General features: G+C 35.4%; 3 protein-coding genes across 6 annotated transcripts in view; all 3 read left to right on the forward strand.

Moving 5' to 3' along the window:
- Positions 1-6,482: 6,482 nt before the first annotated feature.
- Positions 6,483-22,963, forward strand: LOC145254707 (protein fem-1 homolog C-like). 4 transcript variants are annotated; one of them, XM_080113378.1, is made up of 3 exons: positions 6,751-7,102; positions 13,160-13,566; positions 22,382-22,963. In XM_080113378.1, the coding sequence occupies exons 1-3, from the start codon at positions 7,073-7,075 to the stop codon at positions 22,437-22,439; spliced, it is 495 nt and encodes a 164-aa protein (XP_079969504.1). In that variant the 5' UTR covers positions 6,751-7,072; the 3' UTR covers positions 22,440-22,963. The 4 variants fall into 4 exon arrangements, with proteins under 4 accessions (XP_079969502.1, XP_079969503.1, XP_079969504.1 ...); XM_080113376.1 differs by lacking the exons at positions 6,751-7,102; positions 22,382-22,963 and adding an exon at positions 6,483-6,584 and having other exon boundaries at positions 13,160-15,679; XM_080113377.1 differs by lacking the exons at positions 6,751-7,102; positions 22,382-22,963 and adding an exon at positions 6,605-6,722 and having other exon boundaries at positions 13,160-15,679.
- A 10,595-nt stretch (positions 22,964-33,558) lies between these two features.
- On the forward strand, positions 33,559-43,459 carry LOC145254708 (protein fem-1 homolog C-like). The gene is made up of 2 exons (XM_080113379.1): positions 33,559-33,692; positions 41,111-43,459. The coding sequence occupies exon 2, from the start codon at positions 41,111-41,113 to the stop codon at positions 42,968-42,970; it is 1,860 nt and encodes a 619-aa protein (XP_079969505.1). The 5' UTR covers positions 33,559-33,692; the 3' UTR covers positions 42,971-43,459.
- A 23,535-nt stretch (positions 43,460-66,994) lies between these two features.
- The window catches only part of LOC145254710 (protein fem-1 homolog C-like), an 8,860-nt gene continuing 3,765 nt past the window's right edge, over positions 66,995-72,089 (forward strand). The window contains exon 1 of the mRNA XM_080113381.1: positions 66,995-67,126. The gene's annotated coding sequence lies outside the window, so the exon portion shown is untranslated. The remainder of the gene's footprint in view (positions 67,127-72,089) is intronic.

Here is a 72,089-nt window from a genome sequence, read left to right on the forward strand (position 1 = left end):
TGTGTTTGATACAGATGTACATAACAATACTTTGATAAGTATATTTTAACTTAAATAAGGATGGTATAATAAAATTGTGGGTTCTTCGTTCACGCCTGGCCTCCATACAATGGAAATAGGCACAGACTTTAATAAAGACTTTTCATATCTATCTGCATAAGTATACTTTGAAAATTATGTTTCAGCTTAAAGAAATATGGTATAATAAACTTAAGGGGTGTTCGTTGCCACCTGACCTCCATAGAATGGAAATATGTCACAAAGTTTAACAAGGTTTTTTAATATAGATCCACAGAATATTGTGATAAGGGTTTCAGTGTGAACAGGTATGGTATAATAAATTATGGGGTTTATCTATTTTATTATTACTTTCATAATATTTTGCTTTGGTTTTGATACTCCCAAATTCGAAGCTATCTCTTTACAACCCTTCCTTTTCATAACCTATCATACTTTCATGAATCAGAGTCCATTTTCTGTAGGCTGCTTTTGAACCCAATCAACGGCGGGTACTTTTGCTAGTAATTTATAACACTTAGCACTGATATCCGTTTCGCTTTAAACAAAAAAGTAGTGATTCTACAGTTTTAGCTTCAGACGGATATATAATATATTTCTATAATATAAAGGGCAAAAATGTGTTTGAATGTATGTTTGTATGTCTGCCTAAAACTTTCGATAGAGGCGACGGATTTTTACGGTATGATTTTGAAGCGCGACACTTCGAACGACAAATATTGATAAATTGCCCCCAAAACAATGATTCCTTCCCCCTCATCTGGAAACGTTTGTACAGAAAAGGTATTTTTTTTCGCTAGAATATTTTGCAAGTCATTTAATCCTCGCTTCTACGACGTCGTATATAAGGCGTTATTTCGACCGATTGTGACGTCAAAACTACCGTGGGCACCTGTTTTTCCACTGGCGTGATACGCGTTCGAGCCTGCTTACTACTCCTTTTTTTGCGCTCGCAATTTTATTTTATTTTTATTTTTTGCTCAACCAACACCCATACACACACCTCCACTTTCTTTTTCCGTCTTCGCGTCACGAGTTCAAGCCTGCCTGCCTGCCTACTACAACATTTTCTTTTGCTCAACACACACCTCTAAACACCCAGGCAACGTCGGACAACCAGGCTATTCAATAATAAATAATAATATGTATCTTCGTAGTATTTAGCAAATAATAATCCAAACCTAATAATAATGATAATCTTATTGCCCATGGTACTCTCCAAGACTAATATTCCATGCACTGATTGCAGACATTTAAATGAAATGGATAATTAAAGGAGAATGTCAAACAGCTTGGGATGAATTCCAAAGTAATCAATTCCGCAAGATTTCGAATTACATATGAGTGCCCCTCAGTTTTAGAGGAAAGGTTGTGGTAGCTAGATTGCGTAGAGCTTAGGAACCTATTACTCAAACATGCATTAGAAAGTTAATAAACTGTATGTTTATAATAACTAGCGCTGAGACAACAGCATATTCTTTTCATTATACTGATTCTCCATTATATATACGATACAGTCAGACATGGTCAATCAACCGATAACCACGTATATAAAACATGACGAATATATACTCAAGAGGCAAAACAATGAAAAGAATATTCTGTTGTCACGGCCCTAATAATTACATACAAAAATATAGGGTGCGGCCAAACACCTCTATATTTTAAACTTTCAACTATATGTTGCTAATAAATTTATGCAAATTCAAATGATGTTTTCATTTAGCTAGTTAATTGTAATTTATTATCAGGTACCCTAATCAAGTAATATACTTTGCACTGGTACATATCATGCTTTTAAAGTAGAAGAATTGTAGAACTTGAAGAATGGTGAAGCTGTAACTGCAACATAGAATGCTTTCCAAGTTCATCAAAATTTATAACGACATGATGATGTTCCAGGAAGAAAATCAATAAAGGTATGGGCTATAAATTACAAAGCTAAAGATTCGACACTTAAAAGAAAGCCATTGAAAAGGCTCCGAAGCGCTCGAATATCAGACAGTATTTGAGCTAATTAATATTAACTTACCTATTGCGAACCATTATTCTCATCTTTATTAGTTATTTCAGGAGGTTTCGGCCAACTATTCCTCTGGTCTTCGTTCGACGGATAGGAACTTCCAATCTTCTAACTTCATTCTCAGCAACCACTGCCATCTGTTTTTGGCCAAGTAAGCCTCTGGCTGGCTTTGGGTAGGATTGAAACCGGTATCTTCAAAGAATGACCATCTGGAACCGTAGAGATTCAACGCCACTATCAACCACGCCACGGGCCCCGAAGGGCGATCAAGGTTGGGTTCTTTGATCTTATACACCACGTTTATAGTATTTGAGCTGTGAGACTTTCTGTCACTCAGTCTCAGTGCACATTCAGCTCGCAATCATGTTTTCGTATTTGGATTGTCTGATCGAACAGTGAGAAGAATTCTGCACACTGATGTGCAATTCCATCCATACAAATTAATGATTGCTCAAAAGTTTCACGAGCTCGACTGGGAAGATCACATGTTAAACTATGGGAGATACTGATGCCACAACCTGTATATTAATAAATTTTCCGCATTTAAATCAAAGACGGGGGAAACTACAGGTTGCAAAGCTAAAATTGGCGCCATAAATAAACATATAAAAAGCACCACAACTGTATTTTAAAACTTTTATTGAAACAATCAATTCAGGCCGTGTTTTTTTTTAACATGGAGGTCACCACTTATCAAGGTCCGGGAGCCACTCGAGGATAAGGGTTATTGCGTGTACATTAATAAATGAGATAGTATCGTAGTAATCATTAGTATTGGATATCTGATAAAGTGTCTTACTTAAGAGAGCGGTGCATCAGGAATTTGTTTATGTTGGACTTGAAGACATCAAAGTTGTAGTCAGGTGGGAAACAGGCAAACCGAAGAGAGTTCAACAGTCGTACACTTCTAAGAAGCTTTGTTCATGGAATCTACGTTTTGATTTAGTCACAGATAACGAGTGGAGAACCTTATTGATTGTCAGACGGGTGTTTATCGTGAAAGATTGGCGAAGTGGGATAAGAGATTTTAGTGTTGGGGGAAGACATTTTTGTGATGTTCTCGTCGTAGGACAACACGAAGTAGTCCAGTGGGTTCAGGTTGAGGTCGAAGGACATAAAGGCGTAGCACTCCTGAAGCCAATCACGTTTTTTTTTTGTTGTTGTTTGGACTTGGGGGTCGGCGCCGAGTCCTGTTTTCAGATCCAGGGTCTGCCAGAAACTACTTGACTGTACCAGACGTCCACCACACGCACTACATCTAGATACGCTTTGCTGTTGACTTTCAAGCCGAATTTGAAGATGTGAGGTCGCATGATGTGGTCCGCAATTGAAACCACATCAGGAACCATAACCCTGGCTGGAAACTTCGTTTTCATTACCCTGGGTATGTCCCTACTTTCGTGGCAATTAGCATTTTATTAGTATTTTGAGAGTGCTAGCAATAGTACTGTTGTTATAACTTGGATCAGTAGAGAGCATGAGTTGTACAGTGGCGCATCTCCGATCTCGTTTGTTAAACAATGTGCCTCTTTCTGACATGATAGAAGAATCCTATCGCTCTTGGGATTTGTATACAACTGGTCACATAGTAGATGGTCGTCAACAAAATAAAAAGTATTCATCAAACGGAAATGGAATTATGTCGTTTTTCTAGAGCGACAATTTTCTGTACAATTTTAAAAATCTAAATACAGTAATTCGAGTAAACTTTTAGAGTGCTCCAAAGTAAAACTGAACATTTAAAATTATTTATTTGAATTTGTATTTCATTTGACAACTTTATCGACATTATATATAGCATAGATAGACGATTTGTTCGGAAATAAACCAAACTTAATCAAAGTACGTTAGCTAAACTTTTATCGTCTTTCCCTCTAAACACCCACCTTTGAAATGACGATTTAATAGGTTTTAAGGTCTGTTGAAAACGAATATCACATTCAAATTTGGGACACGAAAATAGTTTTCGGTATATTAAGACGTTTTTCCAATGTATTATTTAAGAAATGTCAATGGCGTTCGCCATTCTTAACATGTGCTGGAGGGAGTGTTTTATAACACACATGCGAATTGATGCTTAAAGTTGAGAAAAACATGGCTTCCAGGAAAACATGATGGTTATTTAGTGCTTGGCTCCGGTCCTGCTATTATCTACTGCCAAGGCCTCCTTTGGGGTCCGAAGGCACTTAGGCACAAGGATAATAAGGGTGGGAGGGGTATATGCGAGGCTCTTTCTAATGTACTTTGCTAGGTCTTTTGTGGAGCAAAGATTTTATTAAGTATCCTTACAATAGGTCTCTATCACTATAATACCTCATTCTTACCGTGGATTTTTGCCTACTTAAAAACTCCCTAGCTTACATGATGGCGAGCTGTGATTCTGTAAAAATAAACAATTATGTACAAGCAATAAAACTGTAGGCCATATTTAAAAAGAGAGTTTTTTTATATATATAAATGGGTGTAAAATAAAGGGGAGAGGGGCAAACTAGCAAATGCCTTAAAGACAGAAAAATAAAACAACTAAACAAATGCCTATAAGGACGGGTTAATAAGGGGACCCTCCCTACCTAATCTCTAAGTTATGGAACGCCAACTGTCTTCCGGCTTTTTTTTTTTTTTTTTTTTACACAGTGATCACCACTTATCAAGGCCCGGAAGCCACTCAGGGATAAGGGTTATTGCAAGTACATCACGTTAGTGAGGAGATTTTATGAAGTGTTTAATTAGGGGGGGCGGTTCATTAGGAATTTGTTAACATTAGACTTGAAGACATCCAAGTTGTAGTCCGGAGGGAAGCAGGCAGACGGAACAGAGTTCCACAGGCGTGCAGTTCTAAGAAAGAAGCTTTGCTCATGAAATCCGCGTTTTGATTTAGGCACAGATATAGAGTGGGGGAAATTTTTCACAGTGGATTCAGCTAGACGGGTGATTTTCGTGAAAGTTTGGCGAGGGGGGACCAGGGATTGGAGTTTAGACGAGCACCTGCCATGAAAATAACGATAAAACAAGGATAGGCTCGCAACGTCTCTTCTGTGGGAGAGGGGTTGCAGGGTAGAGAAAAGGGCATCCCCCACTAAACCACGAAGTCTATTTTGTACTCTGTCAAGGCATGATAGGCTGTTTTTGGCAGCTCCTGCCCAGATATGGCAACAGTATTCCATCCTTGGCCGTACTTGGCTTTTATATAGATAGAGAATTGAATCAGTAGTGAGATATCTTCTGGAGCGGTAGAAGGATCCCACCATCTTTCCTGCGACCTTGGCAACAGACTTGCTGTACGTGTTCCATTTCAGATCAGGAGTAAAGGTCAAACCCAGAAGCTTGTCAAAACACGGGGCCTCACCCAGACGAGAGCCATCCATCACAGTTGATGCCAGCTGGGGATCAGAGCGTTGATGATGTAAGGATAGGAGTTTGGTTTTAGATGCATTAAAGGTAACTAGCCACATCTTCCCCCACTGAACCACGCGCTCGAGATCAGAGGAGAGAGAATCCGAGAGAACTTCGTCATTTACAGCCTTTGATGTGTTGCCGTAGATGGTCGTGTCATCAGCATAGATGTCAACGAATGATTTAAGTATGTGTTTAGGGAGGTCATTGATGTAGATCAGGAAGAGAGTTGGGCCGAGGATTGACCCCTGAGGGACTCCAGCATTTATATTGCAGGCCTCCGATTTTTGTCCATCTACCACTACTCTTATGAGCCTATCGGAGAGAAATGATTTAATGATTTAGAAAACATTTCCAGTTATACCGTACCTGGAAATCTTGTGAAGTAGACTCTTATGCCATACTTTGTCAAAGGCCTTTGATATGTCAAGAGCAATTGCCCTAGAAAGGAAGCCTTTGTCAAGAGATTGACTAATCCTGTGGGATATAACCGTCAGCACATCTGCGGTAGATCTTGCAGAGCGGAAACCATATTGTGTGTCAAAGGGTCGAAAACAAGCATATCATTCCTAGTGGGGAGTGGGGGATATAAAGGGCAGAATTTCCAAAATAATTTATATAGAGCCGGGGATATAGGGGATAGACGGCGTCTTCCAAGATATATGTGTACGTAAGGGATCGCAGACCATGGACAAAACAAGGGTGGACCCAGGAAAACATGATGGATTACAGTATTGTTTGACCCAAATCTTACTGTGATATTCGTTTTCACCATATCCGAAGACTTTTAAAGGTCGTCAATTAAACAATGAATGTTAAGGTGAAAAAAAGTTAAAACGGTGTACGTTTTTAATTTAAAAAAAAAAACGTTATTTCTGCTAAAGATATGCCCACGTTTTAATTCAAATATCTCAAGATCAGCAAAAACACAGGCGCGAACCTGTGAGTCATCATTTGCGAAATTTCAATGGAAACAGAAAATATTTCGTTTAATCCCGTCCTTAAAGCAATGACATATTTGCGGGTAATTTTGTACTTGATGGAAATCCACTCAAACATGCAAATATTTATACCATGAACTGCATAGCAACGTATAATATCCGGCTGTTAGACTGAGACGCTCCGAAAACCAAAAGGCAGAATATGCAAGGTAATTTTGAAGAGATCCCCCCTCCCCTGTTTATTTTTCTTCAATCCGGAACTATTAGACTCTTTGATGACAGTCTTTAATTTTTTAAGAAAATTATAATTTCCTTGTCTACGAAAGGCTGACACTTGGATTGTATACGTTTGTTATTAACTGTTTTGCGTTCCGGATAATTTTTTTTTTTGTCATTCGTCTTCGCTGTAGGCAATAGAAAAGTATCTTTTTGGATTTTTACTTTATTTAAAAATACAGAATGTATGAGCTAATACAGTGTATCCCGAATCAGAAAAAAAGGATATAAAAGTTTTGTTTTTCTGGTCCCTGTGGTAATGCACAATCACTATAAGAAGTCTCTGTAATCCGGATTACACTGCATATGTTACGCGTACCCACAACCGAACGAAGATCTTATGAAACTCGTCCATTGATCAATCTGTTTTATTTTTAACGAACCGTGTCCCATCCCGGGATTTCCCAGTCGTAAAATACGCATGCCTATTTTAATACAGAGGCATATGCATGTGAGTATTTTTCTAAACTTTTCACTTGAAAGTTAAAAAAAAACACTTGAGCTGAGGTCGAAATAAAACCCTAAAGTCGAGTACGATAACAATTAGACCAGCTTGAAATGTTCTTTACAAAGCGTTTTCAAACATCTTAATATAGAGATGCTATCGTGTTTCACGAGATATGCGCATTCGTGTTTTACAACAGTTGACGAACAGATAAAAATCCGATGACTCCCAAGTACCAATGTTTACCTGTGCTAATGCACTTACTGATCCGCGCTATTTTTTTTTTTAATCGTATTTCCTAGTTTAAAGTTCTTTTTAATTGTCAGGTTAAAGTACAGAATAGGTACAAAACACTCTCCCCTCATGTTAAGAATGGCTAAAATAATAACGTTATTTCAGTGCATCAGTACCCCGAATTTGAAGTCTGTAGATACAAATTTAGTTGAGTATAAATTGAAGTCTCCTCCCGCACATTCTCACGTTTATAGACAAATGAACCTTTAGAGCCGTCGGCCTCTGACTTTTAGTCGCGTGCAAGCGACTCTATAATTCACTTCGTAGGTCCGTCGATCGGTCTGTCCGTAACCCTTGTGCTTGACCGTTTTGGTTGAGATCAAAGGTCTGTTCTTAATAGATGCTGTTCTTAGCTTTTTAAGCTTTTCTTGACCTTTTGGCCAAGATCAAAGTGTAGTATTTGTTCTTACTACATGCTGTACATTTTAGTGGTGGATCACTTTTCTGTATTTAATGTAAAATGATCACCCACTTTACTACTAATCGGTCTCAAAGCTATTCAAGTCATTCCCCAGATCCTTCAAGTTGTTTTTTTAAGGATTCCAGTTACTTAAGCATTCAAGTCCTTAAGGTCATTCAATTCATCCTTAATTTCATTAAAGTCAGTCATTTACTTGAAGTTATTTCAGCCCATTTTTTTCGGTCATTTTAGTTTATCTTTAAGAATTCATGTCAATCCTGCATTCATTCATTACACGAGAGCACGCGACTAATGGCTATCGGCCGTGTTTTTTAAATACTTGGGTGAATTCAATTCTACTGTTAGTGCCATGGTTGCAGAAATTGAAAAATCGTACGTTTTAACATCTACGTTCGGTGACAATCATAACGATTTTTCTCAATTTTTTAATTGAGTGTAATTCTAAATATATTAAATATGTACAAGACAAATGTCTTTGTATACACGTCAGTCAATTAAAAAACACAAAACGGCTTCCTCTATAGAAAACAATCAGATCCTAAGTATTCAGGGAGTTTCTAGTTTGGACTATGAATGCTCACCGAACTGAACCATTATTCATTTTTATTTATTGCGGACTATTATCCGTATCTTTTCTTAGTTTCACGAGGTTTCGGCCAACTATTCCTCTGGCCTTCGTATAAGACCAAAAAATTCAACCTTGATCGCACTTCGGAGCCCGTGGCGCAGTTGATAGACGTTTAATCTCTACGGTTCCAGATAAGAATCGTCTGAAGGTAGCGGTTTCAACCCCACCCAAAAGCCGGCCAGAGGCTTACTTGGCCAAAACGTGGTGAGACAACTATGGAAGGCAGTTAACGCAGTCAGGAGATTCAGTTATCCGTCGCGGTTACCACCTGACGAAGGCCAAAGGAATAGTAGGCCGAAACGTCATGAAACAACTAAGAACATAAGGATAATAGTTCGCAATAAGTAAAAATTAAATACTCATCTTAATGAATTCCTATTAAATAATAAAACCATTATAGTGCGAAATATTGTGGATGACGGAACACTGCAACTGGAGAGCATAGTTTTGTTCACTAAATATCTCTACTAAATCCGTAATCTGTCGTTATAACTCCGGCATTATTCTCCATAATCAAGTGTATAATCTGTCCTACCCTCCGCCCCCCACACACAAAAACTGTCTTTTCGAAACCAGTGAAATTATTAAAAGCTTGCAAGCTAATGGCAAGTGAGACAAATACTGCTGCTTGAATTGAGTTCGGAAAGAGTATTTTTTTTACACAAAAATATTTTACAGTGGATGCGGCAGAAATATTTCTTGAATTTTACACATTCAACTGTATGTTGCTAATAAACTTATGCACGTGTTAATCCTAGTTTCATTTAGCTGCTAACTTTCCATGTTTCAAGCAATATGGTCTAGACTGGCGCACATCGTGGTTTTAGTAAAGTATTGTACTTGAAAAATATTGAATTTGTAACTGCAATACAGATCTGTCAGTGTTAGTTATAAGTTACGACCGCATGGTGCGTTTTCAGATAGAAAAGTAATACAGCTATGGGTTGCAAATTTCAGAGCTACTGGCGCGGCACTTAAAAGAATAAAAGCCACTTGGAAGGCATCGGAGCGCTCGAACGACAGTATAGGGCTGTGTGACTTTGTTTCTCTCACCCTCACACACTCTCTCCCCGGCACATTTTGCTCGTAAACACGCTTGTACCTTTGAATTGTTTTCTTTGAACAGTCAGAAAATTCCAGACTGATATGCAGTTCCAACAATACAATAAAAATACATCAAATCAACTGTAAATTATATATCTCAAAACAATGAATACCATTTAAAGTTATGTGTGCATATATATATATATATATATATATGGAAGAATACATTATATCAATTTTAATTTATAAAAATTAGGTACTCATGCAGAGTGATCCGTGCGGAAAAGTTATTTAGAAAGCCATTCTTAAAATGGGAAGGGGTTTTGTACCTATTCTGAACTTTAACCTTACAACTGAATGATAATTAAAAACAACTTTAATTAAACGTGGAAATACGATTTAAAACAATAGCGTGGATCACTGTCTGCATTAGCGCCAAAAATAAAAACTTGAAACGGAAGATAACTACTAGCGTCAATAAAAATTGTTTTACAGTAGAATACCGGGATACGGTGACCCTAAAATGCGGCCTGTAAGATTACGATGTGGTATACGATGTTTTTTCCGGTTCCTTTTTACGGTATTTCCCCACTTACGGTGCTATTTGTTATATTATATACTGTACTGTCTTCTATTAGTAATTTTAATGCCGTATCCCGGTGTTCTAATATGTTAGGTTGGTGTAAAAATGTTGTTTGTGACGTTCAACTTGTATATAAACATTTTTGTATCAACCGTATACATTATAAAATTTACAGGGGAAATAACTCTCATAGCTTAAAGGAGAAATAACACTTATATAGGTTACTTCTATTTTTTTAAATACAACTGATGTGAGTTCATTGACAAATCTAAATAAATCAATTTTACATTCTATGTCTACATGAAACAATTTTATCACAATAACAATATATATAATAAAATAGTATTTCTTTAATGTAATATGTAAATAACGTTATGTCTTTAATGTAGATTCCTTTGAATAGTAAATACAGTAATAATAAAATGGGTGTAAATTCCCATTTACAATATTTATAAATATTAATACGTTAGCATGTATGCTATTTTGTTCCACGTTTACGTCCGGGCGTTGGTTACGTACTTCCATTTCTTGTAAAAAATTTATAAAGAATTTTTCAGTTTTTGGTTTCGATTATAGCTGATGGCTCTTAATTCTTTATTTTTTTTAATGAATAATTTTATCAAGAATTCATAATTTTCAGTTTCAAATATTACTGAGGAAACTCTCATATATTTCGATCCTGGCTGGAGACAGTTGCCTGTCTAGCCGCACTGATGAGATGTGAAACAGCGAAACAGTACTCTGTGGATGACTAATGCTCCCTATATTGGGTTGAGCATATTGGGAAGTGATACAAACTGCTATAAGCGTAGTAAGTCATGCTCTTTGTGCAAACAAATCGAGCGGAGGCATTTGAACGATTTCAAAACATCGTTAATTCATTACCCACTAAGCATCAGCCGTATAGCGCAATGGTGAGAAGCCTTGACGTCATTTGAGCGGTCGGGTTTCGATCCTGGCTTGAGGCAGTTGCCTGTCTAGCTGCACTGATGAGCTGCGAAACAGTGCTGTATGTGAATGATATATGTGCGTGTATGTTCATCAGTTTTATTTTTGTTCCGATTCAAACTAACGCAACCATGTTATATGGATATTTTATTTTTGATATCAGAAATTTATAATAAAAATCAATACAGCATTAACTCTGTAGTAATATATACGAAATCTGCAAGAATTAAAATATATTTAAGCGTACTTTACGACCGGGCTGTGCCGGGCGTTCCTGCTTGCTTAAATACTTTTGCAGCTTTTTTTTTTTTTTTTTTTTTTTTTACGCAAAAGCTGAAATTATATCAGAGCGTCTGCCTTTACACTGAACATTTACAGAAAGCCAACATCAATATATTACATATGAAACCCTTGTGGGATTTCCACACTAGTGAGAATTACTTTGGGATTCAGTGTAGTTTGTACATATTAGTCCAACATGAATAGACTTTATTTTGCGTCCTGGATATGACCTTAAACTATATCCAGTGGTGAGGCCCCAGCTTGTGGGTTTTGGGGAGTGTGGAGCCACTCTTTAATTACCATTGCTCCCAGGTCCACTCTGACCCAGAGTGGTAGTACCTGTTAGGGTTCCAACTATGGGTTAAATAGAAACCGACTTGAAAACAACAAATATATTCTATTAAAAAAAATTTTCTTAAATCTTTGGATCCGACATTAAAAAAGGGTTGATATGCCGTAAAGCAACCAACCAATCAACGACTTTATTTTGATGGATATAGTAAGTTTAAAATACTTTAATTTCAGAAACTCGTTGGTGCCAAAACGTCTACTCTAATAGTTTTTTTTTTTTTAATTTATTTTATTTTTTATTTTTTTTTTTTTACAGCTAGATTTTGGAATTCCCCAAATGTTACCCCCGTCTATAGTAAGATAGTAAAATATAATGTGAACAGACATCTCGCTTCTAAACTACCACGATTTTTTGGTAGACAGGATTTCAGGTAGTAGCTGCTTATGTGACAATATGTATTGTTTGGTGTGACTAAAAGTAAATCATGTTACTATGACTGCAAAACTTAAACTTATTCAACTAGTATGATCATTGGCCTTCAATAAACCGAAGGACTAGTCACATTCTACAAAAGAACAAGAATTACAACGAATCCAAACAGACTTAGATTTAGTAACCCTTTTCTTAACACCGCAAATTATAACATTAAAATATTCTAAATTTTCTTGATTTGAACAAATTTATTTAACAGCTCCGACTGTTCTGTTTTTAAATAAGCATCGCTATTCATAAGATAGTTTCCTTTCATAGAAGTACTAGCGTGCCTCTTTGCGTTGTTCTGTCGTAAATTACGCTTAAATATGACACTTTAATTCCTTCATATGTCGTGATTATGAGACCAATATTTATTGTTTCTAATATATCGTAATAATTTAAAGTTCTAAGAATTAGTTTAGTGTCCTCAGCTAGAATTGAAACCAAAACATGTACCTCTGCAGTGGCATTCTTTTTCATTTGAGCTGGCTATACATGGATATCGAAACTTTAAAAATAAACACATATGCATGTAAATGTATATGTGCGGCATGAGTAAAGAGGCACTATAATTTATTTTTACTTGCAAAGTTACATTTTTTTTTCTTTTAAATGTTTCAACCCCCTAAGCCAGTTATTTTTAGCCACTAAAACCAAACCAAATTTGTTCAACAGACCTGCGTCCTCTATAGTTTCAAGTCTGTAGACAAAAATATGGCAACTTAGTAAAGGCTTCGCATACACACAGACAAGTTTTTGTATATTTGCTCGTGTGTTTTGGTTACTTTACATCTATCAAATAACTTTAACTGTAAGTTTTATCTTAAGCGGCAAGCTCTCAGAGCTCCTTTAAACGACCCGATTTTTTTTTTTTACACGGTGGTTACCACATATCAAGGCCCGGAAGCCACTCAGTGATAAGGGTTATTGCAAGTACAGTACGTTAGTGTGGAGATATAATGAAGTGTTTACTTAAGAGGGCGGTTCATTAGGAATTTGTTTACGTTGGACTTGAATACATCCAAGTTTTAGTCAGAGCCTGCAAACAAGACGCATTTATATATTGAAAATTATTAATAAAATAATTTTTGTTTCAGATGGCGGATAGTGTGGCAGTTGACGTTCAGCAATCTAATGTACCAAACGGACGGTCATTGTACAATATGATCAACGCGAATGACCTCGATGGTATACGTCTACTTCTTACTCCGTTAACGTTACGTCATCGTCACGTGATTGTCTGCAAGACGATCTGCAGAAATAATAATACCCTTCTCGGACATGCCTGTGAACTCGGCTTCCGGGACATCGCGAAATATTTCCTGGATGAATGTGAAGCTGATATCTCTGATCGTTTCTCTCGTCAACAAAAAAAGTTAACACCATTGTTCGTTTCTGTCGATAAGGCAAACGTTTCAGTTTTGCTTTTATTGATAAGCCGTGGAGCTGTCGTTGTCGATAGACGCGAAGCCAGGAATTGTTCCATGTATGCTTTTAATAAAAGGTATTTGACTTTGTCATCTATACTGCAGTATTGTACTAACCGAATCCGACCTTTGGACGAAATAGCAGAATTTGCTAATAAATTTACCTGGACGACAGAAACGCATTTCGATAATGCAAATGTTTTTTTCGATTTCTACAGTATTTTTAGCGCTTCCATCCTTGGAGATATTAGTATAATAAACGATGCACTGTCAGCTGGAATGAGCCTTAAAATAACAAACGATTCTGAGGACAATATCCTGTGTATGACGTTATTGCATGAGCAGCGTAATGCTGAACACTATTTGTTGAATTATAGGATATTCTCTGTAAAGGATCATTTGCGCGCGCTGGAGTTATGCGGGGCGAAGTTTATAGTTTTTCTATCCGACATTGGGAAAGGGTTGCGATGTTGGAGAAGAGCAATACGAATTCGTACTGATGAATTCTTTGGGGTTTCAGATAAATTTCAGCATGAATGTAAGACTATTCTGGGATCGGAATTTAGTTGCGAAGAACAACTCAACGGACTAGCGACTCGGGGGTCAGAACTTTATATCCAGGCATTAATTGTGTTCGTCCGTTTGCTTTGTCCTTACAAGGAGTTAATTAAAGATGCCTTTGTGCTTGTCGCTCAGCATCCTCTATTTCGCAATGACTTATTGCGAGCTATAATGGTACTGAGCGAACTTGTGGAGTTCCCGATTAACCCATTAAGGGAATCCGATTACCCATTGCGGAGAGCTACCGTATCATTACATTGCTTGTTTCGACGTCACTTTTATAGTGATCCATCAGACATGGGCGACTTTTTATTAAAGTTTAAATATTTGATTAATTTTATTAAAGAAGTTAACTGGAAAGAGCTTTTAAGAGATGAAGATGCCTTTTATCTTTTACTTTACTTAGACCTTCTGCTACTTGTTCTTAGGAATATCAACGCCATGAAAAAATTTAATCTGTGCACACAAGACGAGAAGTGCATTAAAGAAGGGATCGGTAGCATACTTCGTTTTCACTCCTACCCTTATCCCACAACGTTACTTCACCAGGCGATCAATGAATCTCCTAACTTTGCCATGATCCCTTTTCTTCTCAGTTGCTCCGTTGATGCGAATTGCACGGACAAAGAAAAAAACACGCCGATGCATATGATCCCTCTCTTATCAGGTGATAGGTCTCACCTCGTGTATCTAGTTGACTTGTTAGCAGACGCGGGGGCCCATATTGATTCAGTTAATATGCATAACCAAACCCCACTGAAATGGTTGGAAGATATTGGGATTATTACCAACCCTTTAAAATTTGTGTCCCTACAATGTATGGCTGCTCACGCTATACATAAATATGGGATCAAGATCCCAGAAGTATTTCCAAAAATATTAGTCTCATTTATAAAACTTCATTCAGATTAAGGGTTCGTTTTTTAAAAGTATCCGCTATTTTATATCTCTTTTCTTTGCTTTTTTTTTGTTCTTCTGTCTACTTTTAAGAAGTTTCTGTTTTAGATATCAACTATGTCCATCTAAGTCTTTAATTTTTAACTATCGACATCATCCTTTCGAACACGGATTTTGTGAGTTTTATTTTATCCGACATTCATCTTAATACATAATGATTCCTCCTCGTGAGGAGTTGTAATTTTTTTTTATATGCAGCAATTACGTTCATATATAGTTCCAACATACTTTTTTAGTGATTTATCGTTGCTTTCCTAAAAAGAAACCCATTGCTATTTCACGTTATGACATACAATTCAGTTCAGAGATTTGCTAATGGATTACCTTACCCGAACATTAAAAAAATTTCACAAATACTATTAAAAAAATGTCACAAATACTATTAAAACAAAAAATGCCATTCGGTTTAATCTGAATTTTCATTGTATTTATAAATAAATCCAAACTAATGTTGATGCTCGCGATATTTTTTAATGATTTTACGAACAAAAGTACATTCATATTTATTGTTTTCAACCTTAGAACGCATATCACATCATATGTGAAGTCTTCGTGGACAGATTATCTTCATTCGTTTATCACCAACAACCGTGTCGTCAACATAAACTCGATTATCAATCAAATAGCCTTCTCTTTACAAATAAAATATAAAACATGTGGACCTACACAGAATTTCCCGGGAGTCCTTTTAATTTTCCTTACGTAACCACTTTTCGTGTACTAATTACTTACAAAAAAAATGTATTTTTTTTTTTCAATTTTACAAATCCCGTATATTCGTGTTTGCGCACATTACATATTTAATCAGAATTTCCTAAGTAAGATTAAAAAATAGCGAATATTATTGAATTTTAAATTATTTTAAAGTTTATACTATACTTTACACTATTATATTTTAATGACAACAACTAGCAACGTTGCTTGGAATTGAATGATGAGCACCGAATATACTCACTCCACTACGAGCGGTCCTGAATTTGACCTTAAACTATATCCGATGGTGAGGCCCCACATTGAGGGCTTTCGGGAGTGTTGAGCCACCCCTTGATTGTCATTGCTCTCAGGTCCACTCTGACCTGGAATGGTAGTAGCTGTTAGGGTTCCAACTATGGGTTAAATAGAAACTGACTTGAAAAAAAGCAAACAAACAAACAAATATACTCTATTAAAAACTTTTTCTTCTGAATCACTGGATTCGGCAGTAAATAACCGGAAAAAGGTTGATATGCCGTAAAACAAAACGAGCACCCCATATAAGGTTTTTTTTTTTTTTTTTTTTTTTTTTTTTTTTTTTTTGCAAGCTCAATGCAACGGATTCGTTCTAGTGCCGTGACCAGTATGTATTTATTTGCTTCCCCACTGAGCAAATTAGGCACAAGGCCGTTTTTTTAATGTAGAGGGGGGGAAGGGGACCACCTCCCGATGGGTGAGAAATGGGAGCTGGATAGTAACTGTTGGTATGAAGGGTTGCCCTTACATTGACCAAGGTCTGATATGTGGAGTTACCCCCACATATGGTCTCTGCTTGCAGTATCTGTCGGAACAGATACTCCACTTTGATCTTGTCGCCCGGGGGCCAGTAATCCTCATCTGCTTAGCTTCGATAAATGTGACGTCATCAGAGATTCGATTCCCAATTTAATAGCTTTTTTTCCTTTTAGAAGGACGCGAATTTTTAACTCATGCCACAACTTAAGACCTGAACGCCAGTCAGGAGTATGGGTTAAGTGTTAGGTAGCTGGTGAGACATTTTTCACGGAAACTTTGATAGGGCAAGATTATCTAAATGGAGACTCGATAAGAATTTATTCACATTTGGCTTGAAGATGACCATGTTATAGTCAACCATGAAGCAGACAGACGGCATTGTGTTCCATAGATGGACAGCTGTCGGGAACGTATACTCGTGAAATTTTAGCTTAGGATCATGCAGGGAGAGGGCGTTTGGTAAGTTGTTTCGGTTGGGTGTGTTTTGCAGTGTTTTTTTTTTTGTTCAGAGGAGATACTATAGATCAGCGATCGTTCAAACATCTACCATAAAAGTATCCATCGTGTAGAAACAGTGGCTCTTCTTTGAGAAAGATGTAGTGGCGAAAATGCCATCATACACTGAATTGCGAAGTCGGTTTTTTACCTTATCGAGTCAGGAACGGGTTCGTTTTGAAGTTTCCAAGATGTAAAATGAGTATCCCATCTTGGGATTTATTTGACTCTTGCATAAGTAGAAGGTTGCGTCGAGAGTGAGATGTGACTGATGCGATTACTCTTAATTGTCCGTGATATTTTTATATTTTCGTTTTTCTGTTCCATATAGTTTCGTTTACTTTGTTTTTCTTACATTTTCACCCTAAACAAGGCACAGTGACACTTTGATATAGGGGTTACTATCAGGGACATAAGCTGCAGGGATACTTTATAAGGAGTTGAGTAGCAATATGTCACTACAGTTGAACGTAGGTACTCGGAAGAGTTTCCCTGAGTCTAGCAGTTCTGGGGAAGAACTATTAGTGTAGAAGGCTTCTTACTTCTAGGTACCTCTACTGTGGGGGTCGGATTTTTTTTTTTTTTTACTGCTTGTCAGGTTTGACGGACATTTACGTCAAGGGGGTAAAAAGCTAGTAGTTCTTTGGAGGCTCTACCATTAAAATACTTGTAAAACAAGCAGAGGGATGCAAAATTTCGTCGATCGGACAGAGGTTGAAGCTTAGATGACAGTTCAGGACTTATCAGGTTGGTGGCTCTTTTGAGCCCTATCCACGAGTGAGGCCAGAAGCACCAGCTCAAATGTGACAACAATAACCCCTATACGGGTGAATGCTGACCTTATAGAGATAGAGTATACTTTCAGTCGTAAGTAAATTTCTAGCGCGGTAAGGAAGCCCACCTTATTCGCAGCAGTATTGACCATGTTCTCGATGTATCTGTTCCAACTTGTGTCCTCTGTGAACGTTAAGCCGAGGTGTTGCATATCTTGTGTGGAAGTGAAAAATGAAATTACGAATATTAATACATCCAGACATATTTTTACAGGTAATATTTAAATTTAGCCTATAATATTTTTGATTTCCGGAAGGTTTTCGATTGAATTTTTTATATTTACTAGACGTTTAACCAAATAGAGTATACAAAAGACTATATCCGAATGACTGATTGCTATGTTTTGCAAAACTGATGTTTAAATATAGTTAAATTTGTGCTCATTTTAGCATCAAATATTAATTCTTGATGGAGCATTCAAAAGATGCCATAATACAGGGTGAAACGATAAAATTGTCGCTCTGGAAAAGATCTTATTTTATTTCCGTTTGATGATTTTGTCTATTATGCAAACTGTAAGGGATAAGTCTCCTGTTAAGTGATATACAATGCTTTGCGGGCGAGGTCGGAGATACGCCGCTGTACAACTCATGCTCTCTGCCGATCCAAGTTATGAAATAGGACAATTGTCAGAACCCTTAACATGCAAACCTGGATAACAGGGACATGCTTATGGTGATGGAAAGTTTCCGGCTAATGCTACGATCTTAGATGCGGTTTCAAATAGAGGCCACACCATGCCACCTCACATTTTCGAAGTCAGTTTGAAAGCCAACACGAAAATGTGTTGAAGAGTAGTGATTTGGTGGTGCAATCAGTTGTTCGCTGGCAGACTGATTTGTCGGCTTGCAGGATTTGGTGCCAGCTAAAAAGTCCAGAGTCCCATGCTTGACTTCGGAAGGAGTGCTACGAATTTGCACCCTTCACTCACTGGCCCCTTCCTTCATAACCTGAATCCACTGAACTATTTCGTTTCGTCATACATCGATAACATCACCAACATGGCCTCCCACAACACCAAAGCAAGCCTGACTCCCAACATTCGCCGAGCTCCTACCAGCGCTTTTGGAAAAAGCATGCACCCAGTTCCTGACCCATATCGTGTCGTTGATTGAGGCTGAAGACGGCTACATTGAATAGATGGCAGCTCTTTTACATAATAAAGTACCCGGAACTGTTATTTTTCAATAAAACTTTTTAAATAAAACTGCAGTTTTGTATTTTTTTAAGAGGGGGCAATTTTATCGTACCACGGTTGTTGCTTAGCAACAGGTTATCAAAAAAAAAACAAAAAAAACGCCGTTACAAATTCACTTAAAGCGAGTCAGTTACCGAGAAAATGTGAACTCTATTTTAATCTGTAAGTGTGCATCGAAAGATACACTGATACTTACTTTGCGGCAATGCAAATCTCCATAGAACCTATATGCCAGGTAATCCTAATAAATTTAAAAAAATAGTTTAACACACTGAGAGGTATATATTACGAGCACATCTACCCTACCTTTCCCGGGCTATATAAAATGCAAAGTTTGACCACTCTTCCTAAATAATTTTCGTTTTAATTAAATTTTTACTGTGCAATAATTTGATTGTTTTTTGGCTCACTACTACGAATTCGGAATAGGGACATGCGAGCAAAAAAAAAAAAAATCAGCCGTAACGATTTTTAAAAAAAATATTTGATTTACATAATAGTACTCTGGTCCGACATTTTCTCTACGATTGACATTCTACCTTTATGATTTATGAAAATTATGGAGATTGTTCAGAGAATAAATAAATGAATTTAGTGACTCAAATAGAAATCAGCTTGTTCATTTACTGATAATCTATTACATAAAGGAGACTTGTATGTGTTTGTATATCTACTACAAACTTTTGACAGCCGCATCAGAGTCGAACCATGAGATCGTAGGAAAAGAAAATTTTCATGTGTTGTGTAAGTAAAATATTCTTTAGCTCGAGACAGCAAGTGAGTTCAGCACCGTACATAACTGCTAAAGACATACAGGAAATTTGACAAATATGGTAAAAATGTTCCAAAACTCGAGATGTGGAAACAGTACTCCATCGTTGGCCGTACCTGGATTTTATGTAGGTAGAGAATTGCATCAGAAGACAATTTTAATATTTTGTTTTTTGGGGAAGAAAGCTACATTAAAATTCGATGTTTTATAATGCTTATATATGACATCCTATTTTCTTATAAATCTCAAATTTATGTCGATCTTTACCGGCATGGGAAGGTCAGTAAATAGCCAAGTGTGTTCTTTTTATATAAAAAAACAAGTTAAAAGATTTATAAATAAAATTGTATCTTTAAATATTTTTGTTTGTTTGCTCACTATATAAAAATGTAAACTTTTTTATTTTGCATTTTATTTACAAATACGTTTTGTTATAAATACATCTTTAAAAATAAATTGTAAATAAAACGCTATTTTCAAATAGTAAACTCCTAAATTAACCCTCGTAGGGAGGCAGGTAAATTTCAAAGTTTTTTTGTTTTTATAAAAAAAATAAGTTATTTTTTAAAATGTGTTTCGTTTGTTTGCAAGAGCAGTAGAGGGATCCTACCATTTTTCCAGCAACTTTTGCAATGGCTTTGATATACAGGTTTCTCTACGATTGACATTCTACCTTTATGATGGTTTATGAAAATTATGGAGATTGTTCAGAGAATAAATAAATTAATTTAGTGACTCAAATAGAAATCAGCTTGTTCATTTACTGATAATCTATTACATAAAGGAGACTTGTATGTGTTTGTATATCTACTATAAACTTTTGACAGCCGCATCAAAGAGTCGAACCATGAGATCGTAGGAAAAGAAAATTTTCATGTGTTGTGTGAGTAAAATATTCTTTAGCTCGAGACAGCAAGTAAGTTCAGCACCGTACATAACACAGGAAATTTGACAAATATGGTAAAAATGTCCCAAAACGCGAGATGTGGAAACAGTACTCTATCGTTGGCCGTACCTGGATTTTATGTGGGCAGAGAATTGCATCAGAAGGAGTGAGATCGCTACTAGAGCAGCAGAGGGATCCTAACATTTTTCCAGCAACTTCGGCAATGGCTTTGATATACAGGTTTTATTTAAGCCCAAAAGCTTGGAAAAACATGAAATCTCCCAAAGACGAGAGACGCGCTTTTTAATTGATACCAGATTGGCATCAGAGCTTTGATGATATAGATAAAAGCTTGGCTTTATATGCATTAAAAGTAATCAGCCACCTCTAACTTGATCATTTACTGTTACTCTATTACATAAATGAAACCTGTGTGTGTGTTTATTAAAACATTTAAGTCGGAATTATGGCATCGTTAGAAAATAACATTTTCATCCATATACAAGTTAGAAAAATATTTCATCCAATGCATGAAAATTGTTAAACAAAATGTATTTACTATAGGCTTTAAAAATAAAGGTACAAGATTCAATTTGAAATATATCTTCAAAGTGTACTTTTATAAATTTCACAAAGTAAAGTATAAAGATTTAATACATTACTTTGTAAAATGTATAAAAGTGCACTTTGAAGATAAATAAATTTCAAATTGAATCTTGTATTTTATTTTTAAAGCCTATAGTAAATACATTTTGTTTAACAATTTTCATGCCTCGGATGAAATGTTTTTCTAACTTGCATCGGATCTTTCTAAGATTATATTTTATTTAATTTATTAATTTGGATTTAAAAAAAAAAGATGAATGTGGTTTTGTATGTAGTTATAAAAAAAAACTCTCCTACTCTCAATTTCAGATTGTATTTCTCCTCACACCATAACTCATTTTTGCAACCCCCTTTTTTGTATTACATATCTGAATATTCTCTGTTTCGGTTTGTAATGCTCCTCACACCACAGCTCTTTTTTGCAACTCCCTCTTTGTCATACATTTCTGAATAAGAACATCTGAATTTTTTTAACAAAAACTTTAAAATAACATTTTTAGATTAAATTTTTTAAAACTTCTTTCAGAATAGAAAATCTTTACAATTTAATAATGACAATATTTCATATAGGTTTCATTAAAAAATATTCAGTACATAACGAGAAAAAGAGATAAAAATTTCAAAAGGAGTGTATAACTGGTTACGGTCAATAGTAGTCCTCGCTAGCGAAAGACTTTGTTATTGTTATTCTATTATTATTTAAAATATTGTGTGTCCTGCGCTTTCGCGCGAGGACTGATTGTGTAATACCGGTCCTAGGGTAAGTAAAAGTCTTGCTAGAGATAATAAATGATGCATAAACCAAAAATTCCTCTATCCAAACAATATGTTCCAAAGTAACTTTATTTTTCTCATTGTTTAGTATGATCCCGAGCAATGCCGAGTAGCCCTGCTAGTTATCTAACTAAAAATAATACAACTTTGCTATTGTGGGCGCGACCTTACATATTGATAAAATTGTTTTTCTTTGCGGAATCAAAAGAAATGCAGATACACTGTTCGTGTGTTATGCTTACAATTTATTTTGTTTAAGTACTTGGTAAAATCTTTTAACCAGAAATTTGACAAGTTTTTTTTTTATTATTACATTTTCAGCCCAAACAATTTGATGTATGCAGCTTCTAGCATGGACATAAGTTGCGGGGTTATGTAATTGAGCAGCAAGATGTCTGTTCACATTAAACTTGAACTTCTGCATGCCAGTGCGATTGGAGAAGCAGAAACCTGGAAGGAAATTCCAAATCTAGTAGTTTTGTAGAATACGCTACTAGATAAGGATTTTTTTTTTTTACATCTAGGGATCTTTGTAGGGGCGGGACTATTCTGCTTGTCGAGTTTGTTAGAATATTGTTACGTCAAGGGATAGAAAGGTTTGTTCGTCTGAGCATCCACCATCGAATCATTTTAAAACGGGAAGAGGGATGAAACAGTTCACGTGTGTGACAGAAGTTGATGCTTAGATTGCAGTTCAGGATTTATCAGGTTAATGACTCTTAATCCTGCCCATGAGCAAGATCAGCAGCAGATGCACCATCGAAAATGTGACAGCAATTCTTCAGACATGGGCGAATAGTGGCCTTGTGGGAATACAGGATACTCTCTGGTGTAAGTAATGTTCTTCACAGCAGCTTTGGCAATGCTCTTGGTGTATTTGTGAAAATTCATGTTCCCTGTGAACGTTTCGGCGAGTAGTATGAATGTAGTACTTTCACATAATGTATCTTTAGCTATTGGTGTCTGAGGTTTTTGTAATTATTAAATTTTACATTCTATTTTAATGATAAAACTGGTAGACTAGAAAATCATTTAGTTTTTAATAAATATCTATTATAAATATGCAAAGGAAAATGTCCTTTGATACATCAGGGACTCGTTCGAAAATTTTTTGATTCTCTATTGAACGCTTAATATTAATGCAGTTTCAAGAAAAAATAATATCCATGAGCTGATTTACGGATTCATTTAAAATTTTATAAGAAATATGCTGGCCCTTTTAAAACTATCTTTAATAGTAAAATTTTAAATTTAATAAAATCTAAACGACAGGTGTTATTTTATAATGCTCAAGGTAAATGTATTCTGTACATGGTAAAAAAAAGCACTTTCAAAATTATAACGAACATATCGTTTTGGCTTTCTAAAAAAATTTTCCCATAATATATTTAGATAATCTTTGAGGACCTTACTTTGCTGTGTTTCCTCAGCAAGAAACTCTTAATTGCAGATGTTCAAATAATTTCGTTTTTAGAAAATGAAATTAGTCACGTTTAGATAATTTTCATAAACCCCCTTTCAATTAAATACTACGAAATCAGTTTCGATCGTATTTTTCGCTTTTATTTGGGGACAAACCTGGGTCTGCGGGTGCTTGCAGGTGTGTGTTAAGAAAAATGGGATGGTAGGCAGGCTTAAACCCGGTACGCAAAGTCGGAAAAGAATGTGAAAGAAAACCTGACGTCCTACCGCTATTCGCTGATGCTACTGGAAGTTCGCAACGTTAAAATTAGGCAAAGTCAATCCAACCCACGGGAGGACTTGCAAAAATTGCTTGAAAATCCATCGCCTTTGTCGAAAAAGTTTTAGGGAGACATACATACATTTAAACAGACAAATGAGATTTCTATTATAAATATCAGGTCACGTGACTTTAGTGCAAAGGCCTCTAACTAAAAATGTCGATGTCCGGAATCACGTACACGGTAGTAGTTGATTTCTTAGTATTTCGCATTATCCACATTTTTAAATTGAAGTGAACATTTTACGTCCCGATTTTAGAAGTTTAAGATCAAAGTGTAGTATCTGTTCTTCAGATGCTACACTTCAATTTCTTGTTCTGTTAGTGGAGAAGAACTCCTTTACGAGTAAGACAATTTTTATTTTTTGTTCCTTTTCTCCACATTAAAAAAACGGCCCTGGTGTCTAACTGCCCTCGTGGGGAGGCATTTTAAATAGGAACAATACAATTTTAATACCCCCTGATCCATTCGAGCATAATAAACATGGGGGTTACTTAAATAATAAATTATATTAGGTGTCATTTAAATCTAAAGTCAGGCTTACATTATCAAACGCATAACAGTAATCAAAAAGAATCTTAGAAGGAATACAGAAAGCTACATAGAGTGAGGGGGAACTACTCCATTGTATTAAACAGAAAGACGAACATAACATTTTTATTCGTTAACTGGAAAGCAGCATCAATTTTGGTAAATTAATCTGCAGGAGTATTATACTGTATAACAACGAGAAATGGAAATATAAGTGCAAATATGCATACCAGCAAAGATTGGAATTTTAAAAATTCAACGACAAAGATATCAAGTGAAATTATGGATACGAAAAAAAAAATCTCTATGCAGTTACATAAATGCAACTTCGTATTTGTGTTATTTCGTTCCTTATCGACTCCAAAGCTGCTGAACAGATTTTCTTTAAAATTTACAGAAATTTAGTGTGAAAGTGTGAGAGTCATCTTAGATCAGTTTTGTCTAAGAATACTCCCAAGAATTATCGAGAATCGAAACCGTTATTTTAATTTATCAGTAAAGCCATTTTCTCCATGTCGTCACTTAGCAATAATGGGTAATCTCCAAAAATACCGTTACGGCTTACAACATGGCCGCCAGAAGAGTCACGTGATCCGGTTGATCCAAAACATGAATCGTTCAAATGGAAAACGCAGCCTTGAAGGCAAACTTTGACAAACAATCACAATTTGTTTGTATTTAATTTTTTTGTTGATATAATGTTATAAAAATAGGCAAACTTTGAGAAACAATCTTAGGTTGTTTTTAGTTAAAACAGTGTTTATAAAAAGTATTTTATTCAGAACAAACAAGTGGTCGTGGTCGACGGAACGCAATTGAACCATGACAATTCCTGGAATTGAACCACGACGATTCCTGAAATTGGAACTGCTACCTACCTCAGAATTACAAAAATATCAATGGCCCTTAACGTATCACCCTTGTTCCTCGTTCCTCGTGTTCATGACAATAACGCTATACTTGGCGAAACTATGACAGTCTCGGCTAATGTTAGCAATGCCAGATGACGTGCACATATTGGCATGGCTTGCACAGAGACGTCTGATAGCCAATTCATGCAATTGTCAAATTTGTGGGTCACCATGCGTGTTGGCTCGATATTCCGAATCGAAGGATGGTTGGGGATGGCGTTGCCGAAACGATGGATATCGTAATACAATTAGAACGAACTCTTTTTTTTCAAAGAAGCAACCTCAATCTAAGAACCATTGTAATATGTATATGTGGAGCATGGATTTTCCACAAAAAACTATGGCAACAGAAAGTGAGGTGAGTGCCAACACAGTGAGCGACTGGTGCAACTTTTTGAGGGAAGTGTGCACTTAGTACATTGAACAAAACCCAATTCAATTGGGGGGGTGTAGATGAGACCTGGACCCCAAAAGAGGTTTAAATTGATGAAAGCCATTTTTACCCTCGGAAATATCACAGCGGAACTGTCCGACGTAGCCATTGGGTGTTCGGCGCCATCGAACGAGGCTCTAAGAATTGCCTTTTGATCGAGGTTCCAGACAGAAATCGTGAAACTCTGGTCCCTATAATTCGCCAATGGATCTTACCCGGGACTCGTATAATAAGCGATGGGTGGAGCGCTTATGCAACCGTAGCAGACATTGACTTAGGTATTTACAGCCACGATGTTGTTGTCCACGAAAGAAATTTTGTGGAGCCTAACGACGCGACTATAAATACTAAACTTATTGAAAATACGTGGATGCGAGCAAAGAAAAAACTTCGTCGTCAATTCGGTACATCAAGGGCTCTCTTCACTTCATATTTAAATGAATTTATGTGGCGTGAAAGAGTCGGCCCAAATAAATTTTGTGAGCCAATTTGTTGCATCGCCTCCATCTATCCTGTCTAAATTTATAAAATGAAAATTAAAAATATAAACTGTTTTTTTACATCATATTTTTATAATATTACATCTTAAAAAAATGAACACCTTGTTTTAAATACCATTTTTATGAAAAACTCTGAATAAAATATTTTTTATAAACACTGTTTTAAAAAACAAACAAACTGGATTGTTTCTCAACAAAAAATTAAATGACCGTTCTAAATGAATTATTATTGTGATATTGAAAAACTGTTTTTGTACTTAATTATTATGCTTGTTTGTCAAAGTTTGCTTTAAATTTGCGTTTTCCGGTTTCGTAATACGGCGATTCATGTTTTGGATCAACCGAATCACGTGACTCTTCTGGCGGCCATGTTGTAAGCCCTAACGGTATTTTTTGAGATTGCCCAATAATGATAGAAAAACGGGCCGTGAAAATTGTGGGCAAGTTGATAGCATTTTTTGTTGTTTTTTTTTTGCATGAAGTGGTCTGTAGGTTCAAACTCCACACGTAAACATTTTACATTAACTTCAAAGAATTTTATAATTGAAAATTTACGTTTTGGGGGGTGTTTTTTGCATGACGTGGTCTGTAGGTTCAAACCCCGTATGATAATTTCTTAATGTTTTTTTTTTCGTTAACTGGTTTGTACTTTATATAAAATGGTACTAGTGCAGAGAGTTATCCGGACATAACTCACCAACTGCTCGGCTGTCACCGGAACACCGACATCAACAGCCGGAGTAAGCCGAGCGTCGCCGAGGAAATTAAGCCGAGCGTCGCATAGCATTACAAGAAAAAGAAAAGGAAAACTTACCTTGGAATATAAAGTTTTATTAGCGATAAAGGACAATTGTATAACATTTTTTTTATGGAAAATTTTTTTAAAGATTTGTTAATTCAATAAAAGGTTCACTGGTAAGTCCAAAATAAAGATTTTTTTTGTTACAAGAGAAAACTTTCGGAGGGGAGGTAATTTTTTTAATATAAAAACGTAACGTTGAAAAGAAACTTTTGGTGGGGGTAGAAGTCTTGTTTTTTTATAAAAACATCAAAAGTGAAACACTTGTTACTTTTTGGGGGGTATGTTTCCTTGGACTGTTGGACAGCATCACACGACGACAAAGTGGACGCATGGTAGTGGATGTGCAAGGTGCTACCTTTTCATCAACTGGGTAGCTTTCGGCGATTTGAGTTAATATAGAGATAAATCGAGCATTACCAAATCTTTGCTGCCACAAACTCTAGGAGATATGTGTCCAAAAGCACCTGTTTTGTCCCGCATTCAACTTTGTTGCGTTGTTTAGCTTTCTTCCACATTCGCGCCACATGATTCGTCGTAGCCTTCGTTTCAGGATCTACAAAATGAAGGCTGTGGTGGTTCACCGTCAAATAACGATACCCCTCTCCCGCCACTTTGTTGTATGCCTGCCAACGGTCTGATGCGACTGTGGTACCCAGCAGAATATACGGTTTTAATAAGGGAAGGAGGGTTTCTGCATTCCGGTTTGGTACACTCAAAAAACCCTCCCTTTCGGCGGGGTCGTATCCATCGAAGACCAAGACCGGTGTAATTAGTCGGCCTACGTTATGTTTTCGGCGATTGAATACTGCCTTGTCTATTTCCACCGTATGGCCCGGGGCCCCCCTATCTGCCGGGGATTTGAGAAAATTCTCCAGATATTTCTCAGGAAATATTTCCAATCAGCGATGGTGTGTGATGACCTTAAACCGCATTCGCGTTGGAGATCTTTTTTCGTGGCTCGCTGGTAGGCTCACAGGTAAATGATTTTGATAATTGTTGCTATTGTAAGCCTGGACTTGACGAAAAATGTACAGTCCTTAGTGAATTATACGTTCGGCAATTGGTAACCTGACACCACCAGGCATAGCCATCGCTGACTTCTGCTCTTCTCATAAGCTGAAACGTTTTCGACCTTGCCAATAATTTTTTTATAGGAAAAAATCAAGTACCCGGCTAGGGTTTTTAGTTGGTCACATTAAAACGTGATTTTTTTTAAACCTTTTCTTCCTGTCCTGAATTTAATGTCTTTTCCGTTAATGTAGGAACTGGTTTCTTTTACTTTTTTTCTTTCTTTCCTCTTCTAAATTGTCTACTGCTTTGAATTTGCAACGCACGCCGCGTTGAAAAACATCCCGCCTCATTTTCAGTGCGTATTTATTTGCTCCCCCACCGAGCAAATAAGGCAGAAGGCCAATTTTTAATGTGAGGAGTGAAGGGAGGGGGAAGGGGAAAAGTTGACCAGCTCCCGAGAGGTGGGAAATGGGAGCTGGTAAAAGGTCAGGTATGTGGGGTTGCCCCCACATCTGGTCTTTGCTTGCAGTATCTGTCGGAACAGATGGTATTTATTTGCTCCCCCACCGAGCAAATTAGGCACAAGGCCGATTTTTAATGTGAGGAGTGAAGGGAGGGGGAAGGGGAAAAGGGGACCAGCTCCCGAGAAGTGGAAATGGGAGCTGTTTAATGGTCAGGCATATGGGGTTGCCCCACATCTGGTCTTTGCTAGTCATAGCTAATCATAGGTTGCAGTATCTGTCGGAACAGATACCACACTTTGATCTTGTCGCCCGGGCCCCGAAGGGCGCGCGGCCAGTGCGCCTCATTTTCAGTGGCTCAGCTTTATTACGGCGACGATCGCCTTACTCCGGCTGTTGACGTCAGTGTTCCGGTGACAGCCGAGCAGTGGCCGAGTTACGGCCGGATCACTCTCTGCACTAGTAACAACATTTTATAAAAGAAACAATAAGTTCTATAGTGGGTAATGTAGAATTACATACTGTAACTCGTTTTGTTCTTACAACTGGGTTACTTTAAATCCGGGGATCTTATATCGGTGTTTCACTACATTAACACATACTAATTTGGAACAAGAGAAAATCGCTTATATCCGCTTTTCTTATAATCGGACCTCTTATATACGGGCTATACTTCATTTAAGATTAAGTTACTTCATGGAGGCATGTGAAGTTTCCTCCCTGGTGATTTCACAGATGCTGATGACAAAAATAGGATGTGCGAAATATTCTTTGACCATTATTCAATCCCGGGCAACGTCGGGTCTTCATACTAGTATAAAAAACTAGTATACTAATAATGAAACTAAAGAATACTGACATTCTTAAAATTACTGTTCAAGCGAATAATTACACAGTAATTGATATGTCGTGTATAACGCTAAGTAAGCGTTCAACAACCGACCTGTTCAAGTTGGTGTAAGTTTATAAATATGCGCTATCTGCTGTTATGAAATTTTCATATTACATCTCCCTTATAACAGAGGGGCTTTATGCTGCGAGTACTTTTACTACTTGTGCCCTCCTGAACATTTCTTTGTCCAACACCTTTCCTTTGGAGATCTGGATATGGATATATCACGTCTTTTCCTATGAACAAACTGTTCCTGCATAATAATCTCCCTGACTTGTCCCATTTTATGTCCTCCAGTCTATTTTTTCATTAACTCTTCTGTTACGTAAATAGTGGGCAGCTCTGAAGGCATTTGCCCATCCGATTGTTCTCCTTGGGATCTTATTTGGTCAGCAGGAGCTAAAACACCATTCACATTTTTTTATATTGCAGTATTATGTCCTTTCCGCATAATAAATTCTGCTGTCTCGACTTCCGTAGTCCAATTTCCTTTGTACCACATCTTGATTCGTGGCATACGACAGCAAAGGGTATCTTGTCTAATTTAAGGCAGGCATTCTTGCCTTCCTGCACGCGGATTTTTTTTTAATTTAATAGTACGTAGTAATGGTAGGAAAGCATCGATGTTCTGCTTCTGTTGCAAACATGCTTTTATGTCCTTCTGGACCATCCTCTCCGCTATCCCGTTACTTTGTGGGTGGTAGGGAGGGGGTCTAAGGGATACATTCTATTTTCATTAGCCATAATGCAAATCAGCATCCGACAATTCTGGTGCGTTACCAGTCACTAATGTTCTCGGTATCCCATTTCTCGAAATTATTATTCAATATTCGTTTTACAGTTGAACTTTTATCAGGTACTCTCACCACTTTAGATCAGAATGAATATCCGCCTACTATTATTAATAGTCCTATCTTATTGACAGCCATGATCCATGTGTACTCTGATCCATGATTCTGCTTCTCAGGACCACATGCATTTTTTTTTTGCTTAGAATTCCGGAGTTATGTGCATTTTTTTTTTGCATCTTACGTTGTCCTATACGTCTTTTGAGTGCCCTGCCCACCATGCTTCCAATTTTAAGCTTTGCGCAGCTGCCACTCGAATGTACGTCATCGTGTACACTTAATAAGCTGTCTGTGTTTGAGGGAATTACTGAGCCTCTGTTCCTTATTACCCAGTTTTCTATAGTCAATTTATGTTTGATTTCTTTGGTCTTTCAGCCATTGAACAATTTTCCCAACGATTGTTTTATCCTCTACACTTTTAGACTGGGTCATTTGTAGTTTCAGTAGCCATTTTATCTACAGATATTACACCAGTTTCTACAAGGTGCAGGAATGCATCTTCTAATTTCTCTTTTGTTCTTATCCTCTCTATAAAACCCCCAATCTAGAGGAGGCATCATTTAATCGCCCATGGGAGGATTCTAGGCGCTGTAACTTCCGATAGTTCTTTTCCTGGGTTTAAAAGAAATTCCAGTGGTCTCTGATCAGTTTTCAACAAGATTTTTCTATTAAGAAAAATCTTGCTGTATTCGTTGTCCATACTATGGTTAGTGCCTCACTTTATTAGAATTATATTCCGTCGTTACTCTTAATAAGTACATCTCGAGATGACCATCTTGTGACAAAATACCGCATACGGAATGCTTAATAGTTAGTGTTATATCCTTAGTAAAAATAATTAGTATTAGCTTTTTCGTTTTACATAGTTCTTTGAAGGGATTCTTTTTTTTAAACACTTTGAACAGATTTTTTTTTTTTTTTAATGCTAGGCATTTGTTTCATTTAAAGAATTCTCCAGTATGTACTATTTTCTCTTTTCGTTCTTACCGTATTTCAGCCATTTTTTATTCGGATAAATTTATTGTTTGTAGGTATGCATTAATTTCTGTTTAGATTCTAGACAGATTCAGGCTTGCAAGTTGTAACCGTTTCATCATATCTGTGCCGAATTGTGCATACCTTCAATTAATCTTCGTTTGATTAATTCTTCTGTTGTCTGCACCTAGTTTTTCGAATTCACAGTATTTATTCGCACTTAACGGTGTAAATATTTCATAGACTTCCTGCTTCCTTACAATAAGCTTGGTCCTCTCTGCAAACACCAGTCTTTTCTACCGCTTCATTTCTTCCAGTTCAAAGGTTAAACGATTGTAGCAACCTTCATAATTGCTTCACAGCCAGGCTAGTCATGAACCAGTCGAGAATTTCATTTTCCCGCCTCTGTTTTTGTTGTCTTTCAGCATGTTGCATTAGCGGCGAATTCATGTATCTACGTATTCTGGGTCTTCACGGACAAGAGCGTATCCTATCGGCGACGCATTCGATATGTCATGTATAACGTTAAGTAACCGTTCGCTAACCGACCTTCTCTATGTGTTGTCAGTTTATAAATATGAGCTTTCTCCTCATATAGAAATTATGCTTAATTTGCATATCACTACAGTAATTAAAATACAGTTTAAAACATGTGACAAAATAACAGCTGCTTGACATTGAAATTAAACGGACGATTAACATTACCAAAAGGCACAACAGAAATTTTAATGATTGGTTGGTTGTTTTTGTTTTACGGCATATCAACCCTTTTCAGGTTATTTAATGCCGAATCCAAAGATTTTGAAGAATTTTTTTTTAATAAAATATATTTTTTGTTTTCAAGTCAGTTTCTATTTTACCCATAATTTTTTTTTAATACAATATATTTGTTGTTTTCAAGTCGGTTTCTATTTAACCCATAGTTGGAACCCTAACAGGTACTACCACTCCGGGTCAGAGTGGACCTGGGAGCAATGGCAATTAAAGGGTGGCTCCACACTCCCTAAATCCCGCAAGCTGGGACCTCACCATTGGATATAGTTTAAGGTCATATCCAGGACCGGGAAGTAGGGAAAGACAGAAAGTGTGGGGGAGGAGAGAAGGGGGCTGTTGTTTTTGTTTTTGGTTTTGCAGAACATAATTAAGTTTACAAAAGAGAATAGAAAAACAAAAAGGAACATCAATGTATGTACATTTCGTCTCAGAAAGCCAATACACAGCCTGATCTGGTAGCACCAGAAATTTTAATGAAATTCTTCGAAAATAAAAAAAAGAAATCTACAAAACAAAGTGAATGTAAGCCGTTAGATGTGACTTGGAATATAAATGGAAAAATATATGAAAAATTATGGTAGGACATTAACTTAAGTATTGGAAGGATCAAGATCGATTCTGATTACTGGTTGGGTACTTAAAGGTAAACTAACCGTTATTGTCAGTGGGTTAATAATTCGGAACACCATCGGTAATGTCATTTACTATAGGGCGGACCTAATCGATAATTACCTCCCTATAAATTTTATAGTATAAAATAAAATCCGCACAAAGTGGGTGTGAAAGCCAAATTACAACGCAATTTTACGAAAATAAGCAAATATTTTACTTGTTGAAATTCATGATGTAAATATATTTTGGAGTCAAATTTTATCATGGTATACATAGATCGAATCCATTTCGTTCCACTAACCTTTCACTTAAAATGTGACTGCTTTTAAGTAAAGGAAAATACAAAAATAAATAACTTTCACGCAAAACACACGTCTAGCTAAAACCACTATCAATATTTCCCCCCACTCTTTATCTGTGTCTAAACCTAAACGCAGATTCCGTGATCAAAGCTCCTTTCTTAAAACTGCACGCCTGTGGAACTCTCTTCCATTTTCCAAATGCCTACAGTTTGGTCGTCTTCAAGTCCAATGTAAACAAATTATTGATGAACAGTCGCCTTTAGTAACCTAATTTACCAAATTTCAACTACTAACGATTACTATGATATTATCCCATTGACAACTCCACACTCACTAACACTTATCCTCGAGTGGCCTCAGGGCCTTGATAAGTGTTAACTCATACGTGTAAAAAGGCTCCAAAAGTAATGTATCCTATTTTTTATTCCACCTGAATGGGTCAGGACTGCAAATAGCATTTTTATTGAAAAAAAAATATATAATAATAATAATAATAAAAACTATTCAGAAACTGGTAAAGTAAGTGTTTGTAAAGATTAGAATTTGGATAGTAAATAAAAATTAAAATAGAATATAACACAAGCATTAGTGACTCAGCATGTGCGCGAACCTCGCACCTAGTTTTTGCTAAATTTGAGAGTAGACGACTAAACATTATTTGCCTTTAAAACTCCTTTTACGGTAGGTATTGGCAACTTTCATCGAAAAAAATAAATAAAACAAAACTACAATTGATGAATCCCATATGCAAATATCTCCAGGATAGATTGTGTACGAAGGCAATAAATGTCAACACGTACAGTAATATAGTTCAAAAAGCGAATCCTACCAAACAAAGGTAATAATGTGGACATTAATATTTCTTATATTAAATATCATCATGTTTAATGTCTAAAACTTTTTTCATTCAAATTCTTCTCTAATTTTTTTATATATTTTACTTGAATGTTAGGTTTAATTATTTTGTTAATTAATCTAAATTTAAAATTAAGGATGTATTTAATTATGTTTGATTAAATATTTTCTCTCCCAAATCCCGTTAATTTAAAATTCTATAAAAGTTCGGGAAAATAGAACAATACTCTTCTTTGTAATACGTGTCCTATTTTTTTAAATATAGTATTTCATTACTTTTACGCTAACTTAACATTCGCAGGTAAATTGACGCCTATAAGTTTTCTGTTGTACTAAAAACGAATCAAATTTAATTTGAGACAAGCACATATTGGGTTTGTATTACTGTAAACATACATTCGAAAAAGTTTTCATAACAAATGTTATCAAAGGCAAGGTAAGTTACTTTTCTGCCAAACTGGATATATTTTTAGTGTTTTTATTCAATGTAACATGTTTATTCAGCTCGAAAACCATACAGTGTTTACCGATGTATTGGAACATTCAAGATGGCGTCTTATTCTCTTAACACGGTAAGTGTGGGGAAAGATGTTATAAATAAAAAACGCGCTCAATATATGTTACCGTTACATAGGTTGACATATTCGGCGGGTTTTTAATAGTATTTTGTATAGTTTTTTATTTATAACACCTTTTTCCATACTTAGGGTGTGAGACGCCATCTTGAATTTTCGAATACATCGGTAAACACTGTATGTTTTTCGAGCTGAATAAATATTACATTGAATAAAAACACAAAATATATATCCAGTTTGGCAGAAAAGTAATTTATCTTGCCTTTGATAACATTTATTTGTTATATATTTGTTTGACAACTTTTCGAACCTGTGTACAGTAATACAAACCCTTTTTCTGTATATGAAGACTTTAAATAAGTATGATCTAGTTTAACTAAACAAGTACTAATAAGCATACGCGTTACAAATCACCTCCTGTCCCCCCCCCGGTTACAACCCCTGAGATTTCTAGAGTAAAACATAGGAATAACTGTCCTTATATCTTGAAATCTTTTGTTTGCCCCAAATGTGAATGTTGTATTCGTTTTTAGCATACCTTAAAACTTATTTTTCAATTTAAAGATGGGTATTGAATTGCAGGTAAAATAAATACGTGTTGTTTGTAATATCATTTTTATTTTCTACATATTAAGAGTTATTTAAAAATTTACATTTTCTAATTATGTTTGATAAAATTTCAATCCTATAAAACTTCGGCTCATTTCATATCTGCACTCGAAGACTTACATTATTTTCTCTGGATGCAAAACGATTACTTTTGCAGCATATGTAGATTTCAAGAACAACTAAATACAAATTACTTATTAATATTTGAATTATTCTGAAAACTCTAAAGATTTTTAACTATAGAACCTTTCTGTGGAACTCGAATGTTCGAATTTTATAAAAGATGACTTTATTTTATGCGCGAGGCAGGGGAAGATCAATTGTGATATTTCCTGGGGAAGTCCTTACTCATTTTTATTAATATTATACCTTCATATCTTAGAAAAACAGAACCCATTTTTACATTTAAATATTTTATACAAAATCTTACACTTTTTAATCTTTCCCACATAAGAGACGTTGCGAGACTCTTTGCTTTATCGTTTGTCTGAGCTCCAATCTGTTCTCCCTTTCCTTGCCTGAGTTTCATTAAAAACATTCACCTACCTGAAATCACTATCAATAATTTCCCCCACTATTTATCTGTAACTTAACTTAAAAGTAAGTTCCATGAACAATGCCTCTTTCTGTGAACTGCACGCCTGTGAAACTGTTCCTTTTACCTGCTTTCCAGCTAAATACAATATTATCGTCTCCAAGTCCAATATTCACAAGTCCTTGATGAACCAATTAAGAAATCCAACTAACGATTACTATATTGATTGAATATTGTACAGTTGGCCGCCCTTTTCTATGGTTTTACTCTTATTTTGTGTTTGATATTTTGGTACTAGTGCACTTATTGATCCGTGCTGCAATAATAACGTCATTTAGAAAGCCATTCTTAACATGGGGAGGGGTTTTATAAGTATTCTATACTTTAGCCTTACACTTGAATAAAAACTTTAATTAAACTTGTAAATACAATTTTAAAAGCACGGATCAGTAAGTGCACTAGCACTGATATCCCCCCCCGCCGTAATTTTCATAAGGATCTAGTGTTTCTCCAGTCTCATCTCTACACATAGTCGGATAAATACTCCCATGGCTTTTATAGGTAATGGACATTTAATTTCTTAATCGACGACTGAACAATGTATGTATCGAATGTAAATCCTATAGAATCGTAATCTAATTTATATAGATTTAAACAGTAAAATAATGTAATAACTAAATACGAAGTGAAATCCGTCGAGCTCGTGGATTATATTTAGCGTCCAATTACATACTCTAAATGGCACATATGGACTAGACAATAGTAAGCGAAACTTAAAATTGTAGAAAATATAACTAATGAAGGTTGTATCTGGATAGGCGTCGCACAACGCTAACGCTTGTTGAAGCAGCAGGCGCATCACGCCTAAACGCAATGGCTCGTTTATTTGCAAAGTGACGTCATAGCGGAAGAAAAGGGACAAAAAATAGAAAGGCCACATGTGGACGGCGAAAGAGAAAATGCGTCTCTGTATGAGATGAAAGTGACGGCAGGAGGCTCTTAAATCGTGTCGAGGCGGCAAGGTTTTATAAAACTGCATGTAATCTCTTATTTTATATGGTAATCTATGAATTTAGTTACAACTGAAAACGTCGAAATCCTTTGGATTTTTGTTCCTTTGCAGGCGAATCATGGTACGCGTTACTACAACGACACTATGGTTTAATATTAGGAAAAAAAAAAGGTCAAATTACCGATTTTTTTTTTACATGGGTGTCACCACTTATCAAGGCCCAGAGGCCACTCAAGGATAAGGGTTAATAGGTATACATTAGTCATTGTGATTTTAGTATAGTAAACAGTAGGAATTTTGTAACTTGGATTACTTAGGGGGACGATTCAATTAGAACTTGTTCACATTGGACTTTTTCTTTCTTTTTTTTTCATAGGTATCACCACATTATCAAGGTCAATAGGCCACTCAAGGATAAGGGTTAAAGAGTGTACAGTAGAAATTGGACAATATAATAATCATTAGTAATGAAAATTTGTTAAATTTGATAACTTATATGGAACGGCTCATCAAGAACTTGTTTACGTCAGACTTGAAGACAACCATATTGTAGTCAGCAGGAAAACGGAAGACAATTCCACAGGCGTGCAGTTCTAATAAAAAAGCTTTGTTCATGGAATCTACGTTTAGGTTTAGGCACAGATAAAGAGTGGGGGGAATTATTGGTAGTGTTTACAGCTAGACGAGTGTTTCTTGTGAAAGTTTGGCGAGGGGGGACCATAGATTGAAGCTCAGTCGAACACTTTCCATTAAAATAACGATACATCAGAGACAAACTCGCAACATCTCTTCTGTGAGATAGAGGTTGCAAGGAAGAGAAAAGGACATCTCCTACGCGGCTACGAAGTCTATTTTGAACTCTAACAACTATTTTTTTAAAACTTAATTTTGATTGAACACTGGAATAATATAGCTGGAAATCTCAAATTTTCCACAATCAGATAAAATACATGAATGAAAAATTTAAAAAAAAAATCGAATTAAAAGGGAAATTACAACGAAACTTCTACGTCGATATAGATTCCCCGCTAAATGTTTCTTTCAAAATAAACGAATATAATTTATGCGATGATGCAATCGAATTTATAAGCAAAGGGTAAATGTCATACCTAAATACGGAATGAAATCTGACAAGTTAGCGAATTATATTAAGTGCCCAAATACAGACTCTATCTGGCTGTAATAGCGGAGTACAACAGTAAGACAAACGTGGGGAAAATGCAGAAAACAAGTATTAGGAATTCCTGGTAAACTTTTCAAAATAAAAATAAAAAACGCACATATTCGAGGATTGGTTTGCAATTGGGAATACAGAACAAAATAATAAATTTTGTAATTGCGAAACCTCTTTCCCGGAAAAGATATCGCGAGCCTGTTTCTCATCTACCGTTATTGTCATGGCAACTACTCGACTGAACTTGTCTTTCCCCCTTGGCAAAATTAAAAAAAAAACTCTACGAGCTACAGCCACTACGCTTCCTCCGACTCTCTATCCGTGTCTAAATCCAAACGCAGATACCAGGAATATTTTTCTCGGAACCATTCTGCTGGCATGCTTCCCGGTCGAATACAAAATGGCTGGCTTCAATTACAATGTAAAGAGGTTCACGTTAAACAGTCTCAATTAATGTAATTATAAAGCTCGATGCTAGTGCACTTACAGATCCGCTCTATTTTAAAATTGTATTTCGAAGTTTAATTAAAGTTTTCTGATGTTTTTTTTTTATTCAATTGTAAGATTAAATTATAGAATAGTTACAAAACGCCCTCCTCTCCCCATGTTAAGAATGGCTTTTTAAATGTTTCAGCACGCATCAATAAGTGCACAAGTACCGAAAACTCAAAGGACGGTGTAACGGGTGTTGTAACCCCACATCCGGTTTACGACTTCGGTTGAACATGCGTACTTATACATAACCCCATAACGGCGTACTTATACATAACCCCATAACAGCGTACTTATACATAACCCCATAACAGCGTACTTATACATAACCCCATAACAGCGTACTTATACATAACCCCATAACAGCGTACTTATACATAACCCCATAACAGCGTACTTATATATACCCCATAACAGCGTAAACAAATAAACACATCGCTACTTTTGCAGAATTTGACCTTTAATATTTAATATTAACGTTAGTTAGAAATTATTTAACATGGGAATAATGGGGATGTTTTCCAACTATTCTGTATTACAGCTATACTGTCGTAATTTTCTTATAAATAAATCAACTTCGATCAAATTACAACCATAATAACCATTCACAAAGGCGATTTCATCACCGTATTTTTTTAAATTTATTCTTTCTAATGCACCTCTTCTTAAAAACAATTATACATTTTCTTCTACACTGACAACAAACAAAGCGAAAATATTTTTGAAGTTGCGTTACCAATTATCAACGCGACAATAAAACATTGTTTTACTGTATGTTTTCAGCGTCCCGATCTTTTTTCGCGTTTAAATCCTCCAAATAAACAATTGTTATACTTTTTGCTTTTTTTTTTTTTTTTGCATCGTTAATTTTCGCATTGTCTTAATAAGTTTATTGACCCAATTATTAATTAAATATTTGACCCAATGTGTTGTATATTGGTTTATATTGGAGATGATATATTAAAACGTGTCATGTGTTATCTAGTGGCTGTAAGATATTGTTCTTTTAAGACAGATAATAAACGTATAAATCGTGTGTGTCATGTTTAGCCACGAGGGCATGATATTGAGGTGTAAACCGAGCCATGTTGTATCAGACTTATCACACGGGATATTTTACAGTTCATATGTAAGAATATATGCTTCATAACTTTTTTTTTTCTTGAAGAGTTCTTCTGTATCTTCCCGCTGCTCCGTGACGAACCATGAAGCGATCAGCACCATATAATTGAGAGAACTGTTATTTGTGAAACCATTAAAACAACTCTTTATATTTTTATAATATAAATTTATTACAGTTGTCTCAATTGGTTTTCACAGGATCTGCAGTTAGTCTACATTTTCTGTTCATACAGCCCGCTCCTAGCTGTCTGTCCACCCTTGTCTAGACGTCTTTCTGCTCTGGTGGTCAATCCTCAACTCTCTCAATCTCTCCAAAACTACCTACATCACATGTTCTCTTACGTCACCTAATTACCCGTCTCATACCAATCTAATCCACAACTAGTTATTTGTTTATTTAAAACCCCAAAATGTTTGACATGTATTTTCTATTTTCACATTCCTTTTGCGATTCACACGTCGATCATTTCTTCCGCAATTTAATTGTTTATTATTCTAATCATAACTGATCCAGCGACCATCCGTCGCTCAAATAAATTAACAAGAATAGAATAACAATGTTTTGACCCTTGACCCCGCTTGCTACAGTTAACAGATACTACGCTATGATCACAGCATAAAGGGCCATAACATTACAAATAGTTTATGAATGTTTGTTTAAAGTAAATAAAAAAGTTAAATTTTATTTTCATTTCCTATTTAAAAAGCCATTCTTCACCTAATAATTTTATTTTAAAAAGATATAAAAATTTGAATTTGACTTTAAGTATTATGGTATCTGTTCAGTGCTCATGTATCCATAAGCATGACAAACCACTTATTCAATGGCAGTAAGTTTTTTTTTTGTTTTTTTTCGAAATAAACAATTATAAACAGAACGACCCATAGAAATGTATCTATATATTTTTCATTTTAATATACTTTCACGGAAATATTTCTGTTATGTTACAAAACACTTTCCTTTACGCCACATGAGTCGCGCTCATACATTAATTCCATAGCTAACATAAATTAATGACCCAGCCAGTAATGTATGGTCTAGTATAGGCATGAGTCTAAATGTTCAAAAAAGCTATAATACACGAACCCTAAAATACGTGTAAAGTATTCAAAACTCACAGCAGTGGAGAATACTTTAAAAACATGACAAACTCGAAAAACATAACATCTATGTATTAATACGATTGCGTGTTATTTTCTGTCATGCTTACATCCGGGTCGTTTTATGTATTTCCATTTGTCATAATTTTACCAAATGTTTTGGTTTCGATTATAACAAGGGCTGTACCAACAGCATATTCTTTTGATTGCATCTTGTGTGTGTGTGTGTGTATATATCCGTTAATATCTATTGTTTTAAATAGACGGATGTGGTTCTTCGGTTAATTGTGTCTAACCGTGTCGAATATATACCAGAGAGTCAAAAGCATATTCTGTTGTCATAGCCGTAATTATTACTTATGCCATTAAATTAATCTTCTTCATAATAATTTCATGAAGAATTAAGGTTGGGTTTCGGTTATGGCTGAAGACAGTTATATATTTTTCTTAAGTTTTTATTTCGGTTTCGATTCAAGCTAATGCATCAAGTCGCATGGACGTATTTTATTTTCGAAATCGCAACATCATATATAGAAACTGATTAAGCATTAACTCTATAATATATAGGAAATATGCAAGAATTAAAATATATTTAGTCGTACTTTACGACCGGGTATCCGTGCTAGCTTTTTTTTTCTTTTTTTTTGCGTCTCCATTTACACTGAATATCTAGAGAATGCCCGTATCAATATGTAACACGAGTCCCCTATTGATTTAATATATGTCCCACTAGTAAAAAAAAAAAAAAAAAAAAAAAATAACGCAACTATTTTTATTTCAGATGGCCGAGGATGAGAACGTGCTCGTCACCATATCAGGAACATTAGGGACAATTTGTCCCCTCAATTTTGAATTGTCACAAACCTACAAAATACACAAATTGATCATTGCGAATGATCTCCAGGGGATACGCTCACGACTTGATGGATTAACGCTACGTAAACGCCACTCGATTGCCGCCGCCAAGGCTTTAAATAAAACGCTTCTCAGATATGCCTGTGAACTCGGTTTCCGAGACATCGTGAAATATCTCTTGGACGAATGTGGACTCGATATCTCCGAGCGTTACACTCATCGTTTAATATGGTTATCGCCCTTGCTAATATCTATCTATAATCTAGATGTTTCAATGGTTCTTTTGTTGATAAGTCGAGGAGCTGTCGTTGTTGATAAAACTGAAATGAAGACTGGTTCTTATAACGATTTAAATATCGGTAATTTTTCTATGCAATCGATTTTTAATTGTTCCCAGTATGGAACGTCGGAATTGCTTCCTGTTCTTCCTTTTATTAAAAACATGACGTCATATGAAGATCTCGATTACATTCTCAGAGCTACAACTCTTGGAAAAATCGAGGAAATGGAGATTTTACGAGCATATAGAATAAACGTGGCAGAAAAATTCGCCCCTTACGACAACGCCCTGTTCATTGCCATCTTAAACAAACGCAGCGATGTGGAGAACTTTCTGCTGACTTATGGTATATTCACTTTAAAGGATCATGTACGAGCCCTGGAATTGTGCGGGGCTACATTTATTGCTTGCAATTCGGATATAGAGCAAGGTCTATTATGTTGGAAGAAGTCGATACGAATTCGTAAGGAACAGTTCTTTGGTATTTCCGATAAATTTTCCAATAAAACTAAGACTGTTCTTGGGGTCGAGTTTACTTGCGAAAAAGAACTCGACATGATGGCGAATTCTAAAGTTGATCTTAATATCCAGGCGTTGATAGTTTTGGTCCGATTACTTCCACTGAATGATGAATTTCTTCAGCACACCTTTTTGCATGTTTCACGGAAGCATGTATTTCGAAACAACTTATTGCAAGCGCTTAAGGTGCTAGAGGTTTTCTCAGAATTCCTAAATTACACTAACAGTGGGGACGATGGGTCTTCTGGTCGGTGTGCCTGGTCTTTTGCGACCTTGTTACGCATCCCATTCTCTGAATGCCCTTCAAATGTTGATGAGCTCTTATTAAGACTTAAAAATCTTTTTGATGCTTTTAATGGGTTTGATTGGAGCGTGTTGCTCGCGGGACGAATTAATTTTTACCTCTGGCTTTACGATGATCTCATTATAAGTTTACTTTATACTCTAGTCGGCATGCAAGACTTTGATCTGTTCGAAAACGATGAGGCATGGATTAAAGATGGTGTCACCAGTATCATGCGGTGTCCTTCTGGTGTTTATCCAACCACGCTACTTCACAAGGCGATCCAAGAAGACGACGAAATTATCCCTGTTATTACTTTCATTGTCAGTTGCACGACAGATGCGAATGTCATGGACAAATATAAACGAACACCTATGCACTTAGCCTTCGACATAGAACACGCCCAATCCTATATTTTACGTCTGGTCACCCTGTTAGCAGACGCTGGGGGTCATATTGATTCCATGAATCTAGATAATAGAACTCCATATATGATGTTTAAAGAAAATGGCGTTATTAAAAACCCCTTAAAATTTCTCTCCTTGCAATGTCTGGCTGCGCAAACAATTCACAAACATAACATCGAGATCCCAGAAATATATCCGAAAATATTAGTTTCGTTTATAAAACTTCATTCAAATGATACGGTTTCAACTTCGGTAGACGAATATGATCATGTGGGATCGGGTGTCATGGTTATATAAATAAAATCGCAAATTCCCGAGCGTTAAAATTAAGCGAAAGGTTCAACGCAAAAACTCATACCTACTTGTAAAAAAAACCCTGCCGAGTTGAGGGTAAAGAAATTTTGACATACATACGCACAACCATACGCACAAACCGACAATTAAGATTTATATTATATATTTATCTCATGTCATACATACATACACACATACAATTAAGAGTTATATTATATATATATCTCATGTCCTAATTATTATGTTAGTCTATATTTCTTTTAAAACTCTTCACTAACCAATTTTATTAGACAATGTTTCGAGTCAGCAGTTAAAACTGAATACTTTGGAACTTAATGTGCTTTTAAAATTCACACTGTATTCCCAATATTTGGCCCGCGTTCTTGTTTAAGAATTTCTAATAACTATTCTCTCTGAGAAATTAATTTTAATTTTTGCGCCAGAATATATATTAAGATAGCTCTATCCGAACTTCCGCCTTACACTGACGGCGCCATTGTTTCACTAAACTGTCGCCAGGTGGCGCTTCTGTCAAATAACCGGGGACGAATACTCGTAATTTTAGGGGCATTCTTCGGAAACTTCATCTTATAATGGATGTAAATTTCTCGAAATATGCAAGTTCATCCATTTCATTCCATTCAAATTGTTTATTAATTAAACAAATATCTGTTTACGCTTCAACAAATGACAAGAAAAAAGCAAATGTGTTTTGTTTCTCCAAAATTTCACATAATTAAAATGTTTCGAGAAATTAAAAAAAAAAAAAAGAAGAAATCCAATGTTGCTTTAATTCAAAAATTGTTTCATTGGATTTATTTCCGCATAATAATGGCGCCGTCCATGTAATGCAGCTGTTCCTCTTCGTCTAATAAAAATCTAAACATTTGATTTCATTATCTTTTAACACTGTCGATTATCGCCAATTAAAAATGCTAATATTTAGCCTGTGAATATTGGCCGACAATTTTAATGTTCTAAAAATGCCGGCTTTCAAAATTCAAATTCTTGTGATGAGTACGGTCAGAATATGCGTAGAATTATTTTCTCTGACTATGCATCCTTTTTTACGCTGTTCTGTTTTTTTTTTTTTTGCAATCAAATATGATATATATGAAACTTGTGGCATATATTCGATGCTTCCCGGGATAATTTTACTTGTTTCACATTTCTCGTTATACTTGCAATATCTGAAAGCAATTTAAAAAAAAAAATTATCATACACCATGTAAAAGGTGTGATACCCTAGGTGTATCAGAATTTTTGTGGGAATTTTTGACACCTCTAACACGAAACTGCGAATAAAATATAAAAATCTCGTAATTTCTCTGTTAAAAGTGGAATGTTTATTTTCTTTAGTGATTATACTTCCAAAATAAACTATTAAAGTTGTTTTAAAAATAGAAATGTACATTTTTTTTTAAACAGTAATGAATTTTCCGAATTCAATATTTTTCAATTTTTAAACTTTAAAAATCAATCAAAATTTTTCTATTGATTCTATTTTTACGATATTTTCAGGGTCAATGTGAAATTTTGTTCTTTCCAATAAATCGAATATAATTTAGACAAACGTTTTTTTTTAATTCACGCCCCCCACTATTTTTAAATGTGTATTAAAAAGTAAATCATTTATGTGCCAAAGTTTTATATATCACAAATTGAAGATAAAAGATCAATAAATAATATAGTCTTATTTAAAACAAAAACGTATTGTTTTTTAGAAATTTACCTTTAAAGTCCGAAGTTTAAAACCTTTTTAAAAATAACCACGTTGTTTGTTTTTTGTTTGTTTTTTTATTTTAATGAAAACTTCCTCCTTGCTCCTTTAATCGAAAAAAAATTAGGGGTTGAATTACATTTTTCGAGAAGTTATAAGCTTGGAAAGACAGGGGGTCGAATAATTCACGCCTCCCATTTTGAAATGTCTGTTAAAAAGTAACTAATTAATTTATGTACCAAAGTCTTATATATCACAAATTGAAGAGAAAAGGTCAATAAATAATATATTCAAATTTAAAACAAAAAAGTATTGTTTTTTTTTAGAAATTTACCTGTAAAGTCCGAAGTTTAAAACCTTTTTTAAAAAACACGTTTTTTTTTTTTTTAATGAAACCCTGGTCCTTGCTCCTTTAATTGAAAAAAAATAGGGCTTGAATTGCATTTTTCGAGGAGTTATAAACTTGGAAAGATGGGGTGAAATTATTCACTATTTTCACGACATTTCTGACACACCTAGTGATACCCTGACCTCATCACTAACGAGGGTGATAACTTTCAGTAGCTCAAGACGGTAATAAAACCCCTGATGCTGCCAAAAATCTTTTGCCGCCGGCAGATTAAAAAAAAATAAGGAAACCGATAAACAAGGAGAATTATCACGTCTAATCATGCTGAAGTCTTGTAAAGCAACTTGACGGATACAGAGTGTGTTCGTAAGACGATCAGAGGCAACTTTCAAATTGCGACCCATGATTCTTGTTTTTGTAAGAAACAAAATGACTTGTCTCCCAAACATTCAGGACCACCAACTAACTAGGAATAGCATGACATCTCCGGACTTTTTCGGCCCTGTCATTGGGGCATTAGAATACAGACTGCCTCCCTGCAGAGGGTAAAAGTCCCCCAATGGGGGTCATGGGTATGACCTTAAACTATATCCAGTGGTGAGGCCCCAGCTCGTGGGCTTTAGGGAGTGTGGGGCCACCCTTTAATTAACATTGCTACCAGGTCCACTCTGACCCGGAGTGGTAGTACCTGTTAGGGTCCCAACTATGGGTTAAATAGAAGCCGACATGAAAACAACAAATTCTATTAAAAAAATATTCTTCAAAATCTTTGAATTCGGCATTAAATAACCCGAAAAGGGTTGATATGCCGTTAAACAAAAACAACCAACCAACCGGACTTTTTCGGTTCTGGATATGACCTTAAAATACATATCCAGTGGTGAGGCCCCAGCTTGCGGGCTTAGGGGAGTGTGGAGCCACCCTTTAATTAACATTGCTCCCAGGTCCACTCTACCCGGAGTGGTAGTACCTGTTATGGTCCCAACTATGGGTTAAATAGTAACTGATTTGAAAACAACAAATATATTCTATTAAAAATTATTCTTCTAAATCTTTGGATTCGGCATTAAATAACCCGAAAAGGGTTGATATGCCGTAAAACAAAAACAACCAACCAACCAGACCTTTTCCATGCAGTCGGCACGCAGTGTCTCATATTCGTTTTTCTTCCGTTCGTCTGCCTCACCCTTGTTTTCCTCCCGGGGGATTACCAATTCTACGAGGTCACTTTTCTTTGAATCGGATAATTCTACAATGCCTGGCCGATTTTCTGTTTGGACTGGAAGTTCTAGACATATCTTCAGATCCACATTAGAAATGTATTTTTCTTCCTAACAGTGCATCCATCCTCTTTATGTAACTGAATTATGAGTTCCTTTACGGTCACATGTTGCTGTTTTCTGTTTCACGTTATTTTTAACAATTCCGTCGTTATTTCCACCGCATTGTTATGTCGACATAAGTACATGTGAATGTTTTAATGTTATGTATCTACGTTAGCGTGAAACATTGTTAGCATTTTCGAGTTAAATTCATTTTTCGTGTATTTTCTGTATTTTGTTAGATATAACTACAAAATTGTAACCACGCACACGTAATTGTCATGCTTAGGAAGGCTTTCGAAATAAGAATAATTTTCCACACGCTACTGTAGCTGCAGAAGTACCCTAGAGTTTTAGAATGTGGCTATTCGCCAGAAAAAATGTTAGAACAGTACTGTCAGTCTGTCCCTCCTGAAACTAAAAGTCGCAGAACGGCGCACGCAGACTCAAATGATGGGATTTTTCATGATACGTTATTTTATTGGTCTTTAGCCGGTAAAAATATAATTGAAAGGGTCGAAAAGACGTCAACATTGAAAAACCTGTCATACATTTTTAGTCGCGTCGGTCGGTCGGTCTGTCGGTAACATTTTGTGCTTGGCCTTTTTGGTTAAGATCAAAGGTCTGTTAATAGATGCTGTTCTTGGCTTTTTAAGCTTTCCTTGGCCTTCGGGCCAAGCTCAAAGATTAGTATCTGTTTCGGCAGATACTGCAAGGAAAAACCATATGTGGGGTTGCCCCAACATATAAGACCTTGGTCAATGTAGGGGCGACCCTTCATACCAATTGTCACTATCCAGCTCCCCTACTCCCCAGGGAGTTTGGCCCCCATTTCCCCTTCACATTAAAAATTGGCGTTGTGCCTAATTTGCTCGGTGGCGGAGCAAATAAGTACCCTTTTCTTGGCCTTTTGGCCAAGATCAAAGTGTATCTGTTCTTACTACATGCTGTAATTGTTTGTAACTTTTCCTTGACAATATAGCTAGTATAACGTTTCAAATTCCCTAAATCAAATAATTTGTGATATAAAGTCGGGAATCACTTTTCTGGATTAATTTAATGTAAAATGATCACCCACTTTACAACCAGTCAGTCTCAAAGCCATTCAAGTCATTCTCCAGATCATTCAAGTTGTTTTTGAAGGATTTCAGTTTTTTAATCATTCAAGTCCTTAAGGGCATTCAATTCATCCTTAAGTTCATTAAAGTCATTCTAAGTCATTAACTATTTAAGTCATTTCAGCCCATTTTCGGTAATTTTAGTTTATCTTTGAGAATTTCATGTCAATCCTACATTCATGCATTCATTCATTACACGAGGGCAAGCGACTAATGGCTATCGGCCTTGCTCACATTGATGTTAGTTTATTTTTAATCAGTTCATATGCGTGTAACGTCGGTACAATTACGTCACCAGCTTTGAATACTAGTTTTCTTTTTGGTTTCAATTGTCGTTAATGGCATTTTTTTTTCTTTTAAAATCACTATCCTATAATGAATATACGAAATCTGCATGAATTAAAATATATTTAAGCTTATTTTACGACCGGGCAAATCCGGGCGCCCCCTTCCAGTATATATATTAACTAAGTGGAAATATGTATTTATTTATCCTGGAAACTTAAAGATCATCAATTTATATATAAGGTGCTGTGTAAAACGAAAAATATAGAAATTGTTACGAAAGTGTTCACTTTTAATTTGATTACAAAATAAGAAGTCAATTTTAAGGTTTTTTTTTTTTGTTTATTTACAAATTAAAAAAAAGCAACGAAATGAAAATAGGGTAAGTTATTGCTTGTAAAAAAAAAATAAATTTGAATGCAATTAAAGAGAAAGCAAAATATATCAAAGAATTGTTTTATTTCTTTGCCGAACTAAAACTAATTGTATTTAGTATTTGATGTGTGTATTTTTTGTGGAAAACCAAGACATATAATTCATGTACATAAAATAAATGCGATGAACTCCTGAAATGTTAATTATTTAGAACGCGAAATGAATCCAAAGAAAAAGAACAAAATTGAAATAAATAACATGGAAAAACTCATTTTACTTTTTCTTTTTTTTCTTTTTCTTTTTTTTCTTTTTTTTTCTTTTTTTTTTCTTTTCTTTTTTTTCTTTTTTTCTTTTTTTCTTTTTTTCTTTTTTTGTTTTCTTTTTCTTTTTTTTTCTTTTTTTTTCTTTTGTTTTCTTTTTCTTTTTCTTTTGTTTTCTTTTTCTTTTGTTTTCTTTTTCTTTTGTTTTCTTTTTCTTTTGTTTTCTTTTTCTTTTTTCTTCTTTTTTCTTTTTCTTTTTTCTTTTTCTTTTTTCTTTTTCTTTTTTCTTTTTCTTTTGTTTTCTTTTTCTTTTGTTTTCTTTTTCTTTTGTTTTCTTTTTCTTTTGTTTTCTTTTGTTTTCTTTTGTTTTCTTTTGTTTTCTTTTGTTTTCTTTTGTTTTCTTTTGTTTTCTTTTGTTTTCTTTTTCTTTCTTTTTCTTTCTTTTTCTTTCTTTTTCTTTCTTTTTCTTTCTTTTTCTTTCTTTTTCTTTCTTTTGTTTTCTGTTTTCTTTTGTTTTCTGTTTTCTTTTGTTTTCTGTTTTCTTTTGTTTTCTGTTTTCTTTTGTTTTCTGTTTTCTTTTGTTTTCTGTTTTCTTTTGTTTTCTGTTTTCTTTTGTTTTCTGTTTTCTTTTGTTTTCTGTTTTCTTTTGTTTTCTGTTTTCTTTTTCTTTTGTTTTCTTTTTCTTTTTTTTTCTTCTTTTTTTTTCTTCTTTTTTCTTTTTTTTTCTTCTTTTTTTTTCTTCTTTTTTTTTCTTTTTCTTTTTTTTCTTTTTCTTTTTTTTTCTTTTTTTAATGCTAGGAATCTAAAAACATTCATGCTTAAATTAAATACTTCTAAAAGTATATGTAGCTTTGATGCAGCGCGATTCATTAATTTATATTTTTTTCAGAAATTGCGAGGAAAAACCGCACTCAACGACGCCATTTTCAATGTTTAGAAATTTAATACTGAAGCATTCGTTAATTGAAAACGAAAAGATTAACGGAATGTCAATACTCAAATAATGAAATCGTTGAAGGTGCGAATGATTAAGTGAGCGTTTATTATCTATCTATATAATTATAAAACTCTAATGATCTTGTAACAATGTATTTAACCCACTTTCCGGTTTACGACATCTGGTTGCGCATGCGTGCATAACCTGCGCACTGAAATATTAACGTTATTTCAAAATTATTTGCATGGGAAGAGTGGCGTTTAAAATAACTTAATCTTAATACAGAAATGAAATCATACAGAACTCATAGAAATCTATCTATATTCTTTTTTCATTTTAATATACTTTCATAGAAATATTTCTATTATGTAAAAAAAACAACTTTTCTTTACGTCACAAATGTCACGCTCATACATGAATTCCATAGGTAATATAACATACTGACCAAACGGGTCACGGGTAGTCTAGTATATATGGGAAGAGTGGGGTTTAAAATAACAGTCGTAATACAGAAATGAACACTGTAAAAAAAAGGCAGATATATCGAAATTTGAATTTAACCATAAGTATTATGGTATCTGTTCAGTGCACATTTACCTATAAATAGGGCCAACCACTTATAATTCAATAACTGTAAATTAAAAAAAAAAAAAAATCAATTATAATAAACAGAACAACTCATAGAAATCTATATTCTTTTTTCATTTTAATATACTTTCCTAGAAATGTTTCTGTTATGTAAAAAAAAAAACTATTTTCTTTACGTCACAAATGTCACGCTCATATATGAATTCCATAGCTAATATAACATACTGATCCAAGGAGTCACAGGTAGTCTTGTTTTAGTATACATCAGAAAATGAAATAATGACTCATGCGGACTCATAACAATTATTCCATAGTGTTCAAACTAGAATAATAAGAGTAATATTAGTATGTGAGTTACACTTCTACCACGGTCCGCTATTACTTTTTCTTTTTTTTTACTACGGAAATAATATAGCAATTTGTGATGGCGAATAAAATTAAATAATAGCCGGAAAACATGCATCGAGTAGTGGCAGGTAGTGTGACCATCTTCGATTTTTATGTGAAATCAGCAATTGCCAGGAAGAAAACCCGTCTCGCCATAAAGTATAGAGTAAAACTAAAAATTTACAGTAATTTACTCGCTCTCCAACTGTTTTTTTTTTAATTACGCTACTTATTCCAATACTTATTAAGATTGGCAACATTTCATTTCGTTGTCGTCGGCTCCTACTCGTATCCGAGCATTGGGTCCTGTCGTCAGGTGGGTTGGTGTCTGTGATACATGGCCGATTCTGTGGCGGAAGAGCCGCGGACAGTGCTCACAGGGGAGGGGAGGGAGATGGATTTGCTATCGCTCCCTTCTCCTTTTTCCAGCCTCTTCGCTGCTTCTTCTTCTTCTCCTTCCTTCCTCAAAGTAAGCAATGCCACGGTGTACAGCGTTCCTCCACGCCTTTCTGTCCCTGGCAGCCTCTTCCCACAAGGAGTTGTCGATGTCAGTTGGTGTCGGTGCGCTTCAGGTGGTCTTTGTAACGAATTTTTGGTGCTTCTCGTGGTCTGGTTCCATTTTCCAGCTCTCCGTACATCATTCTCTTGGGAAGCCTTGAATTTTGCATTCTGTGTACGTGGCCTGTACAGCGGTGGCGGATAATAGTGTCCTTAACACTTGTCATTTTGGCACGTTCCAGTACCTTAGAGATGGAAGTATGGCTCTGCCAGAGTATTTTCATAATTTGCCTTAATGTTGTTAGTTGGAATCCTTCCAGATGTTTTATTTCACTTCTGTATAGTTAAAACGTTTTATTGGCATGCTCCACATGTCCACAAAGTATGGAAATAAAAAAAAATTAAATTAAAAAAAAAAAAAAAAACCTAACAGGTTTTTTTTAGAGATTTACATAATACTTTGATAAGTATATTTTAACTTAAATAGGGATGGTATAATAAAATTGTGGGGTCTGCGTTCTCGCCTGGCCTCCATAGAATGGAAATAGGCACACACTTTAAAGACTTTTCATATCTATCTACGTAAGTATACTTTGATACTGTTTCAGTTTGAAGAAATATGGTATAATAAAATTATGGGGTGTTCGTTCGCACCTGACCTCCATAGAAAAGAAATGTCTCAAAGTTTTACAAGGTCTTTTTATATATAGATCCACAGAATATTGTGATAAGTGTTTCAGTGCGAACAGGTATGGTATAATGAAATGATGGGGTTTATCTATTTTATTTTACTTTCATCATATTTTGCTTTGCTTTAGATACCTCCAAATTCGAAGCTCTCTTTACAACCCTTTTTCATAACCTATCTTATTTTCATAAATCAAAGTCCATTTTCTGTAGGCTGTTTTTGAACCCAGTCAACGACGGGTACTTTTGCTAGTGTGTGTATATATATATATATATATATATATATATATATATATATATATATAGTGTGTATACTAGATGTACCCTGCCACGCGTTGATGTGGCTCAATTTGATGTAATGGAAAATTCGAATAAAAAGAGAAAATGCATGTTTCTTATATTCTTAGTACAGCAATCCACTCTTAAAAAAAAAAAAAAAAAAAAAAATGGTACTCTTGCAGAATTGGATCCTGATCCTCAGGATAACCGTCAATCATGGCTTGGGCTCGACCAACAATCAGTGGATAAAGCTAACGTTGAAACGTTAAATGTGTGTTTGTTTGTTTTTTTTGTTTTGTTTTTTTTAATACAAAAATGTGAGTTAGTAATTAATATTTGGGTAATGGGGGGTTACTATACATGGATTCGAAAAAGTTGTCCAAAAACAAATGAAAGCAAAGGTAAGTTACATTTCTACCTAACTGGATAATTTTTTAGTGATTTTATGTAAGGTAAAATGTTTAATCGGCTGGAAAAACAGAAATGGTTGCAGGCTGTTGAATACGTTAAGTTTGGGAAATTAAGTTGAAAACTAAAAACTATACAATAGTGTCAAAAACCAACCGAATACGTTACCATGACATAGGCTGACATAATCGGTGGGTTTGTGACAGTATTTTGTATATATTTTTTAGTTTTTAACGCACTTTCTCAAACTTAACATAAGCAACAGTTTCCGCCACCATTTTTATCTTTCAAATAGACCGATCAACACTGTTTTTCGAGCTGACTAAACGTTACATTAAATGAAAAGGGTTTGTATTAACAGATACAAAGAGGTTGTCAAAAAATGAATATATAACAAATAGATGTTATCAAAGGCAAGAAAAGTAAATGTTCTACCTAACTGGATAATATTGTAGTGTTTTTATGTAATGTATAATGTTTAATCAATTCAAAAACATGCAGTGTTTATCGGTATATTTGAAAAATACAAATGGTGGCAGACTGTATCGAACACGTTAAGTTTTGGGAAAATGAGTTTAAACTATACAGAATATTGTTAGGAACTCACTCAATATATGTAACTGTGATGTAGGGTGACATATATTCAGTGGTTCTAAATTTTGATCGATACAGGTAACGACTTTTAAGAGTCCCTTTTAGTGATTACCTCGTTTGAGGATATTATACAACTAAATGGCAAATCTGCCCCCAAAATCCGGCATTATTTTACTTGAAGGCCCGTCTCATGTTCGTATATAACGAAATATTTTATTGTAGATTTCAGTGTACTAAAAACGAATCTGCAAACCGTTTTCGTCGCAAAAAGAAAGTTTTCATGATATGAAGAAATTACTTTTTCGAAAAGTGGGTGATCACTTTTCAATTTAAATTTAACTTAGAATGAGCACCCACTTCCTGGCCACCTGAGAGAGGGGCATTTTTCTGTGTGTGGGGGGGTGTTTTGGCGGCCGACCCCCGCCACTCCAACCAATTTTAGCAGGTAATTTTAAAGGATTTTCCAAGGGTAGAAAGAAAGCCCCCACCCCAAAATCGTATCCACAAAGTGGGTGATCATGTTACGTTAAATTATTATGGAAAAGTGATCTTCACTTTTTTAAACAAACATTTCTTCATATCTTGGAAACTACTCGTTTGCCTTAATCATAAAGGTTATTTTCGTTTTCAGCGACCCCGAAAACCTGTAGGAGTGGTAATTTTAAAGGACTTTTTTAGGGTGGAGTAATTCCTCATATTTACCTTTTTTTTTTTCCACTAACATAAAAAATTAAGAATTAGACAAATTCATAGTGCTAATGCACTTACCGATCCGTACTATTTTTTAAATCGTATTTTCAATTTTAATTAAAGTTTTTTTTTTCTTTTTCTTATTCAATTGTAATAATGTAATGCTTTCTTATTCAATTGTAATAATGTAATGCTTTCTTATTCAATTGTAATAATGTAATGCTTTCTTATTCAATTGTAATAATGTAATGCTTTCTTATTCAATTGTAATAATGTAATGCTTTCTTATTCAATTGTAATAATGTAATGCTTTCTTATTCAATTGTAATAATGTAATGCTTTCTTATTCAATTGTAATAATGTAATGCTTTCTTATTCAATTGTAATAATGTAATGCTTTTTTATTCAATTGTAATAATGTAATGCTTTCTTATTCAATTGTAATAATGTAATGCTTTCTTATTCAATTGTAATAATGTAATGCTTTCTTATTCAATTGTAATAATGTAATGCTTTCTTATTCAATTGTAATAATGTAATGCTTTCTTATTCAATTGTAATAATGTAATGCTTTCTTATTCAATTGTAATAATGTAATGCTTTCTTATTCAATTGTAATAATGTAATGCTTTCTTATTCAATTGTAATAATGTAATGCTTTTTTATTCAATTGTAATAATGTAATGCTTTTTTATTCAATTGTAATAATGTAATGCTTTTTTATTCAATTGTAATAATGTAATGCTTTCTTATTCAATTGTAATAATGTAATGCTTTCTTATTCAATTGTAATAATGTAATGCTTTCTTATTCAATTGTAATAATGTAATGCTTTCTTATTCAATTGTAATAATGTAATGCTTTCTTATTCAATTGTAATAATGTAATGCTTTCTTATTCAATTGTAATAATGTAATGCTTTCTTATTCAATTGTAATAATGTAATGCTTTTTTATTCAATTGTAATAATGTAATGCTTTTTTATTCAATTGTAATAATGTAATGCTTTCTTATTCAATTGTAATAATGTAATGCTTTCTTATTCAATTGTAATAATGTAATGCTTTCTTATTCAATTGTAATAATGTAATGCTTTCTTATTCAATTGTAATAATGTAATGCTTTCTTATTCAATTGTAATAATGTAATGCTTTCTTATTCAATTGTAATAATGTAATGCTTTCTTATTCAATTGTAATAATGTAATGCTTTCTTATTCAATTGTAATAATGTAATGCTTTCTTATTCAATTGTAATAATGTAATGCTTTCTTATTCAATTGTAATAATGTAATGCTTTCTTATTCAATTGTAATAATGTAATGCTTTCTTATTCAATTGTAATAATGTAATGCTTTCTTATTCAATTGTAATAATGTAATGCTTTCTTATTCAATTGTAATAATGTAATGCTTTCTTATTCAATTGTAATAATGTAATGCTTTCTTATTCAATTGTAATAATGTAATGCTTTCTTATTCAATTGTAATAATGTAATGCTTTCTTATTCAATTGTAATAATGTAATGCTTTTTTATTCAATTGTAATAATGTAATGCTTTTTTATTCAATTGTAATAATGTAATGCTTTCTTATTCAATTGTAATAATGTAATGCTTTCTTATTCAATTGTAATAATGTAATGCTTTCTTATTCAATTGTAATAATGTAATGCTTTCTTATTCAATTGTAATAATGTAATGCTTTCTTATTCAATTGTAATAATGTAATGCTTTTTTATTCAATTGTAATAATGTAATGCTTTCTTATTCAATTGTAATAATGTAATGCTTTCTTATTCAATTGTAATAATGTAATGCTTTCTTATTCAATTGTAATAATGTAATGCTTTCTTATTCAATTGTAATAATGTAATGCTTCAATACTGTTCCTTGTCTGATGAAGTTTAATTTTTGTTTATCAAATTGTTAGGTGAAAGACCAGAATAGTTACAAACCACCCTCTTCTCCCCATGTTAAGAATGGCTTTTTAAATAATAACGTTATTATTTCAGCACGGATCAATAAGTGCACGAGTATCCAATTTCTTTAAAGAAAAAGCATTCATATTTTAGAATAGATGCTAAATAACGGTATCATTTCAGCACGGTACTTCTCTGTATAAGTACTATCTTTTGTTTATTAAATTGTTAGGTGAAAATATGAAATAGTTACAGAACACTCTCCCTTTCCCATGTTAAGAATAGCTTTCTTAATAGCGTTATTTCAGCATGGTACCTTCTCTGCATAAGTACCATCTTTTATTTATTAAATTGTTAGGTGAAAGTATAGAATAGTAACAAAACGTCCTCCCCATGTTAAGAATGGCTTTCTAAATAACGTTATTATTCTATTCTATTATTATGGTACTTTCTCTGCATAAGTACTGTTTTCTTAAATTGTTAGGTGAAAGTACAGTACTCATGCAGAGAGTGATTCGTGTTGAAATAATAACGTTATTTAAAAAGCCATTCTTAACATGGGGACGGGCGAGTTTTTTGTACCTAATCTGTATTTTAACCTTACAATTGAATAAAAAAAAAACATAACACTTTAAGTAAACCTGGAAATACGATTTAAATAATAGCGCGGACCACTCTTTGCATTAGCACCATATATTATTTAAACTGTACTTTTGCCAACCAATCTTATATCGAAGAACAAAAAAAAAACTCAAAAAGCAGCGACAAACTTTTTTTTGCCTTATATAATAAAGAAAAAATGTCCAAATTAAAAAAAATTGGAAGATAAACAAATGAATTGTTTTTTTTTTTTTTGTTGTTTTGTTTTTTTTTACTTATAGAGTAAACAGAAAATGAGATCTTTCGTCAATTCGTGGCTGTGAAATGAAAATGAATCTAACCGGAAGTTCAGTTTTATCAACAAAACAGATTCACACTAACGGTTACGAAAATATATTTATTTTATTTAATATTTTAATAATTTGAGGTCAATTTATTTTAATAACGTAAAACATCCCTCGACTCTAAAGATGGGTTGTCTGAAAATTTCAAATAAATTGGTAACGTAGAAATATGGTTTTATTCTCTTTTAACGAACCAAATTTACAGATATATATATGTGTGTGTGTGTGTGTGTATAGACCTTAATATTTTCTAAACCGACCATGATAGACAGAATAAGTCTAAGAGGATCAGCTCATAAATCAAATTTAAAAAAATAAAATAAATTAACAAATTTATATATCAATTAGGACAATATTGAGGAAAAATTAAAACAAGCCATACTAGGTTATGCCACTTCGAAGCTTAATGCTCGTCAGAAGAGGAGGCAAGCTTCGAAATGCCATGGTTTAAAGGATCTCTCCCATTTGTTTTTCACTATAGTCTGATACAACCATTGAAACATGCATGGCCCCCTGTGAGTGCACAGTAAACCAGGCATGGAAAATGACTAAGTTCAGCATTTGCACCGTCCATTAAGCCCCGAATTATGAATGAATTGATGAAAATGAATAAAGTTTTATGCCTTACCACATGCAAATTTGTGTTTTACACTATTGATTAAAAGAAATGACTAAGTCCATCATTTCACCTCCCCCCCTCACATTTCACCTCAAAAGTCCTCAATGACTTAACATATTTAAATTTAAGTTCAGCAACATGCAACACTGCTAAATAGACATAAAGAGAAAATTTGACAAATATGGTAAACATGTCAAAAATTGGTAGTACCTAGCTTTTTATGTTGGTAGAGAATTGCATCAGGAGCGATATATCTTAGCAAGGGATTTGATATACGTGATCCATTTCAGGTCAGGAGTAAAGTTCCAGCCCAAAGGCTTGTCAAAGCACTACACCTCCCCAAGACAAGAGACATTCAGTTTAATTGGTGGCGGATTGACATTCGAGCGTTGATGATGTAGAGATAGAAGCTTGGCTGTAGATGCATTAAAAGAAACGTATTTGTGTTTACTAAAATTAACTCGCAACCATGTTATCGTTAGAAAGATTTCTATCCATATATTTTGTAGTACCGATCCTAAGATAAGTAAAATACTTTTTTGCTAGATGTAATAAATGATACATAAACCAAAATTTCCAAAGAATAATAGGTATGTTTAAAAACAACTTCATTTTTTCTCATTGTTTTATGATCCCGAGGAACGCAAAGTAGCCCTGCTGATTATCTAATTTAAAATACAACTTTCCTATTGTGTCTTTGATATTATTGATACCATTGTTAATCTATGCGGAATTATGAAAAAAAATGAACATGCATTTTCATCTGTTATGGCAAACGATTTCTTTTGCTTTATAAGTACTTGTTCGAATCCTTAAACCAGACATTTGACAATTTGTGGGCTCACCATTTCTTTGTTTTAGTATTACATTTTCAGCCCAAACAATTCAGTTTCAATTTGATGTAGGCAGCTACTCTCAGCGACATAAGTTATAGGTCTATCGTGTAGGAAGTTTAGCAGCAAGATGTGTGTTCACATTACACATGTGTGAGGTATATGGCTAGAAAAAAAAACGTAAAAGCTATACCTAGTGAATGGCTTCCCAGAAGAAATCTCCGCGAATATGCAGAGAATCACTGAGATCAATACGATGGAAGTGGACGATCTCTTGGTCCACGCCAGAGTCCTAGTCAAGAATGTCAAGGGGCCAAATCGTGGCTGCAGCTGTGAGTGGAAATAAGTGCATGAGGCCCCACTTGGATGAGGAGAGACATGCAGCGAGGCGACAGGAGGGGAGGCCTGCCATTAAAGTGCTTCCGGTGCTAGGGTCCTCACTGCAAAGGACTGCAAAGAGCCGAGACCGGGAGTCATCTGCTATCCATGTGGACGAGTGGGGCACATTAGCCGCTATTGCGTTGCTGCACGGGACCAGGGAAACAAGTGAAGGGGAGCCATTGCACCAGTGGTTCCCCCTTCTATGTGGAAATGGCGCACAACGAAACGTTGCCTCAGTTACCGGTAGTAGTCAATGAGAAAGTAGCCATGGCCCTTGTTGACTCAGGCTGCACCACGGCGTTGGTAATGAATGTCGCTAGATCATGGCGCGGAACCAGGAGTATTTAGACCGTGGATGGTAGGGAGGTGGGAGATACAACAGCGGAAGTACTGGTGCAAGGTGTGCCTAGTGGACTACGAGCCCTGGTGTTGGATCGTGTGGTTTTAGGTGTAAGTGCGATCAACCAACTTGGGGGCGCTACGTTGAGAGGGGGCCAAGTAACTTTTGGACGCCTCGGCGCAGTAGGAATGGCAGGAGTTGGAGGTGATAGAAATATCAGAACATAAAAACACAGGCTTGCTGCATCGAGGATGAGGATTTCCTGGCGAGGTTCGATGGTGAGAAATGGATGGTGGAATGGTAATGGATCTCCGTGCCTCAGGAACTACGAAACAAAGTAAGCTGCTACGAGAAAACACTGCGAGGAGAAATAAGAAAAGGATTCGAGGAAGAAGTGGAGAAGTGGATAGAGGAAGGAATTCTGAAACTGGGGACAGGGGAAGAAAAAAGAGTGCTAACATTACTGGCGATTATTCAACCTTACAAAGAATAAAGTAAGACCGGTACTGGATTTCAGATAATTAAACAGATACGTAGCCTGCCACACTGGAAAGGGGATTGATGTATGCGAAGAGGTGATGAGGAAATGGAGGAGGATGCAGCAGGCCATTAAGATTGGCTACCTGAAGTCGGCTTATCTCCAGATTCATGTAGATGAAAAACTCTGGAAACATCAATTGGTCCGGTACAAGGGGAAGTTGTATTGCCGGACAAGGTTAGACTTTCGGCTGAGCTCAGCCACAAAAAAATCATGACTGCCGTGCTGAAGACGGTACTGAGTAAAGAATGTACAGTGGACACGGCCACTAATTCGTACATTGACGGCATTCTCGTGGAGGAAGCAGAGGTAACCGCAGAGAAAGTGAGAGGCCATGTCGCGAGGTATGGGTTGACTTTAAAACTGGCGGAGTTATCGGATGGAGGAGCGGTGTTGGGGTTGAAACTATGCCGAGATGGCAAAGGAAGCCTTGTCTTTAGACGAGGGAATGCAATACCCGAAATCGGAACCGACCTTACAAAACGAGAACTGTTCTCGGTCTACGGGAGACTGGTGGGACACTATCCAATCGCCGGCTGGCTCGGGATAGCGTGCAGCTTTATTAAACGACAAACGGGCACTGATGGCTGGGAGGGCCGCGTGACGAAGGAGGTCACGAACATCCTACAAGAAATCATCGCGAGAGTGACAAAAGAAGACCCAGTAAAAGGGGGAATGGTACGTCAGCGGCGGAGACGCGGCGGTGATTTGGTGCCAATTTGGCATTGGGCGACGTATTAGAGATGGGAGGCGTAACTGTGGAAGATGCGGCGTGGTTAAGGAAGAAAAACAACTATTCCCATATCAACGTAGCCGAAATGGAGGCCGCTATGAAAGGAATCAATCTGCCCCTGAAGTGGGGATTGAAAACGATTGAAATCAACCCTCGAATCGGTAACGGCAGTTTCATGGATCAGGTCAGCAGTGACTGGCGATAAGAGAGTTAGGACCAGAGGTGCTGCAGAAATGCTGATCAAGCGCAGGCTTGGAGTACTTGAATATATGATAGCGAAATTCCAGTTGAAGGAATCTGTAGTGCTGATCCCATCAGAAAAGAACAAGGTGGATTCGATGACACGGGTAAAGAAGGGCTGGCTGCAAGAGAGAAAGGAGGTTTCCTCAGTATGCTGTGCAGGTGAGGAAGTTAAAAAGTTACATGAAATGCACCACTTTGGTCGAGAACGGACGTTATTCCTGGCAAGAGAGATTTACCCGGAAACCACCGAGAAGGAGGCCAGGGAGGTAGGGAAGCACTGTCAGGAGTGCCAATAGATAGACCCCGGACCATCCAGACCCGGAGCAGGAGAGTTACACATTGCAGAGTACTGGAAGTGATTGACCATTGATGTGACCCATTGTCGCCATAAGCTGTATCTGTCGATGGTCGACTGTGGACCAGGGAAGTTTGCCATATGGAGAGAGATCAGGGAAGAAGCTGCATGGGCGATCGGAGGGGCCATCGAAGAAATATTAGTGGAAAGAGGGCTGGTTGAGGAACTGTTAATGGACAATGTCCACGCTTTCCGATCAGAAGCTTTTTGGTGTGATAGGTGGGGAGTAAGGCAATTTTATAGGGCAGCGTATCGGCCTAGTGGCAATGAGATAGTGGAGAGGAATCATCGCACCGTCAATGCTGCTACAGAAAAAAGCAACATTTCACCCATGGAGGCGGTGTTTTGGTACAACATATCACCGAAAACCAGACAAAATGAGACAACTGTGCCTCATAGAGCTATCTTTGCATATAAGTGGCGGCATCCGTGCAACAAAACAGTAGGAATTGAGGGTGAAGAAGCTACCATTAAAGTTGGCGAGGAAGTGTGGGTAAAGACCGCAATACAAAATGTACTACTCGCTGGGGAAGGAGGGTCGTAACGGGAACGCAGTTAAAGAACAACGTAATGGTGAGTGGCGTTCCCCGGCATATCCGAGACCTGCGCCGTGTAACCCTGCCGGTCCGCAGTCATGGCAGTGGAGAGAAGGAAGTCGATATCCACCAAGAAACTAACGATGCACCACAATTCCACTTAGCTCCACATTGTGGTTCTTTACAACTGGACGAGAATGTCTGCAGTGAACATGAAAACGTCAACCCCCCCAAGAAGTTCTCCACCAGAGGCCTCAACGTGAGAGGAGGAGGCATGCTTGGATGGAAGATTATGAAGTGTCTTATTGATCTCAAAGATCAGAGTGGCGTGTGGGGTATATGGTTAGAAAAGAAAAAAAAACGTACTGGGCGTATCTGCATCGCTCTTTGGGAAAGAAGAAGGAAAGGATGGCCAGCGTATTTGTATACGCGAATGACATCTTGGGGAGGCAGAGCATGATGGGAGGAGCTATTTTTTCCTGCCTCTTCCTTTTTTTTCTAGATAGGAGGCTATAAAAGCTGGGGAAAATCCCCTGGGGGAGGAGAGATAAAAGAGTCGTGAACATCTTCTCTTGAAAAGAATTTTGTATTGCTGACGTTCGGATTGTGTGGTATGACATTGGTGGCGAGAGGCCAGGTGTGGTCGATTGGAAAAGAAGAAGGCAGAAACGTGCTGTGGCCGAGAGAGTGACTCACTCCTTCTCGACCCCCAGAATCGAATCCTGATTATAACGCTAGAACTTGAACTTCTGCATGTCAGTACAGTTGTGGGAGCAGTTACCCGGAAGGAAGTTCCAAAGTCTAGCAGTTCTGGGAAGAAACTACTAAATTAGAAGGATTTCCTACATCTAACGATCTCTACATTGTAGAGATGGGAATCTCCTGTTTGTCGGGTGCATTTACGTCGAAGTAGTAGTAATGTTTGTCGTTCGTCGGAGCATCCACCATTAAAATACATGTAAAATAGGCAGAGGGATGAAACAGTCCATCGATGGGACAGAGATTGAGTTTAGGGTACGGTTCAGGACTGATCGGGTTAGCGACTCTCTTTTCACCCTGTCGAAGAGTGAGACTAGTAGCAGATGCATCATCAGAAATGTGACAGCAATCCTTCATACATGGGCGAATGGTGATATTGTGGTTGTACAGTATACTTTCAGACGTAAATTGTACCACGTTAGAGAAACCATCTTCATAGCTTCCTTTCCAATGCTCTGTTTATTTTACAACTCATATTACCTGTGAAAATTTTGCCGAGTAGTTTGAAGGACTTTCAGTTAATGAATTTTAAACATAGCTATTGGTTTGTTGAGAATGTTTCTAGCAATTATTACATTTTCAATCTATTATGATAAAACTTGTATACTTTGTTTAGAAAATTATTTAATGTTTAATAAGCATATATTATAAATAGGCAACTCAAATTTGTCTTTGGTACACCAGAGACCCGTTCGTAAAGATTTGTCTCGTATAAAATGTAAAACATTAATGCCTATATAACTAGAGTTTTTCAGCCATAATCGAAACAAAAACTTAGGAAGAATTCTTGATAAAGTATAAAATTTAGATTTCCTAAGTTCCATCCGCTGTAATTGAAACCGAAACGACAACCTATGAAGAATTATTGGTAAAATAGTTTATGACAATAAATGGAAGTACACAACAATTAAACGACCCGAATATGAATGTAAGCGTGGCACAGAAAACACACGATATCGCATTAATATATAGATAATTCCTAAAACACTAGGATCATTTCTAGAAACATTAAGCTACATAACCGAAAGCAGAAGATAGAAATAAAACATATGAAGACTATTCCATACATTTTTGGACATTAATCTGCAGAAGTATCGATATGTGATGTATAACGCTAAGTAAGCGTTCAACAACCAATCTGTTCTAGTTGGTGTCAGTTTATAAATATGAGCTATCTTTTCATATGTAAATTATACTTGATTTGCGTATCACTACATCTCCATAGACAAAAGTGGCTTTATGCCGCGAGTACTTGTACTTCTCGTGCCCTCCTGAACACCTTCCTTTATCCCGCTCCTTTTTCTCGGAGATCTGAATCTATCACGTCTTTTCCCATAATTGCAGTGTTCCTCCTGCATATTCTGATCTTCCACTTCTGCCTTGTCTCATTCTACTTCTTCCTTGTCCCTCTTATTCCTCCGCAGTCTCATTATGCAGCAATTCTGTTACGTCAATAATGGGCAGCTCTGAAGGCTTTTCCTCATCTTATTGTTTTCCTTAGGATCTTATTTGGTCAGCATGAGCTAGAACATTGTTCCCATCTCCTTTATTTAATATTGCAGTATTATGTCCTTTCTGCATAATAAATGTTGCTGTCTTGGCTTCTGTATTCCTATTTGTTTTGTACCACATCATTTGATTTGTGGCATATGACAGTCAAAAGAGGCCTTAATTGACTGCCAATTATTGCAGATGGACATTCTGGCCTGCCTGCATGCGGAATTGTTCTATAACTTAGTAATAGTCTGTGTAGGAAAGCATCGATCGTCCTGCTTTTGTTGCAAGCATGCTTATATGCTCTTTACCATGGAGGGCTCTTGTAAGGTCTGCAGCCTATTTTTCTAAGCCATTCATGCAAAGCAGCGTCCGCAAATTCTAGCGCGTTATCCCTCACCAATGTTCTCGTATCCCGTTTCATAATATATTAATATTTAATATTTGTTTTACGGTAGTAATTTTTTTATCAATTACACTCACCAGCTAAAGACAACCGGCATATGCGTCTAATATTAAGTCCTATCCTATTGACATAGGCATGATCCATATGTACTCTGCTCCACGGGACCACACATGTATCGTCTTTTGCTTTAAATTCCTGAGTTATGTAATTTTTTTGCATCTTTTTATGTAGATGCTACGTCTTTTGCGTTCCCGGGCCATCATGCTTCCGATTTTAATAGCCACTTTTATAACATGTATCCATTACATCTTACCTCGTTTTTATAGTGAGTTTGTCTTATTTCTTTGATTGGTCTTCTAGCCACTGAAAAATTTCCCAGATACTATTTTATCCTCAGCACTATTCTGTTTAACATTGGACTGTTTGTAATTTCAGTAGCCATTTTATCTCCATATATTACATAAGTTTCTACAAGGTGCAGGAGTATGTCATCAAATTATTCCTAGTTATAAAACCTCAATCTAGATAAGGCATCAGCGTGCGGTATCGTATTCCTTTTAACATACACAATGTCAAAATCGAACGCCGTAAGTCTAATCGACCAACGTAATATTCTGGACGTTGTAACTTTCGGTAGTTCTTTTCTTGGGTTGAAAAGAAATTCCAGTGATCTGATCACTTTTCAAAAATGTTTTTTCCCATCAAGAACTGTCCTGCTCTATCCGTTGTCCGCACTATGGCTAGTCGTTCCCTTTCTATATTCGAGTAATTGTGTTCAGTCGTTGTTCACTTTGATATGTACATTACGGTATGACCATCTGCCTGATACTGAATGGTCACTAGCGTCAGTAGTCATGTCCTTGTTAGGGTCAAAAATGTTACTATTGGCTTTTCGCCAGAATCTGTTTCAGGTTTTCAAATCTTTCTAACAAAACGAATTCCGCATGTTTTCTTAATATCGCAAATATTTCTGTCAACTCATATTTTGTATATATATTTTCTATAAAAAAATTATCAAACTCAAGGACTCCAACTTTTTATTTCTTGGTGTAACAACTTTTAGAAATTGTTTCTATTATTGCTTGTTCTTGTAGTTTCAGTAGACATTTTATCTACAGATATTGCATAGGTGTCTACAAGGTGCAGGACTGTGTCTTCAAATTCTTCGTTTTTCCCCTTATCTCTATAAAACCTCAATCTAGATATTCCCTTTAACATACTCAATGTAAAAGTCGAACGCCGTCAGTCTAATCGCCCAACGTAATATTCTGGACGTTGTAACTATCGGTAGTTTATCTTGGGTAGTAAAGAAATTCCAATGGTCTGATCACCTGTCAACAAATATTTTTTCCATCAAGAACTGTCTTGATCTATCGGTTGTCTGCACTATGGCTAGTGGATCCCTTTCTATATTCAAATAATTGTGTTCAGTAGTTTTTTCTCTTCGATATGTACATTACGGGATGAACAACTTGTGACAAAATGCAGGATACTGAATTCCCACTAGTGTCAGTAGTTATGTCATTTTAGGGGTAAAAAAGTTGTACTATTGGCTTTTTCGCCAGAATCTGTAAAGTTTTCAAATGCTTTTGTTTGTTTTCTAACCAAATGAATTCGCATTTTTTTTTTTAACATAGCAAATTTTTCCGTCAACTCATTTTGTATATATTTTCTATAATTTTGTTTTTGTGTGTGAAGCCACTTTTAGAATTTTCTCTTTTTCTTTATCTAGATGGATTCCTTTGATATTGACTAACCCAAAATGGCATTCCATTACCGTTATACTTTTTTGTATTTACTGTCATACCAGCGTCTTTAATCCGGTTCAGTGAATTGGCATTTTCTTTAAATCTACATTTAAATCTCCAACACATATCGTCTTGATAACCGATGGGATTTAACAATTCCTATTGCATTTTCAATAGCTTTTTGAAAAATCGCATTTGCGATTTTCATCCCATACAAGGCCCTTTTCTACCTTAACAGGCATATCTTTAACATTTTAATCTATGGGGGATTCGGAATAAGCTTATTTTAGGTCCAACCCTACATTATAATATCCAAATTCTCAAGTCATTGACTTTTAATACCACAATGCGTGATGCTCATTTTCTTCCTTGAGGGGGGCCATGTTCTAAGTCTTTTACTTTCGAAACTTACCTACTACTAACGGTAATCAATGCATTTGTACTTTTCTCACGTCATAGTAGGATGGGCGGGCACACATTTTCTTTTAATGTAGGTCTTGCTATATATTATTTTTCTTTCAATTTTTAACACCTTAATACACTCTGTTAAATTTATTTTCAGCCATTTCCCAATAGTTCATACGTTTTTATTCGGCAATTTGTAACTAGGCTTATTTTATATATTTTTCTTTTAGTACTAGTTAACCTTTAATGTAATCCATAATAGCTATAATCGAGCTATCAGACTAGCGTAATTTTATGTTGCCTTAAAAGTTTTAGTTTTTCACATTTCTGGGTATTAATACATTCTCTGCGAGTGTCTACTTGCATTTCAACAACACGGTTGTTGAATTTCATTTATATCTATATTCGAAGACCCAGTATTTTATATATTCTTTATATTAAAGATTTGTCAATTTCTATCCTCTATTCTTTCCACATTCGTTTTACATACTTTGAAACAATTCTTTTTTAAACACTGAACATTTTTCCAAACGCTGGACATTTCTTTTCGTGAATTCTTCTACAGTACGTACATTTTTTTCTTTTCGTTTTTACCATACACGTTTCAGCCATTATTTCTTCGGAGTAAGTTTTTTTATTTTGGCTGTAGGTACGTATTAATTCCTGTTATGAGTTCATGCCACATTCAAGAGTATATTTGTAAGTAGTAACTGTCCCATTAACTTATACATAATTCGGCACAGATATAACTACAATTAATCGTAGTTGGATTAACTCTTCTGTTGTCTGTTCTTACGGTTTCAGAATTCACCGTATTTACTCGCACTTAAACGGTGTAAATATTTGACTACCGGTTCAACGACTTCCTTCTTCATTGCCATCAACAAGATGCAAACCCCTGTCTTTTGTTCGGCCTCATGTTTCCCTTGATAATCTCACCTATTTCTTCGAAAGTCATTTCTAGTTCGAAGTAAACGATTGTAGCAACCTTCATAATTGCTTCACAACCAACGCTAGCTATGAACAAGTCGGTTATTTCATTACTCCTCCTGATTTTGTTGTCTAACTTTTTGCATCTCATATTAGCAAGAATCCACGTTTTTTTTTTTTCCAAAGACCAGAGACTATCCTATCGGGTGAACCCATTGATATGTCGTGTATAGCACTATGTAAGCGTTCGATAACAAGCATGTTCTGATTGGTGTCAGTTTATAAATGAGCAGATAGCTCATATGTAAATTATACTTGATTTGCATATCATACTAATTATTATGTATAACAAAGAGGAGTGGAAATATTAATCCCAATATGGGAATCCAGGTTATAATGTCCGGCGAAGCATAGTTGGGTGATCAGAACTAAAAAAGAAAATCAGAAACTCCAAGATATTAAGTGGAATTCTGAATACGGTAAAAACACCTTTATCTATTCTCTACAATTATATAAATGCAACTTTATTAGTGTGTGAGAGTTTATTCCTTAAAGACTCCGAAACTGATGAACAAATTTTCCTTTGAATTTACAGAACTTTAGTGTATAGCCGTATTATTTGGATTCATCGCACTACTGAACCGATCTTGAGTATAATTAACCCCCCCTCCCATTTCGGTCGAGGTAACAACCGACATTTTCAGGTGTATCTTGTCGAACTCTGGAAATTTGATGGAATTTCAAACTGAACTGAGTTAGCATGCTTTCGTTGCATCAGCCATGACTGGATAAAGATCCGAGTAATTCGCAATTGTATTTTTCGGTTGACCCCCACCGAGGATTGAACCTTCAACCTCCAGGAAAATATCACTATTTACAACTGAATATTTCAAGTACTCTAACCACTGCACCACTGGCACTTGCGGGCTTAAGATGAGAACAGTAGTCCGATGAATCCAAATAATACGAATAACCACTCATCTCAAATTCAGAAACTTTTACTGTATAAGTCTGGGAGTGATTTTAACTTTGGCATCGGAATACTTCCGATAATTGTCGATAAAGTCATTTTTCCATGTCGTTGCTTAGCAACAATGATAGAACATCGGGCCATGAAATTTTACTGTGGGTAAGTGGATAGCGTGTTTTTTTTATTTTTTTTTTATTCGCATGAAATTGTATGTAGGTTCCAACTCCGCACGCAATTTTTTTTTCCTTAATTTCCAAAAATTTTATGAGACTTGAAACGTCTCTTAAGTTACTCAGTTTTCCATATTTCTACTACTTATGATTACGATGTTGTCTAATTGAATACTGTACACGCATTAACACTTATCCTCAAGTTGTCTGCGGGCCTTAATAAATCGTTCCTTCTGTTTAAAAGGGGGGCGTTCAAAAAATGTCTCCTATGTTTTTATTCAACTTGAATAAAAACAACTGCAGATATCATTGTTATTGAAAAAAAAGAAGTCTAAAAAAACTGTTCTTAAACTGTTAAACAATTTGTAAGGATTAGAATTTTCATGGTAAATAAACTGCAAAATAGCATAGAAAAACTAGCATCTGTCATTAGTCATGGTCCTCACACCTAGTTGTCGCTAAATTTTAGACGGAAGGACTAAAGTGTTTACGTTTTAAAACTCCCTTTAAAATAAGTATTAACTACTGTTATCGAAAAAAATGAAAAGAATCGATTAATCGCAGCTGGAAATCCAAATTAGGACGCAATTTTAGAAGAAACCCGGGAACTGCACGCCTGTGGAACTGTTTGCTTGCTTTTCCGCTCACCATAATTGGATGTCGTACCAATGAGGTCCTGGATATGACCTTAAACTATATCCAGTGGTGAGGCCCCAGCTTGCGGGGTTTGGGAAGTGTGGATCTCCCCTGTAATTGGCATTGCTCCCAGGTTCACTCTGCTCCAGAGTGGTAGTACCTGTTAGGGTCGCAACTATGGGGTAAATAGAAACCGACTTGAAAACAACAAATATATTTTATTAAAAAAAATTCTCAAAGCTTTGTATTCAACATTAACTTGAAAAGGGTTGATATGCAAAAACAACCAACCAACCGTACCAACGAATGTTAACTCTTACAGAAATATATTTCGAAACGAATTGTTCAAAACAAAAGATAATATAGTAGACGTTATTGTTATATTACATATGAGGTTTACTCTAAAACTTTTCAAATTCTTCTGTAAACCTTTCTTTCACTTGAGAATCAGTTTTAAATATTTTGTTAATTACTCTAACGTTAAAATTTAGGATCTTTTAATATGTATTTTCTTAATCCATTTCGTTAAGTACTGAAAAAATATACACAAACGGAATGCTCTTTTTTCCTTTTAATATAGTATTTATTTAACGGCAACCCAGCATTCGCAGTTAAATTGAAAAAAAAATATGGTTTGAATTACATTTTCCAAGTAGTTATAAGCTTCGAAAGATACTAAGTTGAATTATTCAAGTTCTTATCATTTTTAATGGCCGGTTCTGATACACCTAGTGGTATAGTGCTGTTAACTCTAGTCTATATATCTGCCGCATGACACGTCTGCAAAAAAGAAAAACCCGAATCATTGCATTAAGTGACGTCACAGCGGAAGAAAGGGACAAAAACAGAAAGGCTATCAGCGGGCGGCGGAAGAGAAAACTTATACCGGCAGGAGATGGACGTGGAAACAGATTCTGTTAAAGTACTGAAAAAAAAATATAAACAAAACGGAGTGTTCTTTGTAAGGTTTTTTCCTTTTAATATAGTATTTTATTTAACGGCAACGCAGCATTCGCAGTTAAATAATGGCATCGGTTTTCCGTTGTGCTAAAAACGAATACCACACTAAATTTGACGCTGACACGTAGTTTTCTGGATATGAAGACTTTTATTACATGTAACTCATTTTTCACTATTCAGCTAAACTAGAAATAATGCGACTGCGTATTACAAATCAACCCCCCCCCGCCAATTAACCCATCCTAACATTTAAGTAACACAAAGGAAGACTTTTCCTCATATCTAGGAAACTGCTTGAACACCTCGAATGTGAATGTTATATTCGTTTTCAGCATCGTTTTCAATTTAAAGATGGGTATTGAATAGAAGTTAAAATGACACCGTCTGTTTGTAATATATTTTTATAAATATTTAAACATTATTTTAAAAATGCACATGTCCTAATCCCTTATCTGTGTGATAAAATTTTAATCCTAGCAAACTTCGGCTCATTTCAGTTACATTATTTTCCATGGATTCGAACCACTTGCTGTTGCGGTAGATGCCAAGAACCTAAACTAAATACAAATTACATTCATATTTGAATTATCCGAACGCTCTTATCTTAAGATTATTTTATATACATTTTCACCCCAAACAAGGAACATTGCCCCTTTGTAAGGGTCTACAATCAGGGACGTAAACTACTGGGATACTATTATGGAGTTGGGCAGCAAGATATCTGTTCACGTTACAGTTGAACTTATGCGTGTCAGTACAGTTGGAAGCAGGGACCCGGAATAAAATTCCAAAGTCTAGCGGTTTTGGGACAGAAAGCTCTTACATCTAGGGGTCTGTGTAGGGGGTGAAATTTAGCTGCTTATCGGGTGTCGAAGGTATTTATGCCGTGGGGGCACAAGTGCTTACAACTCGATAGCGCATTCACCATTAAAATACTTGTAGAACAGGCAGAGGGATGTACCAGCCTAAATATGACAACGATACTCCGTGCATGGGCGAATGGTGGCCCTATGTTTTTAAACTATAAAACCTTTTGTGGAAATCGAATGTGCACGAATTTATAAAGAATCACTTCATTTTATGCGCGGATGCTGCGGATGATCATTTATTTTGACATTACCTGGAGAAAGTCTATAGTAATTTCCAGTGATATTACACCTTCAGATTTTCTAGAAAAACAGAACACCTCCTTTAAAATATTTTATGCTAAACCTCACGTGTTTTAAACTCCTCCTTGCAACCACTTTCTAACAGAAGAAACGTCGCGGGGCTGTTCCGTCTATATAGAATTAAACGATGAATTAATGTTCGATTAGACACTACATGGTACATAAGGACGCGACAACATTAAGCGAAACCAATAAATTGTAGCAAATAGTATTAGAAAAATATACTTGTATCTAAACCGGTGTATCAGAAACGAGATTTTTGACAGCCCTAACACGAAACTGCGAATATATATATATATATATATATATATATATATATATATATATATATATATATATATATATAACAAACTCTTATCTCATTTAAAAGTGGGTTGTTTATTTCTTCATGGAATCTACTTCCAAAAATACTATTAAAATTGTTTACAAAAATAATACAAATCTTTATTTTTGAAAATTAGTGTTTACAAAGTGCCGGTGCCTTCATAGTCATTCGTTCGTCTGTAATGAAATCAGTTGGATTTTAGAGTTAACGTTTTTTTCAATTTCTAAACTTTAAAAATCGGTCAATGTTTCTATTGGTTCAATTTTATGGATATTATAAGGGTCAATGTGAAATTTTATGCTCTTTCTAATAAACAGAATATAATATTTTAGACAAACTTTTATTTTTAATACACCCCCATTTTAAAATTTCTATTAAAATTTTAATAATTCATGTACCAAGTTTTATATATCACAAATTAAAGATAAGACCAATAAATAATATATTGTAAATTAAAACAAAAAGCAGTTTTTTTAATTTACCTGTAAAGTCTTTAAAAAAAAAACTTTAAAATTTTTTAAGGCAACACTTAGTAAAATTTGACTAGGCATACACTTCTTCACGCGCAAGGCTAGACGTCTAACGCAAACGTGTGGTTTTACGTCCTTCTGTTCATCCGTAGTTCAAAACAAAATGAATCACCGGTTCAACGTTCGGCTAATCACGACAGTTGCTTACATAATGGCGGTTTTTAAATACTTGTTTAAAAAAAATTATTTTATTTAAAACAAATATATGGAATTGAAAATATAAAATGGAAAAATTCTTAACAATGAAGAATGGAACTACCCATTTAATAAGTGATTACTTTGGGTTTTTATATATACATATATTTATCGAAGGAAGTAAAAATACGTTGACTTTCTTTAAAAAAAAAATATTAAAAAAAACTATTGCATAATTTGCTATTAAACCTGTATTTTTTAATTTGGTCTTTGCTCCTTTAATTGAAAAAAAATAGGGTTTGAATTACATTTTTAAAATAGTTATAAGCTTTGAAACATAGTAAGTTGAATAAATGTTCTTATCATTTTTAATGGCCGGTTCTGATACACCTAGTGTTACAGTGCTGTTAACGCCAGTCTAGATATTAGCCGCATGACATGTGCGCAAAAAAACAAAAAACATTGCGTTAATGACGTCACAGCGGAAGAAAGGGACAAAAATGGAAAGGCTATCAGCCGGCGGCCGAAGAGAAAATTTATACTGGCA

This window comes from Euprymna scolopes, chromosome 30, assembly GCF_053919585.1.
Source record: "Euprymna scolopes isolate OS-2025 chromosome 30, ASM5391958v1, whole genome shotgun sequence".
NCBI lineage: Eukaryota > Metazoa > Mollusca > Cephalopoda > Sepiida > Sepiolidae > Euprymna > Euprymna scolopes.

Bases quoted from the DNA above. Each gene is read 5' to 3' on its own strand.
- LOC145254707 (XM_080113375.1), top strand. From the start codon at position 7,073: ATGCCTATTTTAATACAGAGGCATATGCAT. The intron at 7,103-13,159 runs GTGAGTATTTTT...TTTTTGTTTCAG, and splicing joins TAATACAGAGGCATATGCAT to ATGGCGGATAGTGTGGCAGT.
- LOC145254708 (XM_080113379.1), top strand. From the start codon at position 41,111: ATGGCCGAGGATGAGAACGTGCTCGTCACCATATCAGGAACATTAGGG.